Source organism: Saccoglossus kowalevskii, chromosome 5 (assembly GCF_978046115.1).
Source record: "Saccoglossus kowalevskii chromosome 5, keSacKowa6.1, whole genome shotgun sequence".
Classification (NCBI taxonomy): Eukaryota; Metazoa; Hemichordata; class Enteropneusta; family Harrimaniidae; genus Saccoglossus; species Saccoglossus kowalevskii.
The window spans coordinates 27,670,539-27,742,627 of record NC_140645.1 but is presented as its reverse complement, the minus strand read 5'-3'; the positions used below and the strand labels follow the sequence as shown (position 1 = coordinate 27,742,627).

At 33.6% G+C, this 72,089-nt stretch overlaps 3 protein-coding genes and 3 long non-coding RNA genes across 6 annotated transcripts; 2 read left to right on the top strand and 4 right to left on the bottom strand.

Annotated features, from left to right (window-relative positions):
- The first annotated feature begins 393 nt into the window (after nt 1-393).
- LOC146745962 (fibroblast growth factor receptor 4-like) lies at nt 394-1,575 on the top strand. Its single transcript, XM_085498851.1, has 3 exons — nt 394-537; nt 774-896; nt 1,480-1,575. The coding sequence occupies exons 1-3, from the start codon at nt 394-396 to the stop codon at nt 1,573-1,575; spliced, it is 363 nt and encodes a 120-aa protein (XP_085354977.1).
- Nucleotides 1,576-8,345: 6,770 nt separating this feature from the next.
- Nucleotides 8,346-8,782, bottom strand: LOC146745961 (fibroblast growth factor receptor homolog 1-like). The gene is made up of 2 exons (XM_085498850.1): nt 8,626-8,782; nt 8,346-8,536 (listed from the first exon to the last, which is right to left on the bottom strand). Exons 1-2 carry the CDS (start codon nt 8,780-8,782, stop codon nt 8,346-8,348), a joined length of 348 nt encoding a protein of 115 aa, XP_085354976.1.
- Nucleotides 8,783-9,129: 347 nt separating this feature from the next.
- LOC144363242 (uncharacterized) lies at nt 9,130-9,443 on the bottom strand. Its single transcript, XR_013422709.1, has 2 exons — nt 9,361-9,443; nt 9,130-9,264 (listed from the first exon to the last, which is right to left on the bottom strand). It is a non-coding gene; the product is annotated as an uncharacterized LOC144363242 (long non-coding RNA).
- A 12,024-nt stretch (nt 9,444-21,467) lies between these two features.
- On the top strand, nt 21,468-30,937 carry LOC102806353 (fibroblast growth factor receptor 2-like). Its single transcript, XM_085498849.1, has 15 exons — nt 21,468-21,510; nt 21,613-21,939; nt 23,560-23,841; nt 23,962-24,285; nt 25,567-25,869; nt 25,997-26,218; nt 26,422-26,559; nt 26,749-26,779; nt 26,894-26,982; nt 27,710-27,823; nt 27,910-28,064; nt 30,055-30,166; nt 30,343-30,439; nt 30,592-30,691; nt 30,887-30,937. Exons 1-15 carry the CDS (start codon nt 21,468-21,470, stop codon nt 30,935-30,937), a joined length of 2,388 nt encoding a protein of 795 aa, XP_085354975.1.
- Nucleotides 30,938-36,854: 5,917 nt separating this feature from the next.
- On the bottom strand, nt 36,855-37,098 carry LOC144346460 (uncharacterized). The gene is made up of 2 exons (XR_013419526.2): nt 37,039-37,098; nt 36,855-36,942 (listed from the first exon to the last, which is right to left on the bottom strand). It is a non-coding gene; the product is annotated as an uncharacterized LOC144346460 (long non-coding RNA).
- Nucleotides 37,099-54,622: 17,524 nt separating this feature from the next.
- Nucleotides 54,623-54,887, bottom strand: LOC146745960 (uncharacterized). Its single transcript, XR_014929430.1, has 2 exons — nt 54,850-54,887; nt 54,623-54,757 (listed from the first exon to the last, which is right to left on the bottom strand). It is a non-coding gene; the product is annotated as an uncharacterized LOC146745960 (long non-coding RNA).
- Between the last annotated feature and the right edge of the window lie 17,202 nt (nt 54,888-72,089).

The window sequence follows — 72,089 nt, the reverse complement described above, 5'->3', positions numbered from 1 at the left end:
GTACTCCTGAAGGGACTACTTTGTTTGGTCTCATACCTCATTTGCATATGAGGCGTGGAAATACCGATTTTGATTTCAGGGACGAATCAAATTAAACTGCAGTACATATGTAATAATTAACAATTATGGTGTTGGAACTCAATGATAATATACCTATTTATGTCTTGCATTGATATTTTTTTAAGATTTGGTCGACAAGAATGATACAGATACACTCCTAATGGAAATTGAAATCATGAAACGAACCGCAGAATGTGAGCACCTTGTTGCAATGATATATTGCAACATTAAAACAGGTTTGTAATTCTGTAATTCTATTAAATCGTTTACTTGTTCAAGTTCAATACACAGTTTAGCTAAAGACTGAATTACCACCTTACAGAACCATACTTCATGGCGCTAGAATATCCAGTGAATGGACTTGTCAGTGAATACATGGCGGATGCAAATGCTGGAATATCTGAGACAAGCCTCGTTGAATTAACATCGATTGCTAGAGACGTTTCAAGTGGTATGTCATTTCTGGAAAGAAAAGGGGTATTGGATTTTGTTATTCAAGTCTTTACCATGAATATATTTTGTCAAACACTCATGTTAATATATAAAGTATATGTTAATGTGCTCGCGATATTTTATGTTTCATCATTGTTAATGCAACTTATAATCTCCGATGAAAATACACTCATTTATATGTACTAATTATACTGTTTGTGTATGTGTTTGTAAATTATTTACTCCGGTGAAAATACACTCATTTATATGTTTTACCACAGTGTGTTATTCGCATAATTACACTAAACAACATATACATCGATGGACAAAAACGAAGTAAAATATTTGATTTAGGATTTTCGTCTTCTGTTATGGACATGGTGACGTTCAAGGCCAATACTAAGGTAAGACAAACGTTTATAATCGGTCATACTCCATATATAGTATTCGGATGATTGTGTTGATATAGTTCTTTCATGTAGTTCAATTTTCTAGTGTTTAGTTGACTTAAATAATTCGACATTTATCTGCCATAATAAGTTTCTCATTTGTAATATAGGAAAGTAAGTCTCTCATTTGTAATATAGAAAATGGCGAGTTTATTGTGCTTTTGCGCCGTTATCACGGGTAGTACGTTATCACAGTGTATTTGTGCAACGTTAATCATAATATATAGAAAGACCAATGACCTTCAGAAATCGTAAATTATTAATGTACCCGTAAAAAACTGCTAAATCAGTATATTGAGTGCACAAATGTCCACATTTGATCATAAAGATGAGTCAAAAAGTAGTAATACTATAAAGTTGTATTAATATGTAAATTTTGAAAATTTTCCAGAAAAATTGAAATTTAACTCATGAAAATGGTCAGAACCACAAACTATTATCAGGAAATCGATATTGTCTTCTGTATTTGCATTTTAAAGATGCGTAATACAAATATACCTCAGTCACCAATTTAAATATCAATATATTTTTACTGCAGGGATGTTTGCCTATAAAGTGGTTATCACTGGAGTCTGCATTGGATCAAATATTTACAAGTAAAAGTGATGTATGGTCATATGGTGTTGTTTTGTGAGAGATATTCTCACTGGGTAAGATAAGAAAATTTATAAATGAAATATTTAATATTCTATGGAAAATAATGTACCATAACATTGTACACTACCTAAACTTATGTGATAATAAATTACTGCCATTTAAAAGTAGTATCAGAAAAAAATGTCCACACTACATTTATAATATAATTTGATCCGCATTGACTATGTTCTGATTTCCAGGCGACAAACCGTTCCCAAATATATCCGGCAAAGATTTCATACGCAGAGTGCAACGAGGTCTTAGATTAAAACAACCAAAAGAAAGTGATAGTGAAATGTAAGTTACATTGTACCACCGGCCTTGTTCGTTTGTTTGTTCATCCGTTTGTTCTTCCATACATTCATCCATCCACCGTATTGGTGTATTGTATTACACATTTTCATTCCCAAATTGATTGTTTGTTTTCACACTGTATCTTATTGCAAATATAGCTACAATATTATGATGCGGTGCTGGGCAGAAGATCCCTCTAAACGTCCAACATTTGATGTTATTGAAATGCAACTTGAAAATAAGGTTAACATTCATGAGGTATGTACTGCCACAATTCTCAAATTTACATCGAATTTATTGACGAAAACTATATTCTTATGGAATGACATAAATGAAATTGTCAAACTCAATAAATTCAATGGCACATTACACGAGTTACTGACTCAACTAATTCCTGTGAAGATATATTGGCAACTTGCTTGAGATATATGCATAAATATATACATACAAACTGATAAAATGTTGTCTACTTTACAGGGATACCATCATCTACCGAAAGAAAGAAATACAACTGGTACTAATGTTTAAATAATGATATTAAATACTTTTAAAATTCGAATGTATTTCAAGATATCTATATTTTTTTGGACAATTATTATAATTACTAATATTAGCTTCGACTCTCTCCTATGAGTAAATCAAAAAGCGTATTTTGTTTGTTGCGATTGTTGGGCAGCTTATACTATATCATTATTCTCACATATGTGAAAGTAATTTCTCTGATATAACTGATATATAAACGTGTCCAGACCAGTGAATTACACAGGACTTTTTCAACGCTTTAGGATATGCAATCGCGCTATAAACAATTCCATGCAAATATGTTTTTGAAGTGTATTGGATTGCATTATTGTAAACTTAAATTTAAATTATTGTCAAACCACGAAGTTGTTGTGACAAACTTTACTTCTATGTCATGAACATGTAATAGTGTTTCAATAATTGTTAATTCTCTTACATGCGGGTGAAACATAATTATGTAAAGTTGTTACACTTCATTAGGTTGATGAAATGGCATGTCTGTACATGTGTATTCTCTCCACTATTGCCGCAATTGATAATTAGAATTTTATATTAGGTTTTTAGGTTCATTTTTTTTCAACACCAGGAAAAACACGACGGTCAAATTCCCGTCGCTGTCAGATATATGATTTGATACGGCACACAGAAAGTACGTATAACTGTCGTCAGTTCTTCGGGAAACTAACCTATTCGGTTGAGAAGCACATGCTTAGTTTATGTTTTGCTGAATGACAAGGTAATTTAGAAACCTCAATAAAATTATTGCACCCAAGAAAAGTTCACATTGAAAACAGTTGGATTTTTTTGGCCGGCGTTTCGCGACTACCATAATCAAATATTCATGGTAATAATCACAATAACTGTCTTGTCTTATATTTATACACGTACTTCACTTTATTAACTATCTATGGAAATTGAATAATGTAAATGTTATTGTATCCCATAATATATACTACGGTAATACTAGATAAATTACAAGAGGGTATTTACCTATCTTTATCTGTGCATGATGTATGTGTACACTATAAATACGTTAGTAACAAAACAATGTATTTCCTTATAATAAGTAATGCATTGATAATAGTGATTTGAGCGACCGCATTTGTCCTATATTGAGCACAGTCAGGTTGCTTTTAGTGAAACGAGTCCGAATGCAACTAGTCTGTGGATAAATGTAAAATTAGGAACATGTTTAGCTTTATCTTATTAAGATAAGTCTTAGAAATATATATATAGTAATTACTATGTTGTGTACCTTCTAAGTAAACCATCTAGTAGAGAAAGTGTCAAACTCGTATTGACCAAAAATAGGTTAAGTTCATATTCGATTTTCAAGAACAACATAATTCTCTTTTCGGTTGTAACTAATAATATTTCAGTTTAAACCACAACTAAGTATTTTATATAATCCTTGTGAATAGTTGACTCGATACATTGAAATAACTATATATTATCCACGGATTGTGAAATCATCACAAAGATAATATATTGTACAATATAAATAATACTGCGTTAGACCAATTTAATCCATGGTGTCATGATCGCATCATAACCGTTCTTCCACGCCGAGAACGTGCAACCATACGAGGCCAGAGAAATTAAGACAGGACTACATGAGTAAAGATGACTCTACAGTACTGTTTCGTAAAGTACATGGAGTACCTCACTCATCAGGAGTTAAGACTTTATTAAATAAACCACCAAAACAGACTACGTTATAAACGTTACTGGTTTGCATAACAACGGAGTGGGTTACGATATTAAAACTAGTTGTTCCACATTACATTGTGTCTAGTCATTTGCATTGGGAAATTACAATTACCCACCATTTTATTACCTGTGCCAGCGCGAATCAGTGTGCAATGAAACAATCAAATAATCAGTTATCTTCAAGGCACACTATGTGCTTATATTTGCGTATCGACAGCACTGCTGAGTTAACGGGCACCTTACAGCAGACAGACAGGTATATTGTCAATTTAGGCACCTCTTTAATAACAATAATAAAGTACAAATAAAATGACGTATATAGGCAATTACAGTGTTGATATAAAATAATTAATGTTGTTCAATACTATAACAATTATAGCAATACTTCAAGGTAAACAGTATCAGCTCCTAAGTCACATCACGTTAATAATATAAACAACATTGTCAACATAATTAACGAACACATGGTTTCTCACTGATGTTTTGAAACGAGTGCAAATCTGAATAAATCAGTAGCGCTTCACACATTCATTATGCCTACGTTACAAATATGTAATATCATAATATGATGGCGCCGTGAAAACATTCCCTCGCACAAGTCGATGTAATTACCATATGAATAGGTTTCAGTACATGAACCTTGGTTATCTACCATATATATTGGCACAGTGAGTCTAGTGTTGATTTGTCTACGTGTACACACTTCACATATGTCAAAAGTTGAATTTTTGTGTGAATAACACAGTGATTTAATTCAATGATGTTTGGCAACAACGAGAAGCAGAATAACAGCCAAAATAGATAATATTTATATCATAGAAACCAAAGTATTTATTTCCTCATAATGAGTGATACATTAATCGCCGACTTCTCTCATATCAGCTTGATGTATCACCTGCACGATTAACAACTACAAAACGATGATATCCCACGATAATATCTATTTATAGACGAAGAAATATTTATATATTCACAGTTACATTGTTTTTAATTATAGAAATACTAATTGTCTGATTTTGGTCTATTCCACCTGAATATTTTCTGCATTCCAAATCCCATTGAATTAAGGTTCGCGTAAATGATATTTTATATAACTGCAACGTTATATCGATTGATCCCACTAATACTCACAAAATAGAATTATGTTCCTAACAGGTTTTCTTTTTTTGTCAAAATTTTGTTAAAAATACCAAAAAAAACAATTAGAGGAAAATCGCAAGGATATGCAAATTATACAGTTTGCTGTTCTGAAAGAGATTACATTTAGTTTCACCTTATTTGTGTGATTACAACATTAATAGAAAATCATTATTTATAAAGAATGTCTCAAAAAATACGTAACAGCAATATCATCTCATGCCAGTACATATGTCACTTTTAGCTGATATCTCCAAGAGCTGGAACGTTGGAATATTCATTTTTAATCTTCACATAGTCATTCTGGCAAAAAAAACAAAAAAAAAACAAAAAAACAGATTTTGAAATTAATAGAAAACTGTATAATGGTATATAATATTTCTTTTTGTAATTGTTTATGTAACATACGCACCGTATTTGTGTTAAGTAGAGTGAGTAGTCGGCAACTAATATCATGAAATTGTGGCCGCATGGCCGGGTCTTCTTTCCAACATTCCAACATTATATTGTATCTAGTCATTTGAAATGAGAACAAATTAATATTCGCCTGAGGGATTATGAAGTTAGTATTTACCATTGCGATCTCATACGCGCCAAGTGTTTAAAACGTATCTTGTCGTAAATAAAAAAAAAAAGAAAACTGTCAAACAATATGATTACAAAATAATCGTGCGAAATACATAATATAAATTACAAATCAAGTAATTAATGGCAAATCAGAATATTTTGGCTGCACTATAGGTACAAGCCAAGGTTGTATGCTACGGTTAATCCCTTTCTTATTTAGTTTATTTGTTAATGAGCTTGCTTTCTTTATGGATAAGCATAACAATGGAAGTATATGCGTCACACATGATTTCATGAATATGGGTATTTTGCTGTATGCTGATGATGTTGTCGGTGTATTGGATATGCCTATTCTACTGCAGAGAAAGTTAAATCAGCTAGGAACATATTGCGATCATTGGGGCATGACGGTAAATCTAGATAAAACTAAAATTGTAGTTTTCCGCAACAGGGGAATGTTGAGATCTTATGAAAAAAATGGTCATACAAGCTACAGCTCTCTGGGTTTATTACTTTCATCAAAATTAGCCTGGACGCCGGCAGGAGAAAACATTGCAGCCAAGAGAAAAAGAGAGTTGTATTAAATAAAGGTTTTATTAAGAATCTTGGTGGTCTTCCTATAAGTGAAGCTTTTAAGTTATTTGATGCTTCAGTTGTCCCCGTAAATATGGAGCCGAAATATGGGGTTATGAGTACTCCATAATTGTGGGGAGGGTGCAATTTATTTTGTTGTAGATTTGTATTAGGGGTTAACTCTAATGTAACTACTGAAGTGCTTGGCGAATGCGGGATATTACCCATTTTCTGTACTTACATGAAACGTTGCATTTCATACTGGTTAAAAATGGATATGCACCGGTATCCAAGGGCCTGTTATAAAATGGTTAAAAGGCTGGACTCGGCAGTGTGGGTTATCAGAAGATCAGAGAGTTAATGTATCGATATTGCGTTGGAATTGTGTGGATTGAACAACAAGTTGGAGACAGCAAAGTTTTCTTTTGTTTATTTGACGAAAGGTTTTGTAATTGTTATCGTCAAGAATGGTCGGCAGCGATTGGTCAAACAGGTAGATTGCGTTGTTATATTAACTTCAAATCTGTGTTAGAGCCAGAATTGTATTTATCATGTATTATGACCTTGTAGTTTAAATTTGCTTTGGCAAGACTATGGTGTTCAAGTCATAACTTTGCAGTGGAGACAGAACGGCATAGTAATTCAATAATTCCTCTATTTTATCCATTGTATGAGCATTGTTGAGCTGACTGGATTCCTCGCCGTTTCAGAGTATATCCATCCAACGATATATGTGTTGCTCTATCACTAAATCGCTAAAACCCGGAAACACAAATAAACTTTCAGTATATGTACATAACTCTTTCAAAATCCGTGACAACTTTCTGATTTTGAACAAATTGTGATGTATGTGTTTAATTTGTTATTATAATGATTGATGTGATGTGCAGAGGCCCTTTCCTTTGAATAAATTATTATATATCAAAACAAAATTGGCAAATGAGAATTTTTTTTGAATATCTGAGATAAATATATGTGAAATTAACAGGCAGCTCGGTTAAATTTATGCATATAGATACGAGAAAAAACAGTAAGTAAATGTTGATTGCAAATGTCTTATGAACATTTCGTAAATGAATAGACGTTGGAACTCAAATTCCTCACAAGAACACGTGCACAATTGTTGAGAAAACAAGATAATAACAAAAGATTATAATTATAATCGATTTGAGCGTGTTTTTAACATTTCAAGTTTTCTGTGATGATATGCACGTTGTTCTTATTTCAATATGTATCTATGTTTACTGAAGTATGATTGAAGTATATCATTGCACTTACATGTGTTTGTCACAATGCAGTGGTTTTGGTATTCTATATCCAGATTGCAGCCCATGTGTCAACTCATTTGGTGATAATCCTGCGTACGGCACACATCCTATGAAAAAAAATACAAAAAACGTAGAACTTATGTAAATTGTTATTAAATAAATATTCTTCTAATTAAAATGCATTATATCGTCAGGTGTAAGAAAGGTTTTGTTGTAGTCGCGACTTACCAAAACTAAATATTTCCCATAAAACAATTCCAAAAGACCACGTGTCCGACTTCGTTGTATAGAAACAATCCAACAGTGATTCAAGGGCCATCCATCGCACAGGCAGACGTCCCTGTCAAGACACATTAAGAGAAATAGGACAAACAGACAAATTAATTAGACACACACTGAAAATTGTTTGGTATTCATTTGCAAATTAATAAACGAAATTGACATTCAAATATTCTATCATGGACCATTATTGTGATACTCACTCTAGTTACTAATTCAAATTCAGTCAATGACATCACCGCTGTCGACAATCCTAAATCAGTGACTTTACATTCTTTATTGTAGCCAATATAAATACTACGAGATGTCAGAGTCCGTAAAACTATCTGTAATTGTGTAAAGTCAGCTCATTGAACAACAAATAAGAAATGCACAATAATAAAATATTTAATATTTAAATTCCACATGAAAAACAAACCTATTCTTTGTCTAAGAAGTCCATTCCGTTCGCTATTTGCATGCCATAGTTTGTGAATTCCTCTATCATATCCTGGCCAATTCCCTTGCTGCTAGCTTCAAATAATGATGGATCATTTGAGGACCGATAATTCTTAATATATGTTTTTAAATCACCAAATGGACAATACTCCAGAATCAAACAAATGGGATCTGAAACGACATAAATAATGTCACGACTTCAACACATTGATTTTATTATATTTCAATGTAATGTAATTTACACTTGTAATGTAATTTACCTTTGACTTCACAGCATCCAAGATACGTAATTATATTTGGGTGTCTGGATAATTTACGTAATCCCTCGATTTCATTGATCAGAAATGTCTTTGCTGCAATATCATCTCTTTTTTCTTCTGCAAATGCAAATATTAAATACGAATAATGTAGCTTCATATTTCATTTGTATGATTTAATCTTGAATATGAAACTTGGTACTTTCTACGTTCATCTCAAGCCAGGTATATTGGATAAAATGTTGGTAAATTAAAAATACTTCTCCAATGTTACGTTTTCCATTGCGTATAACACAATATTCACGACTCATGCAAACACATTACCGCATTCAGCCAATATACCATCCATATAATGTCAATATAACGCATAAGACATTGTTAATAATGCCTTATGATATATCATTAATTCGACCTTAATTGCATTATGCAATAAATAAAGCTCACTCTGTCACATTCCAAAAGTGTCTTTAAATGTTATGATTTTTAGAAAATTTAACTAAACACACCTTTAATGCGTCTGATAAAAACGTGAAACATGCCTTCGGTAGACACGACTTCTGCTTTAGATAGTTCCGTATATATTCCTTCTGAAATGTGTCTTAGTATATGCTTTTCTGGAAATGGATTTTCCAAATAATATAGCTGAAATATAGTAGTGTGAAAATCAATATCACTGTGGACAACGATCAGTATGAACAATTTTGCCATGCGGTTTTAATTGTAAAATGCTTGGCTCACCCCACGATTTTCATTAGTAACATTTGTCCCTGCAGGTTCTGAAAGTATTCACAGAAATGTAAAGAGCATTAGAATACAAGTTACTAAATCTTTGATGTCAAATATGCGCGTACATTTCATTAAAGCGATTTGAAAATGCATAAACTAATAAACAAAATATATATTGTTTATTATTATTTTTGAGGTTGATAACTAAAATTATTGTGAAATTAAAATAATTCAGTATAAACCGGTTTTCCTTTTAGCGGGGAATATAAGATCCATGTATACATCACTTGACTCAGTCACTGATTTTTCCCCGAGGTGAAACTCTTCATTACTACAGGTAAAAAAACAAAACCATATTTGTTACGAACAAATATCATTTATAAACATGAGAAATAGTGGAACGACTGTTTTCAATAAATGGAGGAAGTACCTGTTTGTAGGAGAATCTGAAATGCAAAATAGAAATGTTTGATTAAAAATATTTTTTATTTTTTTATTTTTATCATTTTAAACTAAAGCAGGACACGTAAACGTGTTCCGGGTTATAATGAGTCAAATCGAGCAGTGAGCCTACTTATATCATGATTATTTCTTGTATACTAACCCTTTCCCAGAAAATTTGCGATTCTTTTTCGCCAACAAATGACTGATATTATTACAACAGCAGTGACAACGAGTAGGCAGATAAACACTACTATTCCAGCTGTTGATGACGATGAATTCGGCACAGTATCTGCGACAGAACAATGGGCAATTTGCTAATATAGACATGTGGAAATGAACAATTCGATGTAATGTGAAAAAATTGTCACCATCATATGTTTCGGTCACACATATCCCACACTTTCAGCTATTTAATAGATAAACAATCAATACATCAATATACTTTATTAAGGAATGAAAATGTATGGAATATTAGGGAAAAATTATTATACTTAAACTGATGATGTTACTGTCGACACCATATATATTTGTGGCAGTGCAGTTGTATTCCCCGCTGTCATATGTTCCTATGTTAAGTATATGGAATTCACTGTGTACATGGGTTTCATTTACTTCCACGGTGGTGATTTTACATCTTTCACATCTTGTTGTCTCAGTTGTTCCGTTGAACCAGTACACGTCCGCATGTGGTACTGCATCAACTATACAGTCTAATGTGATATTTTTTCCTTCATCTACATCACGCCTCTTATATTCGTCATTAACTATATTTGGGTTATCTTAAATGACAAAGCAATTAAATAGTTTAAATATATTCGAATAGCTTGATTACTCGATCATATAATGTCTGATACCACTGTACTTTATGACGGTTAAGTACTTATTCCCTAAAATGCAAAGTGCAGTTTAACCGCAATATACAATTCAGTTCACTGAGACAAAGTAAAACGTAGTATCAATGGGAGGATATTGACATTGTTCTGGAAGATTACACAAAACAAACTGTTTTGTTAGATGCTGGGTTTTATAAAAATAACTTATCGGGCGATGGTCAGACTGTCATGTCCTCCCAAACACACAGTGTAATCTTGGCACCTGAAATAGCCACTCAATAGGTGTCTGACGTTGCAAGTGTGACAATCACAGAGGCGTCGGTTCGAAATTTTGAATGGGGTTATTTGCTTACCATCCCTCGCTCAGTACCACACATTTTTTTGTGAGACACCCCTCCCCCGGTGCCGCCGCTACTGAATGTCTGGGCAACAATAATAACATGAAAAATTAGCTAATCAAAAAACTTACAATGTAAATATAGTCGGGAAGACGCCCTTTCGGCACTGACGTTATTAGTAATAAGACACGTGTAATCATCATCAAATTCATATCTATGTATGTCCTCAATTTCTAACGTTCCACCAGGTGAAGTTAAGCTGTACCGTGGATCGTTATCTACATTTATGACGTCATCATTGTGAAACCATGTGTACGTCACTTCAGGATTCCCATCTCCAATACACGTGATACTGGTAGTTGTTGTCACGGGCAATATTACAGCAGTAATCTCACTTGGTGAACCATCCTCTACGAATTCGGCTCCGTCTGGAAGCAAGGTACCGTTAGGAATAATAATAATAGTACTTGGTCCTTGAAATAACCCCTCAAGACTACCCATCTTCATAACGATCCATAACCAACTACAAACATATCACAGTCAACCAGCCACTCTATCCCCCGCACACGGCAACTGTCATTCAATGGAGAAATTAATATCAATAATTTAATATTTGTTTTCGAAATACTTACATAGAACATTAATTTTTGATGACGCGTTAGCTGTATACACTTCACCAGTGAACAGTGTATTCGTAGTATAGCATTTATAAACACCATCTTGATTTCTATTGATGGTTTGAATATGTAATTCGCTACCATGAACAGTCACATCGTCTTTCATCCACAGTACAGTTGCTTCTGGGTTCGCATCGACGTAGCATTCAACATGTAAATCACATCCTTCCAATATTTCCACATACTCAGTGACAGTAATCTCCGGTCCATCTGATGAACAGAAATGTTACTTAAACCAGTTCATCATATTTGACGAGCATTATGTAAGTGTTACACCGAGTAAGTGATGTCTCCGCCATGGTGTTACACAAAGAATACCGTTTTCACCTCAACGCGCACGTTTGGAGTTGAATACATAAACAACTATAGAAAGTATATACATTTCCAGGAGATAGATATTCGCGTTCTTTCAAATGAGACTCAAATTTCTGCAATGTCTACAGAATAATTTTCATTGTCGAATTACTTGTGATAAGCATACAATCTGCGGCTCAAAAAATTCCTAACTTTCTAAAATTGCCATCACGATGTTGATTTATTATTAATTTCGTGTAACTTTATATTTCGAGACCATACAGCTTCAATACTCCCCAGTATCAATCAGCGTAGATTTGTTTACATTGAAGTCACACCTTTACACTATTGTACGTAGTTCAGTGCATGGTAGTGAACTAATTAAACGGCGTTGTGAGGCTTTATTTGTATAACATGTACAACCAATGAAATAGGTGAAAAATAATCATTTGCTTTGACAAAAAGGCAGGCAAAGTCTCTTCAAAAGGTTGCAAATTTGGTAAAATTTTGAATAGTGTTTTTGATAATTTGTACCTATAAGATGGTTTTTCTACCCAACGTCTGTCTCACATTAAATAGCAGCGTACTATTACAATGTGGCGAAACTAACGGACGCTATGATTTTGGAAAATAAGAGAGGGGTTTAACCTCAATGAATGATACCATGGTTCCCTGTGGAAGTCCGATATATATATATATATATATATAGACGTGAACATAAAGAGTAGTTTTATCACGGCTGCATTTCATTGCATACGACACTTTAATGAATTTAAGGGCAGTGCATCGTTAAACATCTGTGTAGGTATTGTTTGCGTTTCATACTTTGTTGATCCAGTTACCGAAACATTGTGTGAGCAAAGTTGAAAAAAAAATGAAGGACATGACTGTTGACATTCTGCAAAGCTAAATAAACGACTTCATGTGAAGCGAGATATGGCATATCTATAAACAGTAATCATTTGTATGTATATACTATACCATGCATACACAAATAAAACTATGCTTTTTTGGATGCAAACATTGTCAAAAAAATTTATTCCGTAAATACAGCGAACAATCATGCCGACAGATCACGTGCTCTGTATCTCGCTTGACATGGTTATATCACTGATAGGCACATTATAAGATTAACTGAAGGGATGTACGATACACATAGCCCCGATAACTCAGAAGTTTCCTTGTGAACTTGCATCCCGCAGGCCAATATATAAAACACATGACGTATAATTAAAACACGGAAACCAAAAGTAAGTGGATTTTGACGATATGACAATTAGAATCAAATTAATTCATGTGGCTGACAATGTTGGGAACTGAAATAATAATTGGGTTTCACACGGTGGCCTATATACAATACATTAAGTTTGCCAACGTAATAAATATTTGATGGGGAAATCATATGGTAAAATATGATGATTCGAGTTACCCCGCTTATCGCGTTTCTTTTGTATCAATGAATATATCTCGCGCTATTTTGGGGAAAAATTGTAATTAGATGTCGTAATTTCTAAGCGAGATAAAATATTCCCATACACGGATTGTGACTTATTTTAGTATTTTATTTATCCTGATTGAATTTCTTCAATTCAATATTAAATAGATCGGATATTATTTTTTATATTAGTTTAGGTAAAGACTAGGAAATATCCCGCCAGAATGACCACTCGAAAGAAATATCTGTAACTGAAATTTGAAACCACATTACTAAATCTTGACAACCAAAACAAAAAACATCGAATATATTTCTATATAGCGTATTTCCTTTATATGAATTATTTGGTTATGAATCACTTTTGTGAATATATTATTCCATGTTAAGGAATCGTACATTTTCCAAACTATATCCCTTAAAATAAAATAAAAGGGAAACATCAACTATATTAATGTTACATACTGTGGCATAGTGCTGGGAAATTTGTTTACCTGCCAGCATACCGACACATATGATTTCATATAAAATATTGCCTCAGTTCAAACCCTTTTACTTTATTTCAAAATATTATCAATATATATACTGTTGTAGTGAGTACTTGAGTACATTAACTCATTAATATTTACTTACACTGTACTTCCAGAGAAGCTTCTGCAGCATCACCGCCAACGATATTGTAAACTTCACATTTATAAACGGCTGAATCCATCCTGACTACACCATTAATATTAAGGAAACCATCTTCTATCATATAGTGTGAATCGTCTGTTGATATCATAATGTCATCTTTGAACCACGTAAAATTGAACTGATCGGGATTTCCAAATACAGAACAATTTAAAAGAACATTCTCTCCTTCGACAACAAACCTGTCACTTGGTACTGGGTTGATGTATGCGCCGACTGAAAGTAATTAATTTTAAGCACATTTAATTATATATAACTGATATCGCCGTTGCTGAATTTCGTATTGGTAATAATGAGATTAAAGTAATAATTGTCATGATGCTTATGGTGTTATAGTGTTTGAATGCTTTTCTTTTTCGAGGTTTTAAAGTAATTTCTGAAAAAAAAGCTGTGCGGGATGCACACTGGCAATAAAAAAAACAGTTTACAATTCAATTAAATGTTTGAGTTATATGAAAAAATGAAATGCACAATTGCTTAGAGGCCTCTTAACTGGGGGCACTAACTATCCCATACTTTGTATTAATAGTGAATTAAACCTAGGCTTGCATAGCTTATGGTTGGTAAAGTGTTAAGTTATGCGGCAATTTATAATAAATACAATCATAAAAGTATATACCCTCTTTTCTAGCACAATACTTCTCCAATTAAAACTCCAATTAAAACGCAATTGTATAGAGTGGCAATGTGTGTCTGCGTGCGCGTGGGCGCGTGTGTGTATGTATTATCTTCATATAAGATAATTTGGCGACTGTAAACTATATTGTTAGACTTGTAATTGCGTGGTCTGTCATTTCATTTCACAGATACGTGTACTGTACCAGTTAATTGACTATTGTAAGTTATTACCTCCAACGAACATGCTCAAGCTGTCCTCTAATGCAGGATTCAGTCCAAACGCTGTTAGTCTGCACCAATATGTGCCTGTATCAGTAACCGAAGTGTGTTCTATTCGTAAACTCCCATTACCGATGATAGTATGTCTATCGTATCCAATTTGTGGGTGTTGATCTCCTGAACCAGCCCAAATGACAATGTCACCGTCAGTAGAGCTCAGACCTTTTATCCAATACAATACTGGATTTGGATATGTACACGTGACGTTACATACGAGTGTAGCGCTTTGCCCTGAATTAACAACAATATTTGCACCTACAGACACTGATGCTTCCTTTCCTGCAACTTAAAAATGACATGTCAACTGAAAATGCGATGTTATATTTTTCCAATTATGAATTACTCATTCATTAAACAATCAGCAATACATACTATCTACCAAACAATTATGATAAACAAAAATATTGCAACAGACATATAGTATCACTGAGTAGTGCCCATAGCATTAATCATTCATTTGTTGTAAATCATTAATGCTCTTTTCGCATCTTGAAGGAAATAATATATGTGAATCGATATTTCAATAACACAACTTGACACGTATACATGCCTGTGAGTCACTCTATCATATTAGCCGTAGCCATAGCTCTCTACATCCAAGTAAATTCTGGAGAAGCATATTACGTTACTGTCGCTCACAAATCAATGTCAACTTCTATTGTCAGACTTCGGATATCATGTTATATTGAACATTGACTGGCCACGGGTCAATATTCTTTTCCTACCCCTCGCTCAGTCACCAAAAACTCAGTATAATTCCGAAGGCCGAAGGATTGATGACGAATACAAATTCCCAGAGGAAAATTGACATGTGATATTGTCTAAATAGATCGAGACACCATGTCTTCTATAACACTTCACATACAAATTCATTAATACAAAATATTTACAATATAAACCACTTATTTATGCTCCTAATTAACATTGAACGTTTAATACAATAATTTTTAACAATTATATTAGTAGCTCGTATTGAGTATGCCATCATAAAAACTGCGTAGAAACGTACAAGAATCGGTTCAATTTATTCGCTCTACGGGAGATTCAACTTCGATGTAATTGTTAGAAATTTGTTAAAAAAGCAAAATTATGTAGCTCAACAAAAGTTTTAGGGCCAATCACATGATTACGCATTTCAGTTTACACATTACACAGTGTGGATAAATTATTCGCAAAAACATCTTTTACATGTGGGTGGTACAAAAACTAAGATATCATGTTTTGAAATAAAATAAAATAATTTGTGTCCTCTTAAGTTAACATAAAATTGTAATTCATGGTTGTGTACAGAATCATTCGAGTACGATATTTGTCCTTATAATATGTTATCCTTTCAGAGTAATCTCAATCTGTCTTTTAATAATGGATTATATATTATAGTTGGACTTTACGGCAGATAAGTAGTCAAATCAGTAAGGTCGACGTTTGCATGCAGGAACATGGAGTATTGAATATCGACCGATTGAATATCTAGTGGCAGACATTTTGTTAATGAATAAAAAATACAGCATGCATATTATAGTAATGCGTTTCAGACCTCAGGCTGGCTCATACTTCCCATGATATATTTGGATATTTGTTTGCATTGTAAGCTAACGTTGCACTTTTTCGGAGTGTGTATGTCTGTATTGAATCTTACTGTATTGTGATGCAATTTGTGGAAATGTGTCTTGTTTGCTAACATGGGTGTAGGTAATCGCATCGTGGCAGCAACTGACACATGGTAGTGCTCTATGTTTAAAACGACATGTAATCGTGAAACTACAAATCGATATGCGATACATACATGACCTTACCTGTTCGTACAGTAGTAATTACACATTGTGTAATACATAGCATCCAGATTATTGAATATACGTTAGGTGTCCCGTTCATAGTTGTATTCAAATTGTGAAGTAGTTTCTGATATTTCGTGTGAATGATCTCTAACCTTTAACAGTCAACAATCATGACTTGACCAACGACAATAAATTTTGTCTGGCACAACGACTATCAAATATGACGTTCGTCAACAGACGAGTTTGTTATTTATTAACCAAAGTGGCCATTTTGGAATTTAAAAACTCAATGCTGATGACAGTATTGTATACAATCAATGTAATAGTGCAATTAATGTCCATCAAGAGAGCATATATAGTGAGTTATATGTGCTACAATAACGGAATAATTTTAAAATTCAGCTCGTACTGTGTTTACTGTAACATTAACAGCTCTGTCAACTATACAAATAGTTACCATAGAAACAATCAGATACTCGAGTCTAGGATGTTTATCTAATATGGAGCAACATTGCCAGGTCAGATGTATGAAGTCTACAGTACCATATATGTTTTTAAAGTGATGGATATATATGAATTGAGTTTGAGTAATAGAAGAGATGGCAAATTTTCAAAATGAAAATAATACAAATCCTTCAATCCAAAATTGGTATGTAGTGGCTATAACACTTATATTATAACAAAATAAACAGTAAGCTTTGTTCCATATTCGTTATAACATTGCCAACCCAGTTGTAAAAGTTAAATTGTAAGTGAATTATATAAAATTCTATATGACAATGGCTACGACAAGTTCAAAAGAGACCCATAACTCTGTTACGTGTTGTTTGTGTGTAGTATATGTGGTATTGAAAACGTACACGCATATTTAACCTAAATATGCTAGAAATGTAAAGGTATTTCATGTGCTTGGTATAATACAGAGTTATATAACTATTTGTCACATTCCAATCATTTCTTTCCTCCACCGCTTTAATGGATAATCCTTCATAAATATTACAGTGTTGATGGTACACAAAAAACTGTGGGGGCGATATTAACAGAAACCCTCATACACTATTTAAATTACATATCAACGAATTGAACCGAGGTTGCCAGTTCCTACTTGATTCTTTTGACATTCAGCTTGTACTGATCGCATTTGTAGCAGATAACTTGATTGTGTGCATCAGCGCCATAGTATGTTGCCATGGAAGCAGATCAAACAGTAGGCTACCGGTAAAAAAAAAGATGTACCACTTATACATAAAAAACGCCTAGTTATATTCGATTGGTAAATCCCAAAATCCGATTAAGTCTATGGGGAATCGATTTAGATATCTAAACATTGAAACAATCAAAAAGAAAATATATTTAACGAAATAACTAAACTCAGATCTCCTGACATAATTTGACACATCTTATAAATGTTCGTTTGCTACGTATTCATTTTCATTATTATAAGCCGTGTTTTTAACAATAGAAGTATAAATTGAAACCAGTTCCATACAAACCATTGATTGACCCGTGTAAGGAACAAATCTTCCTGCAATTTTAATGACAATCCATTTTCATTGTTTTATTTGTAAATAAAAAACACATTTCTTTTCTACATCTAGTAAAAAAAATCTTTTAATTATTTCATGGGAATCCATCTATCATTATTTCATATTATTTCCAAAATTTGAGATTACATGTTAACCGTGTCAACATCTCTAACGACATTTAATGGATTGATTGTTATATCAAAATCAATCTATACTAAAAATGTAATGTAAATTTGTGTTATAAATCAGTCACGAAATTGATGTTTCCAAGGCCACCATATTCAAATGTCCGGAAAACTCTAACATAATTTTCATTATCAAGGGATTCGAAAATATTATGCAATTGTCTCTGTAAATTGATGTTGATTTGAAGATAAGTAAGCAATTCAAGCAGGTCCAAATTGCTGGCCAATTCTAATCAAATGATACACTTTAGGGAGCATATATACTCTATCAAAAATGATAATTATCTCAAAATTATTCATTCCACGCCCATAACTATATAGCAAGAATCTAAGAATCATGTTTCAAGGACATTCATAGCGTGATACATTACAAGGCACTCACTAGTCACACAGTGGTTACAATATTGACATTATAGGTGCATTGAATGCGTTGGAAGACAGGTAGAGGAGTTATTTGTGTCTAAAGATGGTAAAATTTAAGGATCTACAGTCACGCATCGTGTTTCTTGTAAACAAACAATGAATTTTAACTACTGTTTGTGCGTGGGTGTCTGTGTCTGCGTCGAAGCGTGGGTGTGTGTGTGTCCTTGTGTTTGTATAGAAGTAGAAGTGGAGCCTGTGGTCAGGATACACACCAACAAAGGGGAACATTTTGTACAAGTGGAGCCTCACACATGGGGACTCACAATGTTTCATAATTTATATTAATATTTAATCGAATTTACGTCAAGTTTGCGAAGCTTAGGCTTAGTAAAGGAGGAAGGTATGGTACAATTATATTAATATTACTATAAATTGAACCATACATTCCCACTTTACTAAACCTAAGCTTCGCAAACATTTCTATTTGCAGTCACGGAATATTCAACTTTTATTTAATTTTAAAATTAATTTAAACGCAATTCTACGTTGTATTGCATTGTAATTGAGTTTAATTAAACTCCAAATAAAACGCAAACCTATATAGAAACGCGTTTTAATCGAGTTCATATCGCAACTATATTAAAAATCAATTCAACTACATTAAAAGTTAATCCATTGTGTGGCGTTACAACTATGGTAGGACCATTTTGTCTATAGCGAAGGTTATCGACGCCTCAACTGCTGGATAATACGGTTTTGGTCGACCAGAACAATATTGCCCAACAGAGTAGGTGTTTTTTATATATGCGAATAAATCGATGGGGGCACACTAACTATAAAATATAGATATTATTCAAAAATAAATTCCGAAATCTCACATAACCCACTTTTTTTTAAAAAGGAGTTAGGTCTCATGCGGTTTTCTAGAAATATGTGGTTCAAAATTGTGCAACACTGATAGTGCAGAATTTGTTTGCTCGCTTTCACCTTAGTACATCGAAGAAGCAAGGGTCATTTACCCTAAATTGATGATATACAATGTTTGTAAAGCGAACTCTGTAGAATACGAATACCACTTTTTATCTTCTGTTTTAATGTATTACTCGCCTAGATATGTGACTATCACATTTGTATATTCTAGGTTACCGAATTCCTGTAATCATCAATCACACGATAGAATACTTGTAATTTATTATAAGAAGTGTAACAGGCCGGGAATTAATAGTTAATGAAGTGCTCTTCTGGAAATCAATTGATTCCGTGTATTAATTGATGTTACTGTGTCGTACATGGCCGTAGTGTTTGCATTGCAATAAATTAATATATTAATGATATAGATGGAAAGAAAGAAAGAAAGAAAGAAAAAATGTATTATTTCTTAAAGGATTTCCATTGTTTGAGTCATACGTTTGACACAGAAAAACTGTGGTGGCGATATTAACGATGATGCCAAACTCAGCTCTGACGTATGGGTAAGTGTTTTGCATATCAAAGGATTGCAGGACATGCACCTTGCTTATCAAACTCGACTCCAAACATAAGTGACCTTTGTGATGACCTGTGCTGCCTTGTACATTACATGGTACTCCAACAGTGGTTAAAACATACACAATTGCTTGTTTCCTTGCTGGCGTTTACCATTGTACATCGAATAATCAAGACCATAAATTGACGGTCTACAATGTTTGTAATGAAAATGCTGTAGAATACAATTACCACGTGTTATTGATATGTTCTGTTCATTACTCGCTAAGACGTGAGACTATTGCATTTTAATATCTTAGTTTACCGAACACACACAAATTCTATAAATTATTGCACTCATCTGTCATACTGAAGTATACTTGTATAGTTAATATAATGTTTTTAAACATAGACTGCAATGCTTTTAAGTATTATATTTGAATAACACGATATAGATTGCTTAGAATGGAAAAAAAATAGCAGGCGGACCATATACTCTACTGGAGTTACTTTTTCCATTTATTTAAAAAATAATGAACGACCTGCCAACCCATAATGGGCGAAAGCATACATTGTGCGATATATATGTAGCAGGCCGAGTACATACAGGGTTTACAAAGTGTGTATGAGGTCATTATGGGTTGGCGGGGAGTTCATTATAATTTTTATTATTTTGTAGCATTGTCAATACCAGTGGATTTCCCGCCTCGAAAAGCGGAAAATTTGAGGGAAAAAAAACAATGAACGGAATATTTTTACAATCACTGGCCCGTGAATCTGAAAAATTTAAAATGTCTTTCTGAAAATTGTTTCCACAATCACATATGGCAAACTAAAAAAAGAAACTACTTTTAATCCATAAAATATTATTGTATGGAACTCATTTACATTGCGAGTGAATGAGTGACCGGTGTGTGGTGTGGAGTAGCATTGCATGATCGCCCGAACGTATATGCATATTGACTGTAAGAGTATTATTATTGACTACAAGTAATAAAACGAAAACTACTCACTAATCAGATAAAGATACAAAGTATTAGTTTAACAACCTCAATTGAGTCGAACGCCATTTTTTGCTTCTGTGGCGGAAATGAATCATGGACTTGAGGGCAGTATAACACGGTATATTAGATATCATTTGTAAGCAGTCGGTCATCCAAATGTGGCAAGCTTATTTTTATATTGTTCGGCAGCCACGATGCTATGCAGTATACTTTGGTCATGGCTGTTTTTTGTGGGAGGTAGGTATTAACTCAAGCACCACATTTCACGAATCGTGTTGACCATGATTTATTAGAGGTAAGCAGTAATATAATGATGTTCACTATTTATATTTTCGCAAGGGGTCTTTGCTGCTGGTGTAAAAACTGGACCTGATGTTGAAGTTGTCAGTGGTTATGATGCATTTCTTTTATGTAATGTAACTGGTGACTGGTCGTCGACGACCTTGACATGGTTAAGAGGTTATGAATTGGGTAAGGCAGATACCGTGTATATCATAGCCGATGGTAGTCATTATCCACAGCCGGATTATGACAGACACACGGTTATTGACCCTGGTACATTGAGAATTAATTCAACTATAAGCGAAGACTCTGATATATATTATTGCGATGTGGCAATAACTGGCAGCTTTTATGGAACTGACTCACTTGAATTACTTGTAGTTGGTAAGTGATACGATTTATCCACATGTTTGTATTTAATATTCGGGGGTGTTTCGCAAGGCCAAACCAAAGATCGATTGGACAGATTATTTGGATTATTTATTTCAAGGACATCCAGTGGCTAAACATAAATGTGGTGATTCGGTATGGGGTTATGTGACCTCGTGCTTATCTGCAATATTTCAAGCTCTGTTGCAAATATAATGCAACCAATGCCAAAATGGTTATATCCGATATATGATGTATGATATGCATTCTCTATCATTAACCTCTATGGTGTGTTTTTCATGTGAACTTTTTCACATCCATAACGTCGCAAATTCAAAATGTCGAAAAAGATTTAAAAATCAGATTTTAGTTTTAAATAAAATCATATATTGTACTTCATTTACTGATGTGTTTTTGTGGTGAACACATATATTTTACATACAGTTATAAATGTCATAAATGTATTAGAAATATATTTTTATTTGGTTAGAACAATTTCACTTCAATTACACTTATCTACTGCCTAGAACAGCCTAGGATTTCATCACTGCATGAGCTGTATCTGACCTTTATTACAAAAGACTATCATGTCCGCATGTAAAATCCAAATCAGGATTATATATAATAATATATTTCTCTCGAAATCGCTCATTAATTTGACATATGTCTTTAATTTTACACACGTCAAGGCTATACACAAAATATCATGAAAAAATCTGTCGATGTAAAATATTTTAACATATTTGAACTTTTTGGCACTACATACTGATTATAAAATCATTTAACGTGTTCTTGTCATAGAGATTACTGCGTGATAACTGCGATTCCCCATAACAAACAAGAAAAGTTCCCAATCTTTACAGACCAAAGAATACATGACATTATGCCAATGATACATTCCAATCTATCGTTACGAACCAATCCCGAAAACCAAAAAAAATCGAAATATACCACACTGCTCTCAACAGCACTTACTCTTATAAAATGTAACAATCAATCAATGAAGCAGTCCATTTTGTAGTTACTGAGTTATATTATTTCTAGATTCTGCATGTTTGCTTCATGTTTGCCAATTATTATGCACCTTCTTTACTCGGAACATCATTTACTGGTGATTCTGCGATTTTTGAAAATCGCCAAAAAAAACAGCAGTAAAACCTCTAATGGCGAGTGTTTGAAATTTGGTTTGCAACATTTACGTATTAAGTGTTTTCGAAAACGCTTTATAAAGTTTTGCCTGAAAGACCTTTCAAATTTACATTTTCGATACAACTTAATGTCGTCAATTATTATCATTTATTTAAAACTTGTGGTGGTCACATGACTCATGCCATTAAAAACGGGAAACACAGCTTCTTCAGAATCATTGAACACATTGCCAAGTGTGTTATTGAACGTATGAGCCATTACAAAAATGAATTGAAACCAAAAGTACACGTATTACTTTAGTAATATTATACCTTAATATACCTTATTTTGTGCTTGCATTTAAAGTTGGGTTTGTCAGCAGAATAACATATAAAACAGTATACATTATATTTCCAAACATTGACCCTATACAAGGCCAAGCATTTTGCTGGAGAATTGTGGTATTGAATGACATAATAGAAATGTTGTTTACTATTGCATGATCAGCTCCGCCACGTACAGCTGTCATCATTGTACCCGATTTTGTGACGGAGCATGACACAAACGCTGAAATGACATGTGTGACACCTGATGCTATGGATGTGATATATTCATGGTATAAAGATGGGATTATTTTAGACCCAATAGATGACAATATCATAATAGATGAAAACAGTCCGATACTCACTATCAAATCAGTGTTGAGATTACATGGCGGTTACTATTCATGCATGGTGACAAATATAGCAGGAAGTACAACTAGTGAAGAAGAGTTCCTGGAGGTTTACTGTGAGTACTATACTGATTTCTATTTTACATTAATGTATATAAATATGCACTACACAAACGCACACTAAATTTTGTAACTTCAAAACATATAGATATATTGAAAATGAAGGTTAATTTTAGTTCCAGCTTTGTCAGTGTCATTAAATTGGCTTGGTGAAACGAGGAAAACAGGTGACGCAGTGCGTGTATCATGTATTACAAACAGCAGCAATCCTGAAACTTATGTGAACTGGTACAAAAATGGAGTCCCGTTTCTAGAGAACGAGTATGAGTCACTTGGACCTGAAAATGAACATGATGGTGCATTCTATGGTACGATAACAACACAGGATTTACACATCGCAATCCAAGCAGAACATAACTGTGCATCTTATCAATGTGAAGGCAACAATACACAATTTACCGACACTATTTCATCCAATGAGGAGACATTATATGTTTATTGTAAGTATGACACGTGTTGATGTTAAACAGGCGTTCAGTGTATTGCACATGTCAATTGTATTGACCCGACTTGTTTAATTCCATTTACAGTCCCACCAAACGAGCCATCACCTTGCACCACTGAGAGGACCAACAGGTAATATTACCGCGGGCGATATAGTGACATTACAGTGTGCATCATGTAGCAGTAATCCTATAGCACATCTCACATGGTACCAAAACAACATGAAGTTGAATGATGGAATCAGTTTAAAGACGTATGTAGAGTCAGAATACAATGGAATGCGAACAATTCAATACTACACATTGACTACTTCACAATATAGCCATGGATTTACTTATATTTGTGAAGCCTTTAATGACGAATTTCAAGATGTATTTGTGTCTACACCATTGCGATTAGACGTACACTGTAAGTGTAGTTGTTTTTATGTATAATAATGTAGACATTGACAAATCTGATAATGTTCAATATCAATGAAAGTGTTTTTTTATTGAAAAAAAGGACACACGCGATCAACGAATTATACATCACAGCATATATCATTATATTATAATTAGATACATATTAATTGCGGCACAGCCTTTGTCATGTACATGTTAATAATAACAGTGCGAACAAGTTAAATCTTAACACACAAACCTGAACAACAACTATACCTTCGCTGTCTCTATAACACGGAAAGGAAACAGGAGCCAAAATATCTGACGACTTAAGTAAATTCTATAGGTAAATGACATTTAATTTCAACTCAGTGAAACATAGTTGATTACATTCCTTTATGGAACCTTATTAACAATTGAATTCCATTCAAATTAAAAATCCATATCAGATTGACGTTCAATTATATAATAATTAACTTGCAATTTTATATAGAAATGAAATTCTCATAGAATTGTTATTGAATTGAATAACACAGAATTAAAATGTAATATAACCACTGGTTACTTGAAATGAATCTTGTTTTAATACCTTAAACATCGAAATACAACTTCTCCTTTTATTTAAATTAAATTTGATTAGTCTATCCATTTTCATTGATGTTAAAGTATAGTTAACCTGAAGCCAGAGGATAGTGCAAAGGCACATATTTTTTATGTTTTTAGTTAGGTAATTGTTTAAACTTTTTTATGATAATAAGTTTTCTGATGGAATTTCACATGACATACATCAGCCCTCGTTTTTTTTTTGATAGCTAAGCCATGCGTTATATACTTTCTGGTATGTCATCATAATGTAGGTAAATGAATATCATTAAATTACATTATTCATTTTTACAGATTCGCCAATCATTGAGAATAGGATTAATAACAGCAGATGTGCGGCTAATTTGACTGGACAAGTTAATATGATATGTGAAATAAACAGCAATCCCGAATCAATCATCACATGGTTAGATCAGTTCAACGAAACATTAAGCAACGACACTGGCAAAATGATCATCCGTGAAAAAAACGAAACTGTTTTTAAAACGAGCATCTTAACAATAATGAGTGTTGACGAGTCTGATTTCGGGGAGTATTATTGTGTAGCGAGGAACTATATTGGTAGTATTATTCATACTGTTCTATTTTCAGAAATATGTAAGTACTCAAAAAAGATCGCCTGTGTAGCAATTTATATTATGTTTCGTATGCGATACATTACACATACCTTCTCATTAGCGAGGTCTACTACTCTGTATCATTAGTATCAATTATTTAATTACAGCTTTACCAGACAGAGTAACTGACGTTCGCGTAATTAATAAAACGGACACATCCATCTCTTTAACATGGATACCTGGGTTCAATGGCGGAGAACAACAAGTATTTTACATCGCGTATGAAGAATCTTTGGAACACAATACTGAGTATACAGAATGTACAACAAACCCATACGACACGATTTTCAATTTAAAACCATCCACAGAATACACTATTGTAGTTGTCAGTAAAAACAAAATCGGCGAAACGGGAAGTGAATCAATTGTCGAATCAACGCTATGTGATTGACAGGGTATTATACGCATAGACAATTACTGAATATGAAATCATTTAAATTACAAATGAATGAATTATTTATAAATTAATAATTAATTAATCGGTTTCATACTGGTTGTATATTATAGTGATGTTTATGTTAATTGACTACAGGTGGGGTGATTGATGAAAGTTATGCCGACTGTGTAATCTTTGGAGTACTTATTTTGGTTAGCGTAGTAATTGCCAGCTCAGTTGTAATTATTGTATTCCTACTACATCGCCACAAACGGCAGGTCGATGGGAGTCACAGTGAGTAGTTTCTTTAATTGTATTATTAGCAGTATATAGAAATATCGTTTCATATATATTACAATATTTGTGATCAAATTGAAACCCGATTTTTGACAGAAGATGCACACATATGACGCCTGGAATGTGGTTCTTTAACAAGTTTATTACTTTATCATTAATTATCATTTTAATGTATTTTTTGTTCAGGAAAAGATGATGTAAAAAATGTGGAAGCAAGGTATGTTTAGAATTTCTCATTGTACAAGAAATGTATCATGGTAGTTGTGACACAATATTCTTAATATTTACTCTTCATTAATAAAACATTATTGCAGTTGTTTATGAATTACAGAGATGACAGCATTTATACTGACTTAGAGGACATGTCACTGAAGCCAATAGTAGAGTACGAAAGTCTCGTCAAAACAAAAGCTAAACAAGGTAAACTCTAGTTTATTTCCATAAAATAAAATCTTTACTTATTCATTGCATTGGTAAAACTCAAGCAATATTTATAATATAATTTAATGAAAAAAATAAATAAAACTGTTAAATTCATTTTATATATACTGTTTACTTTGACAGAGGAATTGGATTTTCCTCCCACTTCGACGGAAACGCATAAGATAACTTTATTGTTTAAAAATAGCATGCTCTTTCACATGCATATTATAGTATATACTCCATAATTTGAGGTGGATCGTTGGCACATGATTCCAAACAAAAATTTTCGAGTTTTTGATTGAAATGTAAAAAAAAAATTCTTCGAAACACAGCGGTATGTGAATACATCACATATTTGTGGCGTGGTTGCATTTATTCGTATTCTCATGATTTATTATATTTCAGGGCTGTAAGAACGACGATGTATGGAATATATGTCCAAGTGAACTCGCATTTCAAGATATGGTTTCTGTGGGATACGTGACTGAAATCCGAAAAGCTGTTATAAAACGTAGCAACGGAATAGTCTTAGTGAAAATAAATAAAGGTATATTACTCAAAATTACATGCATATTTTCACAGTTAAATATATTACTCATGAGAAGGATATACATGTGTTTAAATAAAATAAAACAAAAATTCTCCAGTAAAACACATAACAATTATGGTGTTCGAACTGAGTGATAACGTACCCATTTATGTCTTGCATTGATATTTTTTAAAGATTTTTTGGTCGACAAGAATGATACAGATACACTCCTACTAGAAATTGAAATCATGAAACGAATCGGAGAATGTGAGCACCTTGTTGCTATGATATATTGCAACATTAAAACAGGTTTGTAATTCTGTAATTCTATTAAATCGTTTACTTGTTCAAGTTCAAAACACAGTTAAGCTAAAGACTGTATTACCACCTCACAGAACCATACTTCATGGCGCTAGAATACCCAGTAAATGGACTTGTCAGTGAGTACATGGCGGATGCAAATGCTGGAATATCTGAGATAAGCCTCGTTGAATTAACATCGATTGCGAGAGACGTTTCAAGTGGTATGTCATTTCTGGAAAGAAAGGAGGTATTCTTTGATTTTTTTTCAATCCTTTACCATGAGTATAGTTAGTGAAGCAATCATGTTAATAAATAAATGAACAAAAATCATATTGTTAGCTATAAGCTAGTTTAATGCGCTCGCAATATTTTGTATGTCATTCTGTACTTGTAATGTAAATTATTTACTCCGATGAAAATACACTCATTTATATATACTAATAATACTGTTTGTGTATGTGTTTGTTTTACCACAGTGTGTTATTCGCATACTTACTCTAAACAACATATACATCGATGGACACAAACGATGTAAAATATTTGATTTATGATTTTCTTCTGCTGTTATGGACATGGAGAAGTTCAAGACTAATACTAAAGTAAGACAAACGTTTATGATTTCTCATGTTCCATGTATATTATGTATAGGATAATGTTAATAAAATTCAGGCTTAACCTAACAATTTCTTAGCGCTTAGTAGGCTTTTCGAGTCCACCAGACTTCTAAACCATGCAGAAGAATCTGTAAAAATGAGTCTCGCATTTGTAATATAGGAAAATAAAACAAGTAAGTAGTTTGAAATTAGAAATATCACTGTAATGAACGAGCTAGCTAAGCACCTAGTTTACCGACTGTAACGTAATCAGAAACTTTGACACGGCGGCGGTTATCGGACTCGAAACACACAACCACTATCTGCTGGCGTCCCTTATATATCAATTTCCCAACACACCTTCAACAGACAATAGTTATTTCAACGAGGTTCCGCATTAACTTTTTTTTTCTCATTGTTTGAAATAATCTGTCACGAGAACAGCAATACGTGCATGTAAGTAAGCGACCAGATTGCACTCAGCACATGTTATATATACGTACATTTATGTTCACTGTCAAATTATAGCATACCTGCTTAGTTGAAACAGTACATTGATTGGTCTAGGAATTTAAACGGAATTGATAAGGCTTTGACGTCTTGTTCTCGCTACAAAAGAATATCGATTTTAAAACTGGCAAGTTTACTTTAAAATGTTGAGCAAAGACAATGACTCATACTCTATAATTATGTCATAAAGTAGTGGTAGTTTCTTGAACGTTCCAGGTTCAGGAAAGACAATTTGCTGGTGTGGCATTTCTATTAAATTAACATTGCTGGGGACAATAATGTGACGTGACAAGTGTAACTAACTAAAGTACGGCCACGGAAATTCTAACGGCCTGTGTGAGGCATCGTTCCCAGTAAACGGGCATCAGACGTTTACTATAACCGAGACCCAAATATTTCCTAACTACCATTAGCGCTCGAGTTACGGTGTTCAACGAAGTAATACTTCGAATTTGGCGAGCTTATGGTGTTTTTGCGCCGTTGTCGTGAGTAGGATGTCATTAGGCAATGCAAGTGACCTTCAGGAATCTCAAATTATTCTTGTATCCGTCATAGTGAACTACAAAACATTTGCTTAGCTAAATCAGTATACTGAATGAAAGCATTCACTCAGCTGGTTGATCTGAAATTCATTGGTACGAATCCAGGTTGTATCTGCTTCAAAATTGTATAATTTTGAATATTGAGAGAAATGCTGAAATGTACTGAATACCAGTGCTCCACATTTTAGCAGGCATTGTATATAAAAATAAAACTAGTAAACATGTACTGTTTGCAATTAAGAAAGAATAATTTCCAGTAAATGGTGAATAAAAACTGTCCGCATTTGATCATAGAGATGAGAACAGCCTAGTACTGAAAACCAGTGCTCCCTATTTAAGTAGACATTGTATATAAAAATAAAACTAGTAAACGAGTACTGTTTGCATCTAAGAAAGAATAATTTCCGGTAAATTGCGAACATAAACAGACCGCATGAGTCAAAACGAAGTATTACTGTAAAGATGTTATAGTATATACATTTTGAAGATTTTCAATGTTAATTGAAATTGAACTATTGAAAATCCTCTTAACCACAAACGTAATGCAATTATACTTACGTCAGCAATTTATTTTTATTTATTTTTACCACAGGGATGTTTGCCTATCAAGTGGTTATCATTAGAGTCTGTATTGGATCAAATATTCACGAGTAAAAGTGATGTATGGTCATATGGTGTTGTTTTGTGGGAGACATTCTCACTGGGTAAGATAAGAAAATATATAAATGAAATACTAAATATTCTATAGAAAATAATGTACCATTATTGTACACTGTCTAGACTTAAATTATTAAATCATTATGTGATGATAAATTACTATTCTTTTAAAAGTAGGATTATATTATACTTTCATCCGCATTGACTATGTTCTAATTCCCAGGCAAAAAACCGTTTCCAAATATATCCGGCAAAGATTTTATACGCAGAGTGCAACGAGGCCTTAGACTAAAGCAACCAAAAGAAAGTGACAGTGAAATGTAAGTAACGTAGTGCCAGTGGCCATGGTCGCTTATTTGTCCATCTGTTCGTTCTTTCATACGTTCATCCGCACACCTTATTATATTGCAATTGTATTGTATTTTCATCCGCAAATTGTTTATTTACACACCGTATTTTGTTGCAATTCTAGCTACAATATGATGATGCGATGCTGGGCAGAAGATCCCTCTCAACGACCGACATTTGAGGCTATTCATATGCAACTTGATAACAAGGTTAAAATTCATGAGGTATCTACTGCCACAATTCTAAAATTTACATCAAATTTATTGACAATAAATGAACGTGTCGAACTCAATACATTTAATGGTACATTACATGTGTACCTCACTCAACTTATTCCTATGAAGATATATATATAACTTGCTTATTATCTATACTCAAACGCATACATACAAACTTATAAAATGTTTTCTGCTTTACAGGGACACAATCATCTATCAGAAGAAAGAAATACAACCGCTACCAGTGTTTGAACAACGATATTGAATAATTTTAACAGAACAATGTATTTCAGAATATGTATCGTTTGTTATGATTACTACTTTCGATACTCTCTTACGAGTATGTCGAATGAAACTTATATAGTTATTCTTACATAGATAGATAGTTATTTCTTGATATTTAAACGTGTTTAGACCTGTAAAATATCCAGAACTCTCTCAACGATATGGAATATGCAATCATACTAAACATATATATTAGATTGCATTATTTCCAATTTAAATTATTGACATTCACCACCAAAACCGATATCAACCTTACTTGTATGTCATGGAAATGTAAAAATGTTTCCATAATTGTTAATTTTATTACATATGGGTAAACATAATTATGTAACGTTCTTACACTTTATCAGGTTATTGAAATGGTGTGTCTGTGTATTCTCTCTAGTATTGTCAAGAATTGATGCCTAGATTTTTCTTATTATTGTTTAAGTTCATTTTTTTTCAACACCAGGAAGCACGCGACAGTTAAATTCCCGTCGCTGTCACATATATAATATGATACGGCACACATAAACGACGTATACCTGTGGTCAGTTGTTCGGAAAACTAACCTAATCTGTTGCGAAGTATATGCTTAGTTTCTTGCGCCCAAGAGAAGTTCACATTGAAAAAAAATAAAGTATCAGTAAAGGATTTCTGGGGCCGGTGTGTAGCGACTATCACAATAAAATATTCATGGTAATAATCACAATAACTGTATTGTCTTATATTTATACACGTACTTCACGATATTAAATAGCTATGGAAATTGAATAAAATGAACAGTATAGTATCCCATAATACTATTATTGTAAATATGTCACCGTAAAAAGTTACAGCGTTTTGTAATTTTGCGGTATTGCACTCTGTAATTTCATTTATATTAGGAAACGCTAATTTCAAATATGGTCCGATTACGCGCGTTAGCGTCTTCTGATAATAAAAACAATACGGTTGTCCCATGAGTTTGATCGTACCCCACACAAGTTCCTTTAGGATTTAGATATTCCCATGATGTATACTGAAAAAAAATGATGTATATTAATACATTATTACGAGGATACTTTAAAGTATGCATTCAGACAGTACGTGGTCGTATCGATCTTCACTGGACGTCGGTCGATACTCCAGCTCTACTGTCTTCGTGCATACTTTGAAACTCGAAATAACCTCATACGATAATAAATAAATTTTAACAGGGCAGTCCACCACCTTTATCTTTACATGATGTTAGTGTACACCATTAATAAGTTAGTAACAAAACAATGTATTTCCTTATAATAAGTAACGCATTGATAATAGTGATTTGAGCGACCGCATATAACCTATATTAGGTAGAGCAGATTGATTTTATGTGAACGTATACGAATACAACTCGTTTGTTGATAAACTTTATATTGGAAACATTTTTGGCATTATATTATTAAGAATAGTCTTAGAAATGCATAAATAATTCAAAATAATTAGTTAAATTAGATAAATACATTTCGCTGACAATAAGTTAATATTTCCCGGATGTTAACTAGTCTGATGTAATTTTTGAGTGATGTATTAATGACATATATATACACCAAATTCACCGGAAATGTAATATTCAAATAAATTGAAAGCTTGAAAAAGTATACCCACAAATCGTCTGGTGAAAACTCAATTGCGCATGAGTCATACTTCTATTCGAACTGAACAATTTGTTACAAAAATTATACATTTTTCTCCACTCCACAGTGCGAGTGTCAATCTCGTATAAGCTAATATTATAAATATGACTACATCCAACATTCTCTCTATCATAGATCAGGGCTCTCATAATAAACGGGAGCTATGCACGCCAAGACATGGAACTTCTTATATGATTTTAGACACACAAACTTCCGTTTTAGTAGCTTTCCATCTAAATATTGATTGGTGAGTAAGATATCCTGTTTATTGCTTGAACGCAATCATCCAAATTATCTTCCAAATTTTCGATCTTTTTTATCAATGATAACGTAAGATCTGATTATTTTTGGTGCGTATGGGAGGGAAATAGTGTAACATATGAAACCAAGATAGTTCTACAGGGAAAACCACCCATGTTAGAAATAAGCACTAACAAGTAATATTATTTGATATTATACATCTATTGTTTATAATAAAGTTAACATAAACAAAATTTAGTCACCATTTATTGACAATGGCAGAGTCTCCCCTCTCCTACATTATATCATTATATTGCATCAAGTCATTATGAATAGGTCTGAGTGTATGAACCTTGGTAATCAACCTATATCTGTTGACACAGTGAGTCTAGTGTTGACTTGTCTTCGTGTACACACTTCACACATGTCAAGAGTTGACATATTGACGGAATAACACACAGTGATTTAATTCAATGATATTTGCCAACTACGAAAAGTAGAGCAAAACAAAATAACTGGATACAATTGATATTATAGAAACCAAAGTATTTATTTCCTCATAATGAGTGATGCATTAATCGCTAACTTCTCTCATATCAGCTTGATGTATCACCTGCACGATTAACAACTACAAAACTTTGACCCCACGATAATATCTAATTATAGACAAAGAAATGTTTATAAAGTCACAGTCACAGTTACTTTTTTTTAATTATAGAATTACAAATTGTCTAATTTTGGTCTATTCCACCGGAATATTTGCTGCGTTCTAAATCCCATTCAATGGAGGTTCGTGTCATTTTATATAACGGCAACATTATATCGATTGATCCAAATAATACTCCAAATTATCTTAAAAATACCAAAACAAAAAATATATGATAATCGTAAGAATATGCAAATTATGCAACTTGCTTTTCTGAAAGGGATAACATTTAGCTTTACCTTATTTGTGTAAACAAAACAATTTATATAATATCAGTGTAGATAATAAAAAGTTTCAAAATCAATCTCATCTTATGCCAGTAGAAGTTATTCAATATATATATTTTTTAGCTGATTTCTTCAAGAGTTTGAACGTTGGAATATACATTTGTAATCTTCACATAGTCATTCTGGCAAACAAACAAAAAATGAAAATAATAGAAAACTGAATAATGGTATATAATATTTCTTTTTGTAATTGTTTATGTAACATACGCACCATATTTGTGCTGAGTAGAGGCAGTAGTCGGCAACTAATTTCATGAAATGGTGGCCGCATGGCCGGGTCTTCTTTCCAACATTCCAACATTATATTGTATCTAGTCATTTGAAAATAAAACAAACTGTCAAAAAATTATAAACAAAAAATAATCGTGCAAAATACAAAATTTAAATAACAAATCAAATAATAAATGGCAAATCTGAAAATTTATTTGAATATCTGAGATAATAAATATATGTGAAATTTACAGGCACTTCGGTCAAATGTATGCACATAGATACGAGTAAAGACAGAAATGCTAATGCATGATAAATAATTCGTAAAAGAATAGTCAATTAAACTCAAATTTCACACAAGAGCACGTGTATAATTGTGTGATGAAATTGTTTGCACGTATCTGTTGATCGACTTAATTAGTTGATTACTAGCGAATGGCTGTGTTATGTCTTTAATCGTTTAGGCCTATGCGAGGTTCCGGAGTGAAATTGGCTCAGTGATTTGGAACTAATTACGAGATAACCGTCGCTATTCGGACTACTATTTCTGACAGTTTGGTATTTGCAGTTATTAATGTAGTGAAAGATTAATCAAAAGATATGACGTGTCCAGTACTTAGTGTGATTGGCTGTATGATTGAAGGTTACGCCCTAGAGTTTTTATACTGCTTTGTAATTGGTTAAGGTTTTGAAAGTGAATAAAGTTGTTTTGAGTTGGTTTTGGCGAGTACACGAGGAGAAGGCAGTCTTAAGACGCAGTCTTGGAGGCAGTCTTGAGACGCAGTCTTGGGCTAGACTTGGGCCAGTCTTGCGATAGTCTTGGAGACTTTTCCCCAGGGCGTTGTGTCTTATAGAGTGCTCGACTGACCGACTAAGACGAGAGTTGAAACGTATTTCGTTGTGTGTGTCTTATTTGACTGTAAAGTTTAAGTGACTTTCCCGATCCCGTACCTCAAGGGGACGAGATATAGAGACGAGACGAGATTTCCCCTGACACGTGTGGAGATCCTCAGAGGAGAAGAATTTCCCCCTGATAATTGCAAAAAAAAAAACAACAGGAAAATGTGTCATATTCACTCATAAATACAAAGATATCACGTAAAATAAATTGATAATAACAAGAAACTATATTTACTATTGCACCGATTTAAATGTGTTTTTAAAATTTCAAGTTTTTTGTGATAGCATACACGTTCTTATTTCAGTATGTATCTTACTTTGGTTTATGTTTACTAAAGTATGATTGAAATATATAATTACACTAACATGTGTTTGTCACAATGCAGTGGTTTTGGCATTCTATATCCACGTTGAAGCTCATGTGTCAACTCATTTGGTGACAATCCTGCATACGGCACGCATCCTGTGAAATACATAAAACATAGACATTTGGGAAATTGTTATCATTAAATAGTACTATACTGCGAAAATATTCCTCTAATTAAATTACATTATATCGTCTGATGTAAGCAAGGTTTTGCCTAGTCGTGACTTACCAAAACTAAATATTTCCCATAAAACAATTCCAAAAGACCACGTGTCCGACTTCGTTGTATAGAAACAATCCAACAGTGACTCAAGAGCCATCCATCGCACCGGTAGACGTCCCTATCGACACAAATTAAGGAAAATAGAACAAACAAACAAAATGTATTGGACACACCAAAAATTGTTTAGTATTTATATAAAAATCAATGTTTACGTTAATATACGAAATTGATATTTTAATATTCTATCGAGAATCAATATTGAGTTACTCACCCTAGTTTCCAGTTCAAATTCAGCCAAGGACATCACCGCTGTCGACAATCCTAAATCAGTGACTTTACATTCTTTGTTGTAGCCAATATAAATACTACGAGATGTCAGAGTCCGTAAAACTATCTGTAATGATGTAAAGTCAGCTCATTGACCAACGGAAAAGAAAACTCACATTAATAAATCAGGAATATTTAAACTCTATATTGAAACATACCTCTTCGCTTTCTAGGAAATCCATTCCATTCGCTATTTGCATACCATAGTTTATGAATTCCGTTTTCACATCCTGGCCGCATATATCTCTGCTAGCATCAAATAAGGATGGGTCACGTGAGGACTGATAACTCGTAAGATATGTTTTCAAATCACCAAAAGGACAATACTCCAGAATCAGACAAATGGGATCTAAAACCACATAAATAATGTGACAACTTCAACAAATTGATTTTATTATATTTAATGTACCGGTAATGTAATTTAATGTAATGTAACGTAATTTACCTTTGACTTCACAACAGCCAAGATACGTAGTTACGTTTGGGTGTTTGGATAATCTACGTAACACTTCGATTTCATTGATCAGAAATTTCTTTGCTGCATTGTCATCCCTTTTTTCTTCTACAAATGCAATTATTAAATACAAATAAATGTAGTTATATTTTATTTGTATAATTCAATCATATATATTGTGCGTGGTACTTCCTACGTCCAATTCATCCAGTTATATTAAATAACATGTTCGTAAATTAAAAACACTTCTCCAATGTCACGTTTTCCATTGCGTATAACTAATAATTAGGACTAATACAAACACATCCAAACCATACATATAATGCCAGTATAACGCATCAGACATTTTTAATCATGCCTGATGATATATATATATATATATATAATTAATTCGACCTTAATTGCATTATGCGATAAAATAAAGCTCACGCAGTCACATTCAAAAGTGTTGTTAAAAGTTACGATTTTCAGAAAATTTAACACACCTTTAATGCGTCTGATAAAAACGTGAATCATGCTTTCGGCAGACACCATTTCTGCTTTAGATAGTTCCGTATATATTCCTTCTGAAATGTGTTTTAGTATATGCTTCTCTGGAATTGAATTTTCCAAATAATATAGCTGAAATATAGTAGTGTGAAAATCAATATCACTGTGGACAACCATAGGTATGAATAATTTTTCCTAGCGAATTTAATTGTATAATGCTTGGCTCACCCCACGATTTCCATTAGTAACATTTGTCACTGCAGGTTCTGAAAAGTATTCACAGACATGTAAAGTGCATTAGAATACAAGTTACTAAAACTTTGACGTCAAATATGCGCGTAAATTGCACTAAAGGGATTTGAAAATGCATAAACTAATAAACAAAGTATATATTATTTATTATTAATGAGTTTTATAACTAAAATTATTGAAAAATTAAAATAATGCAGTATAAACCGGTTTTCCTTATAGCGGGGAATATAAGATCCGTGTATATATCGCTTGACTCAGTCACTGATTTTTCCCCGAGGTGAAACTCTTCATTACTACGGGTAAAAACGAAACCATATTTGTTACGAACCAATACAATTAATAAACATGAGAAATAATGAATCGACTTTTTTCAATAAATGGAGGAAGTACCTGTTTGAAGGAGAATCTGAAATGCAAAATAGATATGTTTGATTAAAAATATTTATATTTTTGTTATTGTTTTCCGGGTTATAATGAGTCAAATAGAGCACTGAGCATACTTATATCATAATTATTTCTTGTATACTAACCCTTCCCCAGAAAATTTGCGTTTCTTTTTCGCCAACAAATGACTGATATTATTACAACTGCAGTGACAACGAGCAGGCAGATAAACACTGCTATTCCAACTGTTGATGGCGATGAATTTGGCACAGAATCTGTGACAGAACAATGGACAATTTGCTAATGGAAATGAAACGATTCGATGTAATGGGAAAAATAGTCACCATCATATGTTTCGGCCATAACACACATTCCACATTTTCAGTTGTTTTATAAGTAAACAATCAATACATTACTATGTTTTATTAAATAATGAAATTGTTTGGATTATTAGGAAAAAAACACTTACCTATTATACCTAAACTGACGATGTGACTGTCGACACCATATACATTTGTTGCTGTGCAGTTGTATTCCCCGCTGTCATAGGTTCCTATGTTAAGTATATGGAGTTCACTGTGTACATGGGTTTCATTTACTTCCACGGTGGTGATTTTACATCTTTCACATCTTGTTGTCTCAGTTGTTCCGTTGAACCAGTACACGTCCGCATGTGGTACTGCATCAACTATACAGTCTAATGTGATATTTTTTCCTTCATCTACATCACGCATATTATATTCGTCATTAACTATATTTGGGTTATCTTAAATGACAAAGTAATTAAATAGTTTAAATATATTCGAATAGCTTGATTACTCGATCATATACTGCCTGATATCACTGTAGTTTATGACGGTTAAGTACTTATTCCCTAAAATGCAAAATACAGTTAACCGCAATATACAAATCAATTCACTGAGACAAAGTAAATCGTATTATCAATGGGATGATATTGACACTCTTCTGCGGGACACAAAACAAACGGTTTTGTTTGATGCTGGATTTTATAAAAAACGTCATGTCACCCCAAACACACAGTGTAATCTTGGCACCTGAAATAGCCACTCAATGGGTGTCCGACGTTACAAGTGTGACAATCACAGAGGCGTCAGTTCAAAATTTTGAATGGGGTGATTTGCTCACCATCTCTCGCTCACTGCCACTCACCATGGTCGGGCATTTTTTTTGTGGGACACCCCTCCCCCGGTGCCGCCGCTACTGAATCAATGTCTGGAAAACAAAAATAAAATGAAAAAGTAGCTACTCAAAAAACTTACATTGTAAATATAGTCGGGAAGACGCCCTTTCAGCACTGACGTCATTAGTAATAAGACACGTGTACTCATCATCAAACTCATATCTATTTATGTCCTCAATTTCTAACGTTCCACCAGGTGAAGTTATGCTGTACCGTGGATCGTTATCTACATTTATGACGTCAGAATTGTGAAACCATGTGTACGTCACTTCAGGATTCCCATCTCCGATACACGTAATACTGGTAGTTGTTGTCACGGGTAATATTACAGCAGTAATCTCACTTGGTGAACCATCCTCTACGAATTCGGCTCCGTCTGAAAGCAAGGTACCGTTAGGAACAATATTAATAAAATATAGTCTTGAAATAACCTCTCAAGACTACATATTCATAAAGTTCCATATCCAACTACAAACATATCACAGTCAACCAACCACCCTATCCCCCACACACTGCAACAATCATTCAATAGAGAAATTAATATCAATGATTTTATATTTGTTTTCGAAATACTTACATAGAACATTAATTTTTGATGACGCGTTAGCTGTATACACTTCACCAGTGAACAGTGTATTCGTAGTATAGCATGTATAAATACCATCTTGATCTCTATTGATGGTTTGAATATGTAATTCGCTACTATGAACAGTCACATCGTCTTTCATCCACAGTACAGTTGCTTCTGGGTTCGCATCAACGTAGCATTCAATATATAAATCATATCCTTCCAGTATTTCCACATAGTCAGTGACAGTAATCTCCGGACCATCTGATGAACAGAAAGGTTATTTAAACCAGTTTATCATATTTGACGAGCATTATGTACGTGTTCCACCGAGTAAGTGATGTCTCCGTCATGTTGTCACACAAAGAATACCTTTTTCACGCCAACGCGCATTTATATACATCAACAACTATAGCAAGCTAATTAATTCTCGGGAGACTGATTTTCACGTCCTTTCTAATTAGTCTCATATTGCTGCAATGTCTACAGAATAATTTTCATGTCGAATTACTTGTGGTGAGCAGACGATCTGCGGCACAATTTATAAAACTTTCCAAAATTGCCTTCACGACGTTGATTTATTATTAATTTCGTGTAACTTTATATTCCATAACCATACAGCTTCAATAATCCCCTGCATCAATCAGCGTAGATTATGTTTACATTGAAGTCACACCTTTACGCCAATATAGGTAGTTCAGTACATGGTAGTGAACTAATTAAACGTCGTCGTGAAGCCTTTTTTGTATAGCATGTACAACCAATAAAATAAGTGAAAAATAATCATTTTTATTGATAAAAAGGCAGGCAAAGTCTCTTGGTTAAATTTTGAATAGTGTTAATTTGTACCAATAACATGTTTTTTCTACCGGACTTTTGCGAATATCCTGTTTTTTTAGGTCTACATCGGATGACTGTGTCATAGAATGCGTACATTTTACACTTCATTTAACTATTCATTAAATAGCAGCGTACTATTACAGTGTGACGAAACTAACGGACGGTATGATTTTCGAAAAACATAGATGAGTTTAACCTCAATGAATATTACCATTTATATTGCTCTATTCCATGGTTCCCTGTTGGAGTGCGATATGATTAAAGGGTGAACATATAGAGTGGTTTGAACACGGCTGCATTTTGTGCCCCTTCGGGCTTTTGCATACGACACTTGAATGAATGTATTGAGCAGTGCATCGTTAAACATCTGTGTAGGTATTGTTTGCGTTTTCGAACTTGTTGATCTAGTGTCAATAGTTACCGAAACAAAGTATGAGCAAAGTTGAACAAACTTGACATGATTGTTGACATTCTTCAAGGTCAAACAAACGACTTCATGTGAAGCGAGATATGGTATATATATATATAAATAGTAATTCTTTGTATATCTATATACTATATCATGCATACACAAATAAAACTACGCTTTTTAGGATCCAAACATTGTCAAAACATTATATTCTGTAAATACAGTGAACAATCATGCCGACAGATCACGTGCTCTGTATTTCGCTTGACATAGGCACATTATAAGATTAACTGGAGGGATGTATGATACACATAGGCCTGATGACTCAGAAGGTAATGTTGTGAACTTGCATTCCGGTGGCCAATATATAAAACACAAGTGGCATAATTAAAACACAAAACCCAAAAGAAAGTGGACTTTGACGATATGACAATCAGAATCAAATTAATCCAAGTCGCTAAATAATAAATCAAATAATAATTCGGGGCTTTCTATTTCACACGTTGCTATATATACAATGCATTAAGTTTGCCAAAATAATCAATATTTTATGGCGAAATCGTACGGTAAAAGATGATGGTTCGGGTTACCCCACTTATTGCAGATCTTTTGTATCAATGAATATTGCGCTATTTTGGAAATAAGGTATTGTAATCACTCCCAAATGTGAAAAGAAAATAGAAATTAGATGTCCTAATTTCTAATCAAAAAAAACACTTTTCATTCAATTTTGAATAAAACGTATCACCATACACACAATATTATTGTCATTGTTTTCTTGTGGATGAACATTATCAACTGAATCGACGTTGGAGCATCTGAAATGACATTGAAATATTCGTATTGCGCCAAATAATGCAACAGCGTGGCATGCCATGTCACATCTGAACGGCGATACATATCATATATATTATGTCACAATCTTCGTCATGTAAGTACAAAATTCCTTTAATAATCATATTTGTGTAAAATCGCGCATCGTGTATTTTCAGTATGAATTAATATAGCATTGTACTTGAGTACATCAACTCATCAATATTTGCTTACACTGTACGTCAAGATAAGCTTCTGCAGCATCACCGCCAAAGACATTGAAAACTGAGCATTTATAAACGGCTGAATCTTCTTTAACTGCACCATTAATATTAAGTAAACCATCGTCTATCACATAGTGTGAATCTTCTGTTGATATTATAATAATGTCATCTTTAAACCACGTAAAATTGAACTGATTGGGAATTCCGTGCACAGAACAATTCAAAAAAACATTCTCTCCTTCCACTACGAACATGTCATTTGGTTTAGGATCTATATATGCGCCGACTGAAAAGAATTAATTGTAATCACATTTATATTTGTATGACTCTTATCGCCGTTGCTGAATTTCGTGTAGGTAATAATAAGATTAAGCCAATAATAGTCATGGTACGTGAGATGCGCACTGACAATACAATGTAATTTCAGATAACTCAAATAATAAATTGACAATTCAATATATTTTTTGACTAAAGAAACGTAATAATGATTACTAAGTGGCTCCGTAAGTTGAGCGAATAAGGAAATAATACATAATTCATATTAATAGTTAATTAAAGTTTCGCCATTATTCAATTGAACTTCATTTAAAACGCAATTCTGTATAGAGCAGAAAAGTGTGTACGTGAATGCGTGCACGTGTGTGTATCTATCTAATCTTCATGAGTAATAATTTGGCGATTTCAAGAAATATTGCTAGACCTGTTATTGTCTGGTCTGTCATTACCTAGTAAGTAAAGAAATGTTTTCATCGAGCAAAACATTGATATAATATTTAAAATTTTACACACACTGTTTTCATTTTACCATCTTCGCACTTGCTAGGTTACTTTTCGTCTATTCATATCTATACATAATTATATTTAAATAGCATTACTATCAATTAATTGATCAATCTATGATCTTACCACCAATGAACAAGTTCAGGCTATCCTCTCGTTCAGGATTCAGTCCAAAGGCAGATAGTCTGCACCAGTATGTGTCTGTATCATTAACTGAAGTATTTTCTATTAGCAAACTTCCACTACCGATAACAGTATGCTTATAGTAGCCATGTTGTGGGTGTTGATCTTCAGAATTTGCCCAAATGACAAGGTCACCTTCAGAAGACGACGAACCTTTCAGCCAATATAAAGCTGGTAATGGGTATGTACATGTGACGTTACATACCAGTATAGCGTTTTCCCCGGAAATAGCAGCAACATCTTCACCTACAGACACTGATGCTTCGTAAGCTGAAAAATAAAAATGTCATGTTAGCTGTGATTGCGTTAATCAGCTGTTTGTTTTAAATAATGACCCACACATTCAGTCTTCAACAAACAATAAATACTATCTACCTAATATTGACGAAATACAGGCATACAGAGACAAACATATAAACTGGACATAGCTGGGTGTACACAGGCTCATGATGCCCGTGAAACTGCAAAGTATTTATAGTGCTGACGTCATTTAATACATTCAACTGAGGTTTAATACTTACCAGTGATATACATTATATTCGTTATTTACGATTATTTCAAATACCATAACGATATTTAATTTTTTTTGTTTTTACTGAGCAAAGTAAAATAAATGTAGCCATAATAGATTTGTATGTGTCGACCTCTGTAATTTAATTTATTTTTGTGTACAGCACAATGGCAGCACGATATATTTTATCTTATAATATGTTATCTATTAGAGTGATATCAGTGTGTCTAGATTAATACATTATGTATTATAGAATGACTGTGTGCCAGTTAAATAGTCTAGTCACGAAGGTCGTCGTTCGCATGTAAGAATACGGTGACCGTCATCTTTGTTATGAATAACACAATACAGAATGCGTAAATATTGACTCTTGATGCTGGTGTCCTCGAGCGTATAATGTCACTGACACCGTCAAGCAATTCTGTCGTGGCTCCTATATCCATGATATTGTATATAATATAACGCAGATTATATTGTTGTTTGTTAAATTTCACATCCACAAAAAAAAACTCAATCCGAACTAGATATACACGTATACCACGCACATGTGTTACTTCTTTGAATATTCGTCTACTTGTCTTCAATATTAGCTCATTAAACTTCGTATTGTTTAATGTTTTCGTAATTACTTTCCAAATCTGTATTGAATTAATGCCTTGATTTGACTCACCTGCCAAGGAAGAAATATTGCATCACCATAAAAAAGGTCATCGACATATCTTATGCACAAATAGCAAAAAAAGTCGTTGCCCATAGGAAAGTGTACTACAAGTCTTAAGACCAAAATGCTGTAATGCTATGATTGGCCACTATACGGAGCAAAGACGAATTGTAGAGACATGTATGGTACACATTCTAGCGAAAGAGTTTTGAAGTAGCCTAGGTGTGATTAATTCCATGCCTTTAATCTGTGCGAATATTACATATCTAACAGTAAATATCAGAACTATACACAACTAGGAGGGATGTACACTTATAGCAGGGTAGCATTCAACTATTCAAGGTTGACGTGTGTTTAGATATGGCGACTATCGCCACTGCATGTTATTTCGTGTCTAATGAAAATACAGTTTTGTCTAGAGGCTAGTAGACGTGATGAGCATCTACTTGTTTTCGAGGTGCAAGGTGACTAGTGATGATACCTGCGACAGGTAGTGAGACGATCACATGAATTTTCGCTTCTGTAAAGGAAAATAAATGCCTTTAGAAATGATTCTCGTGTACCAAGTGGTAACATAATAATTTAGATATGAGCTAAGACATGGATGGGACATGTGCTTGAACTAAATTTGTATAGGGCAAGGAATGGAGTGAATATATCTGTAGGTGAATGTTAATAACTTGGAAGCAGCATTTGGAGAGCATACCAAGCTTCATCTAGATGGTGCACAATTGGTATGCAAATTATAGTGGTGCAGCGCCACTCTATATTTGGCAAGCATGTGTCGTATGCGTGTCGTGATGAAACAAATCTTATTTTGAGGCAGATTTATTTATATTGAGGTGAATGCAAAAATCTGTATATTGTATTTGTGTTGTTGTATGTGTTTATATGGTGTATCAGGCGCACTGCTTACTAGAATACGAGTATTTAAGAAATGTCTACATGCTGATAAATTGACACTGCTCCATAAGTGCATGACGTATATCCACATGTACTAAACTGTAATTGTTTTAGTTCTTTTTGCATCACAACGTTAACATATCTGTCGTAGTTGCAGGGAAATCCTTGTTAGGGTAACATAAGTCAACTGGTGGATCATGTGCATTATTGAAACCTATCAATAAATGACTCGAAAAATATTAAGCAAACATGTAAAGTTATGGAATACAGCTCGAGATATTGCAAAAGCGAGAGCATATATGAAGTAAATGATAATTGCAAGATATCGTGCTATTGAAAAAAGTGTTGATTGAGCAACGGAGAGGTGACAATTTCCTATGGTGGCGCTATTTAAGAAAACACGGGGAACTAAATATAATTACAATATGAATGAATCTGAGTTCATGAACCTTGATCACCAACCCGTATATATTGACATAGTGAGCGTAGCGCTGGCTTGCCTGTTTGTACACAGTCCACTTATGTCGATAGTTGAATCGCTAATAGCAACTAAGTTAGTATTACATTGCTCATTGCTCAAGCAATGAGATCAAATTGAGAGGTTTTATAATTAAAAAAACACACATCTCAAATCAAACCAAAACCGGACAGTGAAAAATGCTGATTCTGTAATATGTTTGCACATATTTAAGGAATTGAACTGCTCCCAGTGCTCGTAACTTGGACGATGGTCTGCAACAATTTAGAGCTATTATGATACAACAATGTGGGATAGCATAGCTATTATAATATGATGATTTGGGAATGTCTAGCTAATACAAAACAACTGTTTGGGTAGGTTTGCTTTTAACATTCTAACATTTACAAGATGGTGGTCTAGGCAGACTAGCTAATTTAAAACGGCAGGGAACTGTGTTCTGATTGCAAGAACATATGTGTCACCATATGTGTGTGGAACAGGCGTAGATTCATAGGCAGAATGACAGGGGTCACAATTACAAGTTACCCGTGAATTGTTAATAAAACCTAACAGCGATCTATCACAGGGAATATCACGCGTAAACAATTTGACACATTATCATATTAATTATATTTTCGTAAATGTGATAAATAACAGCAAACTCTGATATCAAATTACGTCATTATATGATAGGCAACCGTGTAGAATATATCCCATGGCGTACAGTATATTTATATGTTTCACACAACCACTGTGCAAAAGCAAACGACCATGTAAAATTGTCCATGGAGGCTCTATTGATGAATCTACTCAGGCAATCTTAAATGTAAATACCATATCAGTATATTGAGTACATGAACCTTGATCACCAAACAGTTTATATTTACATTATGACAGTTATGTTGACTTGTCTGTTTCTACAAACTCCACAGTTGCAAACAGTTAAATCTACTGAGTTCAGTATTACTTATTTAGTTGATTGATCTAGCATAGTGTATGCGTGAACCAATCTATTTTTCTTCTTTCTATACAATGCCACGATAAAGACAATATTGTATTGGATGGACTTGTCATTGTTGTATAGCTCTCCGACAATGCACCAAGTATACGCACTGAACGTTTAAACATGCACTTGATCCGATGCAAATAGTAATGTGACAACAAGCTGACTGTAGGCCTTAATAATAAATATTACTAATTTAGAACCAGTCCGGGAAGATATCGTAGCAATTTTGTTTATGGGGTAGTTTCTTTCCATCAAGTGGATTTACTTACTCTATTGTTACAGTGTGTAATAGAAAAAAAATATTTGAAGGAAGCTACTATGCACTATAACATAAGCTATATCAATGTGGTCGTGCGTAGTGACATGTATTTAATATATCACTTATTACAAGGAAGCACATTGTTTAGTAACTGAGTAAAAACTGTCTTGTGTTGTGGTTATTCTGTTCGACACATAACGAGCAAATATTCTTTAATGGCACTGATTAAAATGGGCAGGGATACACCGTTTATTCGTTATATTACGAGTTACCCGCATACATATCACTTTCCCCTTCAAACCATACTTCATGGCGCTAGAATACCCAGTGAATGGACTTATCAGTGAATATATGGCGGATGCAAATGCTGGAATATCTGAGATAAGCCTCGTTGGATTATCATCGATTGCTAGAGACGTTTCAAGTGGTATGCCATTTCTCAAAAGAAAAGAGGTATTGGATTTTGTTATTCAATTCATGTAAGCATTCATGTTAATATATAAAATTAAGGAAAAAAGTCACAATAGGTCGGAGTTATGTTAATGTGCTCGCGATATTTTATATTTCATCATTATTTTTAAGCACATTATAATCTCCAACGAAAATATATTTATTTATATTTATATTTATATTTACATTTATATGTACGAATTATATTGTTTATTGTATGTGTTATAAATTGAAAATTAACTCATGAAAATGGTCATAACCACAGACTGGTATCAGGGAATCGGTAATGTAATTTTAGAGTTACGTAATGCAAGTATACCTCAGTCAGCATTTTTAATATAAATATATTTTAACCACATGGATGTGTGCCGATCAAGTGGTTATCATTAGAGTGTGTATTCGGTCAAATATTTACAATTAAGAGTGATGTATGGTCATATGGTGTTGTTTTGTGGTAGATATTTTCACTGGGTAAGATAAGAAAATATATAAATAATATTTAATATTATATATAGAAATTAATGTACCACAATATTGTACACTACCTAGACTTAAATTGTCATGTGATAATAAATTACTTATCATTTAAAAGTAGTATCTGAAAAATCGTCCACACTACATTTATAATATAATTTAATCCGCATTAACTATGTTCTGATTTCCAGGCGACAAACCGTTCCCAAATATATCCGGCAAAGATTTCATACGCAGAGTGGAACGAGGCCTTAGATTAAAGCAGTCAAAAGAAAGTGACAGTGAAATGTAAGTTACGTTGTACCACCGGCCTTGTTCGTTTGATTGTTCATCCGTTTGTTCTTTCTTACATTCATCCACACACCGTATCGTATTGCAATTGTATTGTATTACACATTTTCATTCGCAAATTGATTGCTTGTTTTCACACTATATCTTATGGCAATTGTAGCTACAATATTATGATGCGATGCTGCGCAGACGATTCCTCTAAACGTCCAACATTTGATGTTATTGAAATGCAACTTGAAAACAAGGTTAAAATCCATGCGGTATGTACTGCCACAATTCTCAAATTAACACCAAATTTATTGACAAGAACTATATGCTTATTAAATGACATATATGAAATTGTCAAACTCAATACATTCAATGGCAAATTACATGAGCGACTGACTCAACTAAGTCCTGTGCAGATACATTGGCAACTTGCTTGAGATATATGCATAAATACTTACATACAAACTGATAAAATGTTGTCTGCTTTACAGGGATACCATCATCTACCGAAAGAAATACAACTGGTACTAATGTTTAAATAATGATATTACATATTTTTAAAAGTCGAATGTATTTCAAAATATCCATAGTTTTTTGGACAATTGTTGTAATTACTAATATTAGCTTCGACACTCTCCTATGAGTACATCAAAAAGCTTATTTTGTTTGTTGTGATTGTTGGGCAGCTTATAGTATATCATTATTCTCACATATGTGAAAATAATTTCTCTGATATAACTGATATATAAACGTGTTCAGACCAGTGAATTACACAGAACTTTTTCAACGCTTTAGGATATGCAATCGCGCTATAAACAATTCCATGCAAATAAGTTTATTGGATTGCATTATTGTAAACTTAAATTTAAATTAATGTCAAATCACAAAGTTTTTGTGTCAAACTTTACTTACATGTCATGAACTTGTAATATTTGTATTTTTTTTACATGCGGGTGAAACATAATTATGTAACGTTGTTACACTTTATTAGGTTAATGAAATGGCATGTCTGAACATGTGTATTCTGTCCACTCTTGCCGGAATTGATAATTAGAATTTTATATTAGTTTTTTAGGTTCATTTTTTTCAACACCAGGAAATACGCGAATGTCAAATTCCCGTCGCTGTCAGATATATGATTTGATACGGCACACAGAAAAGACGTATATCTGTCGTCGGTTCTTTAGGAAACTAAACTATTTGGTTGAGAAGCACATGCTTAGTTTATGTTTTGCTGAATGACAAAGTAATTTAGTAACCTCAAGAAAATTATTGCACTCAAGAAAAGTTCGCATTGAAAGCAGTTGGATTTCTTTGGCCGGCGTTTTGCGACTATCATAATAAAATATTCATGGTAATAATCACAATAACTGTCTTGTCTTTATATACTTATACAAGTACTTCACCATATTAACTAGCTATGGAAATCGAATAATGTGAATATTATTGTATTTCATAATATATACTACGTTAATAATAGATACAATACAATAGGGTATTTACCTACCTTTATCTGTGCATGATGTACAGAGTGTTTGTGTATACTATAAATACGTTAGTAACAAAACAATGTATTTCCTTATAATAAGTAATGCATTGATAATGGTGATTTGAGCGACCGCATTTGTCCTATATCAGGTTGCTTTTAGGGAAACGAGTCCGAATGCAACGAGTCTGTTGATAAATGTAAAATTAGGAACATGTTTAGCTTTATCTTATTAAGATAAGTCTTAGAAAAACATATCTGATTCAAAGTAATTACTATGTAGTGTACCTTCTAAGTAAACCATCTAGTAGAGAAATATGGCAAACTCGTATTGACCAAAATAGGTTAAGTTCATATTCGACTTTCAAGAACAAAATAATTCCCTTCTCGGTTGTAACTAATGATATTTCAGTTTAAACCACAACTAATTATTTTATATAATCCTTGTGAATAGTTGACTCGATACATTGAAATAACTATATATTATCTACGGATTCTGAAATCATCACAAAGAAAATATATTGTACAATATTAAATAATACTGCGTTAGACCAATTTAATCCATGGTGTCATGATCGCATCATAACCGTTCTTCCACGCTAGAACGTGCAACCATATGAGGCCAGAGAAATTAAGACAGGACTACATGAGTAAAGATGACTCTACAGTACTGTTTCGTAAAGTACATGGAGTACCTCACTCATCAGGAGTTAAGACTTAAATAAACCACCAAAACAGACTACGTTATAAACGTTACTGGTTTGCATAACAATGGAGTGGGTTACGATATTAAAACTAGTTGTTCCACATTATATTGTGTCTAGTCATTTGCATTGGGAAATTACAATTACCCACCATTTTATTGCCTGCGCCAGCGCGAAGCAGTGTGCAATGAAACAATCAAATATTCAGTTATCTTCAAGGTACTGCCGAGTTAACGAGCACCTTACAGCAGACAGACAGGTATATTGTCAATTTAAGCACCTTTTTAATAATAATAAAGCACAAATAAAATGACGTATATAGGCAATTACAGTGTTGATATAAAATAATTAATGTTGTTCAATACTGTAACAATTATAGCAATACTTCAAGGTAAACAGTATCAGCTCATAAGTCCCATCACGTTAATAAAATAAACAACATTGTCAACATATTTAACGAACACATGGTTTCTCACAGATGTTTTGAAACGAGTGCAAATCTAAATAAATCAGTAGCGCTTCACACATTCATTATGCCTACGTTACAAATATGTAATATCATAATATGATGGCGCCGTGAAAACATTCCCTCGCACAAGTCGATGTAATTACCATATGCATAGTTTTGAGTACATGAACCTTGGTTATCTACCATATCTATTGGCACAGTGAGTATAGTGTTGATTTGTCTACGTGTACACACTTCACATATGTCAAGAGTTGAATTTTTGTGTGAATAACACACAGTGATGTAATTCAATGATGTTTGGCAACAACGAAAAGCAGAACAACAGCCAAAATAGATAATATTTATATCATAGAAACTAAAGTATGTATATCTTCATGATGAGTGATGCAATAATCGCCGACGTCTCTTATATCAGCTCGATGTATCACCTGCACGATTAACAACTGCAAAACGTTGACCCACGATAACGATAATATCTATTTATAGACAAAGAAATATTTATATATTCACAGTTACATTGTTTTTAATTATAGAAATACTAATTGTCTGATTTTGGTCTATTCCACCTGAATACTTACTGCATTCTAAATCCCATTGACTTAAGGATCGCGTAAATGTTATTTTATATAACTGCAACGTTATAGCGATTGATCCCAATAACACTCACAAAATAGAATTATGTTCCTAACAGGTTTTCTTTTTTTGTCAAAATTATGTTAAAAATACCAAAAAAAAAAAAAAAACAATTATATGAAAATCGCAAGGATATGCAAATTGCTGTTCTGAAAGAGCTTACATTTAGTTTTACCTTATTTGTGTGAATAAAACATAATTAAAAAATCATTATTTATAAAGAATGTCTCAACAAAATACGTAACAGCAATATCATCTCATGCCAGTACATATATCAATTTTAGCTGATTTCTCCAAGAGCTGGAACGTTGGAATATTCATTCTTAATCTTCACATAGTCATTCTGGCAAAAAAAAAAAAAAACGAAAAAAAAAAAAAACGGATTTTGAAATTAATAGAAAACTGTATAATGGTATATAATATTTCTTTTTGTAATTGTTCATGTAACATACGCACCGTATTTGTGTTAAGTAGAGTGAGTAGTCGGCAACTAATTTCATGAAATGGTGGCCGCATGGCCGGGTCTTCCTTCCAACATTCCAACATCACATTGTATCTAGTCATTTGAAATGAGAACAAATTAAGATTCGCCTGAGGGATTATGAAGTTAGTATTTACCACTGCGATCTCATGCGCGCCAAGTGTTTAAAACATAGTTTGTCGTAATTGAAAATAAAAAAAATAAGAAAACTGTCAAACAATATGAATACAAAATAATCGTGCGAAATACATAATATAAATTAAAAATCAAGTAATTAATGGCAAATCAGAATATTTTGGCTGCACTATAGGTACATGCAAAGGTTGTATGCTACGGTCAAGCCCTTTCTTATTTAGTTTATTTGTTAATGAGCTTGCTTTCTTTATGGATAAGCATGACAATGGGAGTATATTCGTCACACATGATCTCATAAATATGGGTATTTTACTGTATGCTGATGATGTTGTCGATGTATTGGATATGTCTATTCTACTGCAGAGAAAGTTAAATCAGCTAGGAACATTTTGCGATCATTGGGGCATGACGGTACATCTAGATAAAACTAACACTGTACTTCCCCGCAACAGATCTTATGAACAAATGGCCATACAAGGGCATTCCAGTTAAGGTAGTAAAGCAATACAGCTATCTGGGTTTATATTTTCATCAAAATAGAGAAAACATTGCAGCCAAGGGAAAAAGAGCGTTATATTAAATACAGGTTTTATTAAGAATCTTTGTGGTCTTCCTATAAGTGAAGCTTATTAAATATGTAGCCGAAATATGGGGTTATGAGTACTCCATAATTGTGGAGAGGGTGCAATTTATTTTGTTGTAGATTTGTATTAGGGGTTAACTCTAATGTAACTACTGAAGTGCTTGGCGAATGCGGGATACTACCCATTTTCAGTACTTACATGCAACGTTGCATTTCATACTGGTTAAAAATGGATATGCACCGGTATCCTAGGGCCTGTTATAAAATGGTTAAAAGGCTGGACTCGGCAGTGAGGGTTATCAGAAGATCAGAGAGTTACTGTATCGATATTGTGTTGGAATTGTGTGGATTGAAGTTTTCTTATGTTTATTTCACGAAAGGTTTTGTAATTGTTATCGTCAAGAATGGTCGGTAGCGATTGGTCAATCAGGTATATTGCGTTGTTATATTAACTTCAAATCTTTGTTAGATCCAGAATTGTATTTATCATGTATTATGACCTTATAGTTTAAATTTGCTTTGGCAAGACTTCGGTGTTCATGTCATAAATTTGCAGAGGAGACAGAACGGCATAGTAATTCAATAATTCCTCTATTTTATCCATTGTATGAGCATTGTTGAGCTGACTGGATTCCTCGCCGTTTCAGAGTATATCCATCCAACGAAATATGTGTTGCTGTATCACTAAATCACTAAAATCCGGAAACACAAATAAACTTTCAGTATATGTACATAACTCTTTCAAAATCCGTGACAACTTTCTGTAATTTTGAACAAATTGTGATGTATGTTTTTAATTTGTTATTATATTGATTGATGTGATGTGCAGAGGCTCTTACCTTTGAATAAATTATTATATATACAAAAAAATGTGAAATTTACAGGCAGCTCGGTTAAATTTATGCATATAGATACGAGAAAAAACAGTAAGTAAATGTTGATTGCAAATGTATTATGAACAATTCGTAAATGAATAGACATTGGAACTCAAATTCCTCACAAGAACACGTGCATAATTGTTGAGAAAACAAGATATTAACAAAAGACTATATTTATAATGGCACCGATTTGAGCGTGTTTTTAACATTTCAAGTTTTCTGTGATGATATGCACGTTGTTCTTATTTCAATATGTATCTATGTTTACTGAAGTATGATTGAATTATATCATTACACTCACATGTGTTTGTCACAATGCAGTGGTTTTGGTATTCTATATCCAGATTGCAGCTGATGTGTCAACTCATTTGGTGATAATCCTGCATATGGCACACATCCTATGAAATACAAAAAAACGTAGAACTTTAGTAAATTGTTATCATTAAATTTTACGATACTGCGAAAATATTCTTCTAATTAAAATGCATTATATCGTCAGGTGTAAGAAAGGTTTTGTTGCAGTCGCGACTTACCAAAACTAAATATTTCCCATAATACAATTCCAAAAGACCACGTGTCCGACTTCGTTGTATAGAAACAATCCAACAGTGATTCAAGGGCCATCCATCGCACAGGCAGACGTCCCTGTCAAGACAAATTAAGAGAAATAGGACAAACAGCCAAATTAATTAGACACACCCTGACAAGTGTTTGGTATTCATTTACAAATTAATAAACGAAATTGACATTCAAATATTCTATCATGGACCATTATTGTGATACTCACTCTAGTTACTAATTCAAATTCAGCCAAGGACATCACCGCTGTCGACAATCCTAAATCAGTGACTTTACATTCTTTATTGTAGCCAATATAAATACTACGAGATGTCAGAGTCCGTAAAACTATCTGCAATTGTGTAAAGTCAGCCCATTGAACAACAAATAAGAAATGCACAATAATAAAATATTTAATATTTAAATTCCACATGAAAAACAAACCTCTTCTTTGTCTAAGAAGTCCATTCCGTTCGCTATTTGCATGCCATAGTTTATGAATTCCTCTATCATATCCTGGCCAATTCCCCTGCTGCTAGCTTCAAATAATGATGGATCATGTGAGGACCGATAATTCTTAATATATGTTTTTAAATCACCAAATGGACAATACTCCAGAATCAAACAAATGGGATCTGAAACGACATAAATAATGTCACGACTTCAACACATTGATTTTATTATATTTCAATGTAATGTAATTTACACTTGTAATGTAATTTACCTTTGACTTCACAGCATCCAAGATACGTAATTATATTTGGGTGTCTGGATAATTTACGTAATCCCTCGATTTCATTGATCAGAAATGTCTTTGCTGCAATATCATCTCTTTTTTCTTCTGCAAATGCAAATATTAAATACGAATAATGTAGCTTCATATTTCATTTGTATGATTTAATCTTGAATATGAAACTTGGTACTTCCTACGTTCATCTCAAGCCAGGTATATTGGATAAAATGTTGGTAAATTAAAAATACTTCTCCAATGTTACGTTTTCCATTGCTTATAACAAAATATTCACGACTCATGCAAACACATTACCGCATCCAGCCAATATACTATCCATATAATGTCAATATAATGCATAAGACATTGTTAATAATGCCTTATGATATATCATTAATTCGACCTTAATTGCATTATGCAATAAATAAAGCTCACTCTGTCACATTCCAAAAGTATCGTTAAACGTTATGAGTTTTAGAAAATTTAACTAAACACACCTTTAATGCGTCTGATAAAAACGTGAATCATGCCTTCGGTAGACAAGACTTCTGCTTTAGATAGTTCCGTATATATTCCTTCTGAAATGTGTTTTAGTATATGCTTTCCTGGAAATGGATTTTCCAAATAATATAGCTGAAATATAGTAGTGTACAAATCAATATCACTGTGGACAACCACATGAATACATTTGCCATGCGAATTTAATTGTAAAATGCTTGTCTCACCCAAGGATTTCATAAGTAACATTTGTCCCTGCAGGTTCTGAAAGTATTCACAGAAATGTTAAATGCATTAGAATACAAGTTACTAAAACTTTGGCATCAAATATACGCGTAAATTTCTTTAAAGCGATTTGAAAATGCGTAAACTAATAAACAAAATATACATTGTTTATTATTACTGAGTTTGATAACTAAAATTATTGTGAAATTAAAATAATTCAGTATAAACCGGTTTTCCTTTTAGCGGGGAATATAAGATCCATGTATACATCACAGGACTCAGTCACTGATTTTTCCCTGAGGTGAAACTCTTCATTACTACGGGTAAAAAACAAAACCATATTTGTTACGAACCAATATCATTTACAAACATGAGAAATAGTGGAACAACTTTTTTCAATAAATGGAGGAAGTACCTGTTTGTAGGCGAATCTGAAATGCAAAATAGAAATGTTTGATTAAAAATATTTTTTATTTTTTTTATTTTTATCATTTTAAACTAAAGCAGGACACGTAAACGTGTTCCGGGTTATAATGAGTCAAATCGAGCACTGAGCCTACTTATATCATGATTATTTATTGTATACTAACCCTTTCCCAGAAAATTTGCGATTCTTTTTCGCCAACAAATGACTGATATTATTACAACTGCAGTGACAACAAGCAGGCAGACAAACACTGCTATTCCAACTGTTGATGGCGATGAATTTGGCACAGTATCTGCGACAGAACAATGGGCAATTTGCTAATATAGACATGTGGAAATGAACAATTCGATGTAATGTGAAAAAATTGTCACCATCATATGTTTCGGTCACACATATCCCACATTTTCAGTTATTTAATAGATAAACAATCAATACATTAATATACTTTATTAAGGAATGAAATTGTATGGAATATTAGGGAAAAAAACTTAATTATTATACTTAAACTGACGATGTTACTGTCGACACCATATATATTTGTGGTTGTGCAGTTGTATTCCCCGCTGTCATAGGTTCCTATGTTAAGTATATGGAGTTCACTGTGTACATGGGTTTCGTTTACTTCCACGGTGGTGATTTTACATCTTTCACATCTTGCTGTCTCAGTTGTTCCATTGAACCAGTACACGTCCGCATGTGGTACTGCATCAACTATACAGTCTAATGTGATATTTTTTCCTTCATCTACATCTCGTCTCTCATATTCGTCATTAACTATATTTGGGTTATCTTCAATGACAAAGTAATTAAATAGTTTAAATAGATTCGAATAGCTTGATTACTCGATCATATACTGTCTAATGCCACTGTACTTTATGACGGTTAAGTACTCATCCCCTAAAATGCAAAGTGCAGTTTAACCGCAATATACAAATCAGTTCACTGAGACAAAGTAAAACGTAGTATCAATGGGAGTATATTGACACTGTTCTGGAAGATTACACAAAACAAACTGTTTTGTTAGATGCTGGGTTTTATAAAAATAACTTATCGGGCGATGGTCAGACTGTCATGTCGTCCCAAACACACAGTGTAATCTTGGCACCTGAAATAGCCACTCAATAGGTGTCTGACGTTGCAAGTGTGACAATCACAGAGGCGTCGGTTCGAAATTTTGAATGGGGGTTATTTGCTCACCATCCCTCGCTCAGTACCACACATTTTTTTGTGAGACACCCCTCCCCCGGTGCCTCCGCTACTGAATGTCTGGGCAACAATAATAACATGAAAAATTAGCTAATCAAAAAACTTACAATGTAAATATAGTCGGGAAGACGCACTTTCGGCACTGACGTTATTAGTAATAAGACACGTGTAATCATCATCAAATTCATATCTATGTATGTCCTCAATTTCTAACGTTCCACCAGGTGAAGTTATGCTGTACCGTGGATCGTTATCTACATTTATGACGTCATCATTGTGAAACCATGTGTACGTCACTTCAGGATTCCCATCTCCAATACACGTGATACTGGTAGTTGGTGTCACGGGCAATATTACAGCAGTAATCTCACTTGGTGAACCATCCTCTACGAATTCGGCTCCGTCTGAAAGCAAGGTACCGTTAGGAATAATAATAATAGTACTTGGTCCTTGAAATAACCTCTCAAGACTACCCATCTTCATAACGATCCATAACCAACTACAAACATATCACAGTCAACCAGCCACTCTATCCCCCGCACACTGCAACTGTCATACAATGGAGAAATTAATATCAATAATTTAATATTTGTTTTCGAAATACTTACATAGAACATTAATTTTTGATGACGCGTTAGCTGTATACACTTCACCAGTGAACAGTGTATTCGTAGTATAGCATGTATAAACACCATCTTGATTTCTATTGATGGTTTGAATATGTAATTCGCTACCATGAACAGTCACATCGTCTTTCATCCACAGTACAGTTGCTTCTGGGTTCGCATCAACGTAGCATTCAATATATAAATCATATCCTTCCAGTCACATAGTCAGTGACAGTAATCTCCGGACCATCTGATGAACAGAAATGTTACTTAAACCAGTTTATCATATTTGACGAGCATTGTGTAAGTGTTCCACCGAGTAAGTGATGTCTCCGCCATGTTGTCACACAAAGAATACCGTTTTCACGCCAACCCGCATTTATATACATAAACAACTATAGCAAGCTAATTAATTCTCGGGAGACATATATTCACGTCTTTTCTAATTAGTTTCATATTGCTGCAATGTCTACAGAATAATTTTCATGTCGAATTACTTGTGGTGAGCAGACGATCTGCGGCACAATTTATAAAACTTTCCAAAATTGCCTTCACGACGTTGATTTATTATTAATTTCGTGTAACATTATATATTTCGAGACCATACAGCTTCAATAATCCCCTGCATCAATCAGCGTAGATTATGTTTACATTGAAGTCACACCTTTACGCCAATATAGGTAGTTCAGTGCATGGTAGTGAACTAATTAAACGTCGTCGTTAAGTCTTTTTTGTATAGCATGACTGTGTCATAGAATGCGTACATTTTACACTTCATTGAACTATTCATTAAATAGCAGCGTACTATTACAGTGTGACGAAACTAACGGACGGTATGATTTTCGAAAAACATAGATGAGTTTAACCTCAATGAATATTACCATTTAGAATGCTCTATCCCATGGTTCCCTGTTGAAGTGCGATACGATTAAAGGGTGAACATATAGAGTGGTTTGAACACGGCTGCATTTCGTGCCCTTTCGGGCTTTTGCATACGACACTTGAATGAATTTATTGAGCAGTGCATCGTTAAACATCTGTGTAGGTATTGTTTGCGTTTACGAACTTGTTGATCTAGTGTCATGCATACACAAATACAACTACGCTTTTTAGGATCCAAACATTGTCAAAACATTATATTCTGTAAATACAGTGAACAATCATGCTGACAGATCACGTGCTCTGTATTTCGCTTGACATAGGCACATTATAAGATTAACTGGAGGGATGTACGATACACATAGACCTGATGACTCAGAAGTTACTGTTGTGAACTTGCATTCCGGTGGCCAATATATAAAACACAAGTGGTATAATTAAAACCCAAAACCCAAAAGAAAGTGGACTTTGACGACATGACAATCAGAATCAAATTAATCTAAGTCGCTAAATAATAAATTAAATAATAATTCGGGGCTTTCTATTTCGAACGTTGGCTATATATACAATGCATTATGTTTGCCAAAGTAATCAATATTTTATGGCGAAATCGTACGGTAAAAGATGATGGTTAGGGTTACCCCGCTTATTGCAGATCTTTTGTATCAAGGAATATTGCGCTATTTTAGAAATAAGGTATTGTAATCACTCCCAAATGTGAAAAGAAAATAGAAATTAGATGTCCTAATTTTTAATCAAAATAAAACATTTCCATACAGGGATTGTGAGTTATTTTATTTATCCTGAATGAATCATTATTAAATTCAATTTTGAATAAAACGTATCACCATACACACAATATTATTGTCAGTGTTTTCTTGTGGATGAACATTATCAACTGAATTGACCGTTGGAGCATCTGAGATGACATTGAAATATTCGTATTGTGCCAAATAATGCGACAGTTTAGCGTGGCATGCCATGTCACATGTGAATATATATTATGTCACAACCTTCGTCATGTAAGTACAAAATTCCTTTAATAATCATATTTGTGTAAAATCGCGCATCATGTATTTTTAATGAAAATAGTAAGTTAAGTCAGTATGAATTAATATGGCATTGTACTTGAGTACATCAACTCATCAATATTTGCTTACACTGTACGTCAAAATAAGCTTCTGCAGCATTACCACCAAAGACATTGAAAACTGAGCATTTATAAACGGCTGAATCTTCTTTAACTGCACCATTAATATTAAGAAAACCATCGTCTATCAAATAGTGTGAATCTTCTGTTGTTATAATAATGTCATCTTTAAACCACATAAAATTGAACTGATCGGGAATTCCATGCACAGAACAATTCAAAAAAACATTCTCTCCTTCCACTACGAACATGTCATTTGGTTTAGGATCTATATATGCGCCGACTGAAAAGAATTAATTGTAATCACATTTATATTTGTATGACTCTTATCGCCGTTGCTGAATTTCGTGTAGGTAATAATAAGATTAAGCCAATAATAGTCATGGTACGTGAGATGCGCACTGACAATACAATGTAATTTCACATAACTCAAATAATAAATTGACAGTTCAATACATTTTTTGACTAAAGAAACGTAATAACGATTACTAAGTGGCCCCGTAAGTTGAGCGAATAAGGAAATAATACATAATTTATATTAATAGTTAATTACAGTTTCGCCATTATTCAATTTAACTTCATTTAAAACGCAATTCTGTATAGAGCAGCAAAGTGTGTACGTGAATGCGTGCACGTGTGTGTATCTATCTAATCTTCATGAGTAATAATTTGGCGATTTCAAGAAATATTGCAAGACCTGTTATTGTCTGGTCTGTCATTACCTAGTAAGTAAAGAAATGTTTTCATCGAGCAAAACATTGATATAATATTTAAAATTTTACACACACTGTTTTCATTTTACCATCTTCGCACTTGCTAGGTTACTTTTCGTCTATTCATATCTATACATAATTCTATTTAAATAGCATTACTATCAATTAATTGATCAATCTATGATCTTACCACCAATGAACAAGTTCAGGCTATCCTCTCGTTCAGGATTCAGTCCAAAGGCAGATAGTCTGCACCAGTATGTGTCTGTATCATTAACTGAAGTATTTTCTATCAGCAAACTTACACTGCCGATAACAGTATGCTTAAAATAGCCATGTTGTGGGTGTTGATCTTCAGAATTTGCCCAAATGACAAGGTCACCTTCAGAAGACGACGAACCTTTCAGCCAATATAAAGCTGGTAATGGGTATGTACATATGACGTTACATACCAGTATAGCGTTTTCCAAGGAAATAGCAGCAACATCTTCACCTACAGACACTCATGCTTCGTAAGCTGAAAAATATAAATGTCATGTTAGCTGTGATTGCGTTAATCAGCTGTTTGTTTTAAATAATGACCCACACATTCAGTCTTCAACATACAATGAATACTATCTACCTAATATTGACGAAATACAGGCATACAGAGACAAACATATAAACTGGACATAGCTGGATGTACACAGGCTCGTGATGCCCGTGAAACTGCAAAGTATTTATACTGCTGACGTCATTTAATACATTCAACTGAGGTTTAATACTTACCATTGGATTTGTTTTGTTGTATTTGTGTGTATGGTGTATGAGGCGCACTGCTTACTGGAATACGTGTATTAAAAATGACATGTGTGTCTATATGCTAATAAATTGACACTGCCCCATAAGTGCGTGACGTATATCCACACGTACTAGACTGTGAGTTGTTTTAGTTCTTTTTGCATCACAACATTAACATATCAGTCGTAGTTGCAGGGAAATCCTTATTAGGGTAACATAAGTCAGCTGGTGGATCATGTCGTGCATTGTTGTCGAAACCTCTGAATAAAGGTCTCGGGAAATATTAAGCAAACATGTGAAGATTATTTAATACAGCTCGAGATATTGCATAAGTGAGAGCATATATGAAGTAAATATTAATTGTGAGATATCGTGCTATTGACAAAAAATGTGTTGATTGACCAACGGCGAGGTGATATTTTCCTATGATGGCGCTATTTAAAAATACACGGGAACTAAATATAATTACAATATGAATGGATCCGAATACATGAACCTTGGTCACCAATCCGTGTATATTGACTTAGCGCTGACTTGTCTGTATGTACACAATCTACTTATGTCGATAGTTGAATCGCTAATAGCAACTAAGTTAGTAATACATTGCTCATTACTCAAGCAATAAGATCAAATTGAGAGGTTTTATGAAAAAAAATACACATTCCAAATCAAACCAAAACTATTACCGGACAGTGAAAAATGCTGTTTCTGTAATTATTTTTGCGCAAGTGTGAATATATTCAGGAAATTGAACTAACCTCAGTGCTCGTAACTAGGACGATAGTCTGCGACAATTCAGAGTTATTATGCTACAACAATGAGGGACAGCCAAGCTATTATAATATGATGATTTTGGAATTTCTAGCTAATAAAATACGATGGTATGGGTAGGCTTGCTTTTATGATTCCATCGTTCAAAACAGACGAACATTTACAAGATGGTGGTCTAGCAGATAAGCTAATTTAAAACGGTAAAGACTGGGAACTGTGTTCAGATTGGAAGAACATATGTGTCATGATATGTGTGTGGAACAGGCGTAGATTTATAGGAAGACTGATAGGGGTCACAATTACAATTTAATGTTTCCCGTGCATTGTTAATACAACCTATTAACGATCTATCCCAGGTAATATTACGCGTAAACAATGTGGCACATTATCATATTAACTTTATTTTCGTAAATGTGATAAATAACAGGAAACGCTGACACCAAATTACGTCATTATATGACAGGAAACCGTGTAGTATATATCCCATTTCTTACAGTATATTTATATGGCATCGTTGAACACAACAATTATGCACAAGAAAACGACCATGTAAACTTGTCCATGGAGGCTCTATTGAAGAATTTACTCATGCAATGTTAAATGTAAATACCATATTAATATATTGAGTACATGAACCTTGATCACCAAACAGTTTATATTTACATTATGACAGTTATGTTGACTTGTCTGATTCTACACACTCCACAGTTGCCAACAGTTGAATCTATCTAACTAAGTTCAGTATTACTTATTTAGTTGATTGATCTAGCATGGTGTATGCGTGAATCATTCCATTTGTTTTTCTTTTAATACAATGCCACGATAAAGACAATACTGTATTGGATGACCTTGTCTTTGTTATACAGCTCTCTGTCAACCTATCAAAGATATGCAGTCAATGTTTAAACATGCACTTGATCCAATGCAAATAATAATGTGCCAACAAACTGCTTGTAGTCCTTAATAATAAATAGTAATAATTTAGAACCAGTCCAGGCAGATATCCTAACAATTTTAATATGGGGTAGTTTCTTTCCATCAAGTGGATTTTATTACTCTAGTGTTACATTGTGTAATAATAAATAATATTTGAAGAAAGCAACTATGCATTTATCGCCACACTGTCAGTATTGTTAGTTCAATAATATAAGCTATATTAAGGATACAGCGTTATCTCAATGTGATCGTACGTAGTGACATGTATTTAATACATCACTTATTACAAGGAAGCACATTGTTTTGTAACTGAGTAAAAACTGTCAATTACATGTGGTTATTCCGTTCGCCAAATAACGACCAAATGATCTTTAATAGCACTGAGTGAAATGGGCAGCGATACGCCGTTTATTCGTTACATTACGTGTTACCCGCAAATATTTATCACTTTCCACTTCAAATCCTGGTAATATTGGTATACAAATAACAATTTCAAAGCAATTTTCTACTACATCTTATACTGTGGTAATTTTACTGTATACATTGCTATGATGCTATAATAAAAATTGACAATATATTTAAGTTCTCACTGTGATACAGATTCCCATCACTTTATGTAGAACTTAACAATGGTAACATTTAGAAAAAAATATAGTGATTATGACAATAAGTATAAGCAATAAACTGTGTTTTGGGATCATGTCGGTGATGATCAGACATATGCCAGTTTCTCTGAATATAACGCATATTCTTGATACTCGTCTTCATACAAAACAATTGTTAGACGACTCGTATTCAACAGATGTTACGTTTAAAAGATTATACTCTGAGATGTGAGAACTAGTTATTGTCTGATCATCCTTGAAAAGTTGTGACGTGCATGCACGTCGACGTTCACAAATTAGAAATCTAAGGACGCGGAAATGTACAATATTTAAAATATCGGCCAAACAAATTTAATTATCATTCGTGACACGTATTGTAATGCAGATACATTTCACAATGTACTCTATAACGGACAAGAAATACATGCAGTGGATGTGAGAACAATACAATTATTTGAAATGGAAAGTGTTATTTTAATTGCTGAAAACAATGTCACAGAACATAAATCACTGTACTAAAATTAATTTCTAGGATAAATGCAGTTAATGTGAATGTATACAACGCAGAACCACATATCACTAATCCAAATGTTCAACGATGGGTATGTTGGGAACTATCTACCATCTTGCCAGAGTGGTGAGTGTTGACATATATTTGGCTTTCTCTAACGTGTGCTTGCTGTAAAAAATAACAAAGTTAGTAGAAAGTTAATATTGTTGAATAAATATATTAATCATATTGTCATTTAAATAACGTATGTCGGAGTAGTAATACAGCATAATGTTCATCAATACTTACTAAACTGTCTTGATGGAAGTTTCGAAGTTCGCGACTAATGTCTTTGAATGTGGGCCTTGAAGATGGGTCTAGCTGCCAGCATATGCACATCAATCTGTATCTATGGAAAATATTATCCAGCAGAGATATGTCAAAGAAATATTAACTCGACAAATCTTGTTATACAATAGGAAACATAAAATATCAAAATATCACATGAATGTCTTACAGGCTATCATTGCAATTTCTTGGCTTTGGCATTCGATAACCTCGTTCGAGCTCATGAACTACATCAGTTACGCTCATTCCTGCATAGGGCATATCACCTGCAACAAGAAAATAATAAAATTGGTTTAATATGAATATGCGTATCATAATAGCGTATGCTTTATATATATATATATATATATATATATATATAAACATTTCTTACCAAAAGTAAACATTTCCCACAGTATTACACCATAAGACCATGTATCCGATTTACTTGTATAAAAACAATCCAGCAATGATTCTAGTGACATCCATCGTATAGGAAGACGTCCCTGTCAATTATCGGAGAAAATATTTGGATTGTCATTTTTTTAACAAAGACACGATTAGCTTTTACAAAATATGTAGCAGATAAATTGTCCAGACTCAATTGACAATATAATTGTGGTAAAATAATACATTGAGAACGTCATTATTTGGTCTGCTCGTTCATATTTCATACGTAACTCATTGACAAACAATTTGAACATGAACTTACACGAATTCGACTTTCAAACTCTTCCAACGTCATAACGGCGGTTGAGAATCCCAAATCTGATATCTTACACATCTTATTATACCCTACATGAATGCTGTTAGCAGTCAATGTCCGAACAACACACTGATACGTTAGAAAGGAATTAAACAAAAAAACATTTTTACCTAAAATGCAGTATTTAGCGCAACTACAGCTGCAAATAACTTATTCTCACTAATACCTCCATGCTACTGTAATAATTGTGAAATGAAATTTGCGTAAACTGTAAAGATTTTTATTTAACACATTCATGCTGATGAGATCCAGATTAGTTGCTGCGTCAAGGGATAACTTCTCCCGGACATGTCTGTATAACTGAAAAGTCATACCAAAAATGTTTATTCTCGTCCAGAATCTAAACCATTGGTGACTATTTCAAGAACAATCTCATCCAAAAACAATGAGAAACTATAACGTTTTGAGATATAATGAAACACACACACACACACACACACACACACACACACACGCACACACACACAAGAAAAAGACATACAGACATATGAACAAACGAAGAAACGTATGCCGGAATAAAAAAGCGCCTCATTTGCGAACGACATGAATAGTTTGCTGATAACACATACATTTCATATCACTATGATTGTGAACGCTGGAATCTTACCTCTTTCTCTTCAAGAAATGCCATTCCATTTGCAATCTGTATTCCAAAATTTATGAATTCCTCAATAAATCCTAGCTCACAACGGTTCTTGAATGTAAAAGTTTTATGATCAAATTGTCTTTTAACTTGACGCAGATAGTCACACAAACTTCCATATAGACAATATTCCAGAACAAGCATTATCGGGTCTGCAATATTATCACACAGCCATATTGTATACCACTCACAGTATTGAAGTAAAGCGTGAAATAAATAGTGTCAATACATAAGTTGAATATCACCAGTTTATGCGGGCACAATCAGCACGGAGCGAAAAAAAATTATGTGACGCTACAATCTTGAAAAATACAAATAAGCCATGAATCATATTACATATGTCGTTATAGAAAATATTGTGACAATAAACAAATACTACTATATAAGTCGTTCACGTAGTCCGTACATATGATGTTACACGCAATATTGGTAATATTATTACCGTCGGCAACATATACATGCTTTATTTATAAAATTTCAGATAAATCTCACCTTGAACTGTGCAGCACCCAAGAATCGAAATTATATTCGGATGTTCGAAATGATTCAAAACATCAATTTCATTCAGAAGAAATGTTTTGTCATTATCAATAGTATCATCTGCAATATTGAAACACTTACAGCTGTGAACGTGATCGTAATACTACGTTTCTACTTAATTTCATGTATTTGAAGCACAATTCGAACATACTTGCAACCTACCTTTTAACAGTTTGACAAGCACGTCTGAATATGTTTTATTATTATATATCGCTTTGATGAAGTGGCTTATTGGACCACTCGATATATGTTCTACGAGTGATATTGATGAAATAGGAATCTCTAAATTTGCAATCTAAAATAAATAATTACCTTGTTTAGTTTGTTTATATAGATTTCACGAACATTACATAGAAATTCGATAAACAAAAGAATACTCACTTTATTTGAATGGAATTTACTTTTTTCAGAAGTTATTGGACCTACAAAAAAAAAGACAAATACACTTTGCATACATGACAATTATAACCAGAGTACACATTTTCAACAGCTTAGTAAATTGCTAACAGTCGATGGAATTGTGCTTATATGGGGCATTTATTTGTTTTCAAAACAAAAAATATATTCGTATCTTTGAGTAGATATTTATACATAATCCAATGCTTTATACCTAATACTAAATCTGTGTACTCGGTTTCATTATTGCTTCTAAGGATTCTGAGATCCATATAATCGTTTTCTCTGAAAATAACAATAAAAAATGTTTGTGAGCACCAGTTATTATACTACTATATCAGTTTAAATCACGACAAACTTTGCCCCGAATCACACATGTACGGTTTCGAGCGAATGCTTACCTGATATCTTCCATATCTGTAAACAAATTGAGAATATGTTAATGTGATAAAGATAATGTTAACATAATGGTATCCTTATGCCGCTATTTTGCTACAATATGATCAATATTAACATAATTATACAACGTGCGTTACCGCATTATAATAACACCCTTTACCTGGTTTTCCTTTCATTTCTTGCCTTTTTCTTTTATAAGATAATAGACCAATCACACATGCAGCGATTAGCATGACCACCAATATTGACATGAATGCCGTGAGTGGTATGTTTATACCAGCTTGAACATTAAAATAAACCAATAAATTAATTAATCATTCAATGAAAATAAATGCAACAATCAGGGCTATGTCTTGGTGTCTTTATTGTTTCCTGTGAAAATGAAATGTATGTTCCTAGCCCTGTTACAGTGTTACAGCAGTATTTTGCGACAACATTATAAATAATTTTATTTAACACAACACTGAATCTAAATATATCGATCATATTTTTAACTTAGGTCACATGACAATTTGTACATGCCTGTTGTGGTAAATTCAATGATGAATGTTGAACTATTAACATAATTCTCTGAGTAACATGTATAAATTCCAAAATCTTCATGTTTAACATTGTATATGATAAGTACACTTGTACGGATTGTATCAGTCTTGGTTTCTTTGAATGCTATGCTCTCAGTTTCTACTATTTTGTTATGATCCGGATCATACCACGTGATATTTACGTCCGGATTACTATCCACTTGACATATGAGATTTCCTGTCTCTGTCTCGTCTGCTGTAGAAATGGCGTATGTATCATTTGGTATTGGTCCATCTACAATAATAATTAAATAATATGAGTCTATTTATTGTTTGTTTTTTAAATAGTTTATATTTCGTTTAAATGGTTACTTTGAAATTTACTCACAGTGTACATTCAATTGCGTTCCAATTGATGGATTTGTATAATCAGGGAAGTATTTGTAATTGCTAGCTTCGCAACGGATTATTTTGTCATGGTCTTCGTTTGTCAATTGTTTTGATAAAGTAGATAATGTTCTATATCCATGATACTCTGCATGAATGTAACGAGGTTCAGCGATGCCTATCTGTACTTCATTGTCATCTACAAACCACAATACATCAGCTTCTGGATTACTACTACACGATACACATATTAATACCAACAGATGACCAGCTGCCACAGGGTCACTATAACCGGTGATATTGGTCTGGCAATCCGCAGGTTCTGAAGGTGGAACTTAAAAATAACAGTTATATGCTAATAGGCAATGAACTAAATATTTAACAAGGTAGTTTATTGGTAATACATTATTTATGAGTAAATTGACGTCTTTGTCATCGTTTTACTATAATTTGTCCGCTAAGCATTTCGAATCATTCGCAAATTAACATGTATATACATTTATTTTCAAATCACAACATTTCGTTGCGTCAATTATGCCCGAAAATACAATCACTTGTGTATAAGTTAAATATTTTCAACATTATGATGCAGTAGAAATACAACACATAATAAATATGTGTTTACTCAGCATTGAACTCAAATGACTATTAAGAGCACTTCGTAGAATAAATGACAGTATTCCACGCAACAGGTATGTATAAGTCAGGATTGTGTATGCGTGCGTGTGTGCATGTGTGAATTTTATACTGTAAAACAAATCATGCTATTTTGATGTTACATATTTTATGAATTATTCACAGATACAAATGTATGAAAATTGTTTCTAAATAACAGTCGCACTACTTACAAAACACTTCAAGAGTCACTTTATCGGATACTACGATGCTGTTTTCATTGATGTTGAATGCTTCACAGTGAAATACTGCTATGTTATGAGCAGCGATTAGACTAATCTGAAGTTCCTCTTCTGTTACATGACCCTTGTAATCACTATAAATATACCGTGTGTTCACAACTTTCTCATATTCACTATTTGCAACCAGTGTGTTATTTTTGTACCACTTGATAGATGACGGTGGATTGCTAGAGCTAGTTCTACAGATCAGAGTTGTATTAGCACCGACCCACACTGGTGATTCATTGCCAGTTAGTGCAGCATACAACGGATCGACTGCAATTAAAACAACGAACTGAAAATAGCATTTCGATATAATCACAGTGATGGAAACAAATAATTGCAGTTTTACTACTCACATTTAACGTTGATAGCACCCGAAACACAGGTTGACGGGTCAGTCTGAACTAGATTCGTTGCTTCACATCTGTACGTATCTTGGTTATCTTCTCTGGTCAATGTCCATTCATACATTGCTATACTTGTGGTGTCACCAGGAGATGGAGTAGTTTGTATTATTTCGCTCCCATCAATTTCATTCATCCACACTAGTGTAGCTAAAGGGTTACCATCATTGGATTCACATATAAGTGTACAGGTGGTATATTCATCATACCAACTGTCTATATCAAAACATATTGGATCACTTGGGGAGTCTAAAATAGTGAATATTACAGGTAAATATAATGAATATACAAGTGTTTATACAAATATAGTTATTTGGCATAATGAAAGTGAAAATCACCGATTACTAACATTTAACATCAAGTGCACCGGTGTCACATTGCTGATCCGAGGACGCAGCTTGCCTTCCCTCACACATGTAGGTTCTGCCGTTATCGCCCTTATCTAAAGTCCAAGAATATTCATTTCTTGTAATAATTTCATCATCACCCGGTGCCGGAGTTGAATACCCGTCTCGCGGTAGGGGGTCACTTCCATTGTACCATGTTAACTGTGGATAAGGGTTACCATTCGTTGCTTCACATATGATTAATATCTCCTCACCAGCTTCAAGATATTCAGACAAATGGTCGATTGTGCAGTTTGGCCATGGCAAATCTGGAGTAACTTATATTCAACAGTATAACACACATTAGCTACCAAATATATTGTTATTGTGACGTGTTTTCTATGTTTTAGTAAAAAAAGCCAATTCCCCACAATACCGCACATGCGATAAACACAAACCTGATTTGGAATGTAAAAATAATACAATGTTTTTTTCTGTATCACAGATTAGGAAAATAAAACAATTGGTTCTGTTTTGTCTATAATAACAATATAAAATTCTTATTTGAGTTGGAGATACAATAAAATTAAGGACATTATACTTACACTGTACATTAAGCCATTCCTCTTCACTAGTCATATTGCCAGCTACATTACTAACACTGCATGACCACCATCCTGTGTCATGGCGCGATACATTAGCAATCAGTAAATTATTGGATGTATTGCTATAGACATATCGGGCACTATTTTCAACAAGTCTTGTGTTATTAACATACCAGAAATACGATATACCATCAGGATTTGGAGTAAAACAAGTCATATTTGCCTCGCCATATTCAGTTACTGTTTGTTGAAAATCAATAACTGCATATTCTGGTACATCTGTAATATTAATTAGAATTGTATATTAACATAATATTTCATACTACATTAGAGTGATATAGATTATTTAATATTCTTGTCAAAAAGCCAATCATCCGAGCTTTTTTGAACTTTTGTATCAAACCGTCTTTACCTACGTGAGTGAGATGTGTGATATGACAGACATTTGTTTTTCATGAAATTTTTTTTTTTAAATGTGGATACTTTCTGTCATGAGGGACCCTTACGAAATTCAGTATTCGTTATTCATTAACATTTTCAGTATATTTCAGTATGTACGGTTATTTCAAAATTTCTGCTATTTCAATAATCAAGAATTTACATAAATTCCATTGATTGCCAGGATGAATAGCAGACATAATGTCGCAGTAAACCTCAATCGAAAGTTAAGTTTTCTACATAAGACAGAACAGGCCGATTTGGTATATACAAGAAAATTGGCGAGGCAGTGTATCTAAAGTCAGTACTTGCCTACAACAGTTAGCAATATGGAATATTCAACCGGATATACTGAACCAGATCCGTCAACGGAGCACCAGTATGTATCTGCATCGTTGAACACAGTGTCACTTATCTCTAATGTAGCATTGTCTATAATGCTATGACGATTATATCCAGGATAGCTGCTGGTATATCCCCACGCGTCTGTGAACGCCACGGGGTCACCTGTAGCCTGTGGCCCACCTTTATACCATGTTAACAGCCAACTGTTATCACCACGACTCAAGAATAGGCAGAGAAGTAAAGCCGTATTGGCAACAGCCACATCCACATCTGGGCCTACATATAGTGTCGGTGGTAACTCTGTATAGTATTTATTTACAATAAATATTACACCGATTATATTAAAATTAATAAAAATTGACTAAAACGTATGTGTATGATATTATGGGGCTACTTATCATATCAATTACACATCTTATTAAGGTAGCTTATTTTGTAATCGATTTGTCCCAAGAAATATATGCAGAAACACGGTAAAATAAAATGGTGTGTATATTGGTGTGAATATATTACGCAAATATGACCTTTGTCACCAAATATATTATAACCAGTGTACTGACACGGTTCTCTTACAGACAAAAAAAAGTCAACATAGTCTAATTAGTATCAATGACCTCATCTTACCTAGCACCATAAGATCAATATTGTCACTGTCTGTTGACAGGCCAAAACCAGCGCATTCGCACCAATAAGTATCACTGTCAGTCCATAACGTGTCGAATATCATTAGAGATGCTGGGTCAATTACTGTGTGACGTTCATATCCTGGCTCAGGTGATACTGGTCCCCCAGGAGGGTAACTTAGTATTAAATCACGGTTCGACACATCTGTCCCTTGATACCAATACACCGTCGGTTGCCCAGTGGTGGCATATGTACAAAATAGCAAAGCATTCTCTCCGTTGTATACTTCAACATCTGGACCAGTAGTAACGCTGACACCCTTTGTCTGGCTGACAGTGGATGTTGTTATCATGGCTACGGAAGATATCACCTACATAAAACAAACTAGCTTTACATCAATAGTATCGTGGTGGAGGATTTTTTATATATTACATACCTGTTAATAGAGCTAAAGAAGAAACATGTCTCTTTCTCGTGATCACCGCCATCTTTAAATGGCAATAACAACTAGTGATAAGTCGAAATGTCAAGCGCCCTCACATTGATGCCACAGGTCAATGCATTAAGCTTTGAGCAAGTTCCGTGAGTATTCACCTCATTGCCTTATTACCTCATTTGTGTGAGCGTTTCTGTTCTACAAAAAGTGCAGTTAGCGGAAACTGCCATTGTGAGACAATCTTATGATGTCCCGCTATGTTCAACAGTGGGTGGAGCTTGTACGCACATGTATGCAAATTACCGATCAGCTGATTGTTCATAAATTCCGACTCGTCAGGGTCACAGGGTAAAATCCGACTCGCAGATGTCGTAATAAAAATAAAATATAAAGTAGACTGTCAAAGTATACTATGCATCACAATAGTATTGTCTCCGTAATTTCTGGGAAAATGTATTTATTGTTACTTTTCTGACAGCCGACAGAACTTTTTGTTCGGCCGTCTCCTCGCTAATTGAAGCCAAAATGGCGGTGTGGTTTTTGTATTGATAAGTAGAAATTGATGGCCGAAGTCTAACGAAACTTTACAATTTGCCGATTGCCCTCATTCCCAGAATGTTC

Coding starts and splice junctions, on each gene's coding strand:
- LOC146745962 (XM_085498851.1), top strand. CDS start 394: ATGGCGCTAGAATATCCAGTGAATGGACTTGTCAGTGAATACATGGCG. Junction 538..773: donor CATTTCTGGAAAGAAAAGGG/GTATTGGATTTT, acceptor GTTTTACCACAG/TGTGTTATTCGCATAATTAC. Junction 897..1,479: donor CGTTCAAGGCCAATACTAAG/GTAAGACAAACG, acceptor TTTTTACTGCAG/GGATGTTTGCCTATAAAGTG.
- LOC146745961 (XM_085498850.1), bottom strand. CDS start 8,782: ATGAAGCTACATTATTCGTATTTAATATTTGCATTTGCAGAAGAAAAA. Junction 8,537..8,625: donor TGGATGCTGTGAAGTCAAAG/GTAAATTACATT, acceptor ATGTCGTTTCAG/ATCCCATTTGTTTGATTCTG.
- LOC102806353 (XM_085498849.1), top strand. CDS start 21,468: ATGCTATGCAGTATACTTTGGTCATGGCTGTTTTTTGTGGGAG. Junction 26,219..26,421: donor ATACACTATTGTAGTTGTCA/GTAAAAACAAAA, acceptor AATTGACTACAG/GTGGGGTGATTGATGAAAGT. Junction 30,692..30,886: donor ACAAGGTTAAAATTCATGAG/GTATCTACTGCC, acceptor TCTGCTTTACAG/GGACACAATCATCTATCAGA.